The 72,089-nt window shown below is 35.3% G+C and overlaps 2 protein-coding genes and 2 long non-coding RNA genes across 4 annotated transcripts in view; 1 reads left to right on the top strand and 3 right to left on the bottom strand.

Annotated features, from left to right (window-relative positions):
• LOC127849000 (inversin-like) overlaps positions 1–2,288 on the bottom strand; it is a 166,473-nt gene extending 164,185 nt beyond the window's left edge. Inside the window, exons 1-2 of the mRNA XM_052381726.1 lie at positions 2,078–2,288; positions 643–711 (exon numbers count right to left, since the gene is read on the bottom strand). Coding sequence (XP_052237686.1) covers positions 643–711; positions 2,078–2,080 — 72 coding nt within the window. The 5' untranslated portion in view covers positions 2,081–2,288. The remainder of the gene's footprint in view (positions 1–642; positions 712–2,077) is intronic.
• Positions 2,289–27,471: 25,183 nt separating this feature from the next.
• LOC127847327 (uncharacterized) lies at positions 27,472–35,583 on the bottom strand. Its single transcript, XR_008033927.1, has 4 exons — positions 34,260–35,583; positions 32,918–33,014; positions 27,974–29,149; positions 27,472–27,857 (listed from the first exon to the last, which is right to left on the bottom strand). It is a non-coding gene; the product is annotated as an uncharacterized LOC127847327 (long non-coding RNA).
• Positions 35,584–37,337: 1,754 nt separating this feature from the next.
• LOC127847326 (uncharacterized) lies at positions 37,338–43,634 on the bottom strand. Its single transcript, XR_008033926.1, has 6 exons — positions 43,473–43,634; positions 40,666–40,804; positions 39,815–39,958; positions 38,261–38,349; positions 37,947–38,015; positions 37,338–37,546 (listed from the first exon to the last, which is right to left on the bottom strand). It is a non-coding gene; the product is annotated as an uncharacterized LOC127847326 (long non-coding RNA).
• Positions 43,635–49,066: 5,432 nt separating this feature from the next.
• LOC127848999 (uncharacterized) lies at positions 49,067–54,460 on the top strand. The gene is made up of 3 exons (XM_052381725.1): positions 49,067–49,599; positions 50,000–51,003; positions 54,108–54,460. The coding sequence occupies exons 1-3, from the start codon at positions 49,265–49,267 to the stop codon at positions 54,458–54,460; spliced, it is 1,692 nt and encodes a 563-aa protein (XP_052237685.1). The 5' UTR covers positions 49,067–49,264.
• Positions 54,461–72,089: the final 17,629 nt, after the last annotated feature.

The raw sequence follows: 72,089 nt of genomic DNA, 5'->3' as shown, positions 1-72,089 counted from the left end.
CGGATAGTTCTGTCCCTGATTAGCATGTGCGGTATGCACGTAATAATCTGGGAGGACACTTTGCGCATGTGCAGTTACCCACATTTTCCCAGATTGACACTAAACTGAGCACGGTGCTGCTAAGAAAGCAGGGAAAAAATCTCCTTTTTTTATCAGTGCACAAACTTCTATTCCTAATGAATGCTTTATTGAATAGATTACTGCTTAACCACGCAATATAAATGTATTTAAAATACATTTCATATAAATCTTTGACAGGAATGATTGCTTGAATAAAAAAAAACTTAGTCTACAGCAAGAGTTACAGAAAAGGGCTGCATTTCCCCGCTATAAAAATCTAGATCATTATTTTGCTCAGTGTTCTATAATATGTATTTTTCACGACGGATATGTTTACTTTTTAATTATTATTCTTATTCATTAAAGTCAAGAGCCTAATGGGATTATAAGTTGCATAATTGAAAAACTTCCAGTGAGTTAAGCTGAAATATTAATTAATCAAAGTATGAAATAAGTAAAAATATTAAGTAAACAGTACTTCCAGTAAATTTCCAGTGAGTTAAGCTGAATAATTGAATAATCCAAGTAATAAATAATTTTAAATATCAAGTCAACAACATGAAATGTTTATTAGTTTATTACCGGTGTATCATCAGACACTGTTGATTCCATAGCTGGTGAACTAACACCTGGGAAGTCCCTGGTACTGCTCTAAAAGAAGAAAGAACATTGACATTCAAAACCGTGACAGTGCCATTTCAGGTTACATTCATTTATCATAAATCCAGACTCTTCAAAATGACTGATGCCAAGCACTAATTTGAGAATATTGTCATTTTACAGTCCATGTGATTGTCTGATTTTCAGTCTGGCTGTCTAACATAACTTCACAATGTTGACAAATAAATTTGGCAAAGCATCATACTAGAATGCCAGAATTTTTCAGGTCCAAATTGGGACATTCCATTAAAAAAGTCGGGACATTTGACCAATAGCAGGACACCTAAAACAATCAATCATGCCACCTTAACTGTAGTCAGAAATCAATATATGTCTTACACAATCTCATACTTTCTGCCCAATAATGACGAATTATGTGTAAACAAAATTTGTAAACAAAAACGCTCTCTATTTTCCGGAAGTAAACACACATGTGCACTGTGCGAATGACGTGAAATCTGGGGCATGCCCCTATTTAACATCCATTCTGGACAGAGGCAAATGTAAATCGTGTAATGCGATGTGCGCGCATTGAGCACTGTTTTTATTCAACCAATCATCAATTAAGTCTAAATTTAGATTGATGCAAAATGTACATACTATTTTCTGAAAATCAGTAGAAAACTGAAGTAAATTTATGTGAAACACCAATGTGTATCCGTCAGCAAGCAATTTGTTTTTCATACAGAATTGGTGTTTTGACTTGTATTTTAGCCTCAAGTGGTATAATATACAGAATACTGTGTAATAGTACCTTTAGACTTGATATGCGCAATTAAATACAAAAGCAGCCTGCTTTTAATTCACTATGATGCATCTATCGCTAGCAATAAGCGACCCCTATCATAAAAACACCATGGTGTGAATGCCCGATAAGATCAATAATTTGCTGATAAAGTGTCAAAAACAACACTTGTGCAATAGACTAGTAGATATGGTTTGTTTACAATGGGCAATAAAGGGATTAATTTTAACCCAGATGGAGCTTGTATAGCAAATTGTAATTTGTCTTGTGAACTTATAGAAAGTACGTAGTTTTTTTACAAATGTCTGGACAAACTCAGTCACATCGGGACGCTCGGACAAACACCCAAAAAGCAGGACTGTCCTGTCAAGATACGGACTTCTGGCATGTATGAATTTATATTATCACTGCTTTGAATGCATCAAGTCTCATTAAAGTACCAAAATGCAGGATTTGCTGACTTGTTGTTACACAATATCATAAACAGTGAATCAATTCGAAAGACAAGTACAATTTTAACTAAAAGATGGGCCTCTCTCTGCGGAGTGTCAGGTTCTTAAAAATCAAAATCAATTTGGTGTATATTTAACTTTAACAAAAAAACGCACTCACCATTTTCTTTATACAGAATACGAGTTGAATCTAGATGGATACGTCAAAGAAACCACTTCTGGCTTTCTTTAGACGGAGTAAATAATAGTGAATTATAAGCCACAAATATAAGCACTATTGTTTTGAATGAAACAATGGCGTAAACATTGTTTTCTATCAATTCTTATCTGGGAATTGTTTTGGCAACTTTTCAATCCGCCATATTGAAGACGTAACCAAGGCCTCTGTAAGAGGTACGCTTTGATTGGTCGATTGAAATACCCGAGATTGCTTTTGAGGAATGCTATTGGACAATGAACGGAATTCGCAGGAAATAAACAATAATAGCGGAAAGAAAAAGAAATAGAGAAAATATTCATTTTATCCCACGCAAAGGCAGAGGGATATACATTTGGCATGGTCCGTCCGTCAGTCCGTCTGTCCATATATCACAAACTTTCCAGGGCTCTATCTCAGAAATTATATTTGGTATCAACATGAATCTTCATGTGTGTATTAATATCAATGATGAGAAATGCCATGCACAAGAAACATAACCCAACACCCTCTTTATAAGAGTTATTGCCCTTCGTTGTTTTTATGATATAACTTTTATGGCTATATCTCAGTTATGACGCACATTTTCAACATTAACAGTGGTCGCGTCTGTCTCGCGTCTAACACTCTTGGTAAGGACACCGTAGCGAGGCACACATCGCACATTTCTTTACTCGGACTTTGAGCGCCGAAAACGCAAAATATCAACGTGCGACTATCTTGCGTTGGTCGCACAACCGCAACAGACACCAAAAGGCCACCGCAGGGGAATTGCGGTACACACGTTGACTACACGTCGATGACGTCGTCTTATGATGTGTATAACAAGAAATGTTAAAATGCCAATACATTACATTTTACAACCGTTACCAATTAATTGACGTGAATGAACATTGCTAAAGGCCTGCATATAAGGAACTTAGGCAGACGATTACAGCCAATTACGCCCATCAAGACTAAAGCTATCGAGCGGAAACATTTACATGTGTATATATTTTTTAGTAACAGTGACATTAATTAAACTGGCCCCAAATATAATTGCAAGTAAGCGGTCAGTTGAAAAAAAAAATCACAAACACAAATATATCACAACAACTCCATCTAAACTCATTTTATTAAGTGGAAACACTTTTTTAAATGTCATCTACCTTGCTCCCACTGGCCCTGAATGTAATCCCAACAAATGTATGCACTTGAAGTGCATAAACACACAATTAAAACAATATCCCCATTCAAACATACAATATGACGGATCGACTTCAAAGGCTAATCAGGAATGACACTATTAAGTGCGAGAGTTGTCTCCCTGCGAAAGTTGGACACGGACAAATTCGCCTCTTTATACATAATTCATTTTTATTGTAAAGAATTTTACATATTGAAATACATCTTATATATAGGTAACTGCTTATATCACAGAAAACATGTTGCAAAACATTGATCCCAAATATGGCATTTAATTTTTGTATATTTTAAGATGATATTAATAATAAAAAACACATACTCGTGACCTGTCAAACGAATCGTTACAATTAAGAATATGTTCGGCATTATTGTTGTGCGCGAGTTGTCTCCCTGCAAAAGTAGGACTCGGAAAAATTCGCTTCTACATGTGTATATACAAAATTCATTTTTATTGTAAAGAATTTCACATATTGAGATTTTATGGAGAAATATCTGCTTTTATTACAGACAAAATGTTTCAATACATTGATCATAAATATAGCATGACATTTTTGTATTTTTCAAGATGTAATTAAAATACAAGAAACACGCTTGTGACCTGCCAAACGAATCGTGCGTTTATCCTAACTACATAAATTAGAAATTTCTTCGTTATAAAACTTGCCTCGGTCAGCAGCTGGAGCGTGCTCGTCGCGACCGAGGCCATGAGCCGCCTGCAGAAGATTGATATCTCGCGGCTTGATCTTCTGCGGATGGCTCAGCAAATCCAGCTAAGTCCGTCACCCTCGAGCAGAACGTCTTCTTCACTGCTGAGACTGCTGTCTTCTCCAGGATGCAGCGGATCTGACCAATCCGCTGTTTATCGTCGAGAGTTCGCCTGCCCGTACCGGTCCAGAGGTCCCGTCTGTTGAGGGACGGGTACGGCGGGACAGCAAGACCACCAGTGGAAGGAAATACGGGACGGACTCGGGGTTCCTTCTGCGGGGAGGGAATCCATGAACATCGAGGGGGTGGCTTTGAAGAGGGACCCCGGGGCGGCGGTACCTAGTGCGCGCAACGCGCTGGGGAAACCGTCTCGGGGATGAAGACGACAGTCGGTGACGGCGAGAGGGGCCATAAAGGCAGAGCGGTGCTTGCACTCCCTTGGCGGAGGCGTACAGACAAGAATTTGTCTTTGAATTGTTCAAATTGAATTCCTTAATAAGGCTCGACCTACTTACATGTACCCCGGGTACTCATAAGTATACTTACATGTACCCCGGGTACGGTCAATATACTTAAACGTGCGCGCATCTTTACAGGGCAATATTCAAAATAGCGCCCGCTGACTATGCGCGCGCATCTTTACAGGGCACTATTCAAAATAACGGACCTGTGAACTTTATATACGCAAAGAAGAAACGAATGTATGTGAGGTATAATATTTACAAATATTTTTTATATACTATAGCAAATGTTGAATAATTTTAAAATTAACGAAAATTAGAAACAGATACAGATAACACGCTGATATATTTACTTATGTGCGATTGTGTTAACATTTAATCAGCTTCTCTGCATATTTCATACAAATACCATCGGATGTCATCTGTCAAAACATTGATAATTCCTAATTCGGCCGATATCCATTTTTAACATTAAATTCTGGTAAATATTGACGAAACGGTGCTCAAATTCATAAACACAACCTTTCTCCAGAGGCGTATCCAGAATTTTTTCCGAGGGGGGGCTCACATGGGGAGGGTGCGGGAGGGATATCCCCTTCCGTCGTTGATTTTTTTTTAAATGGTACCTACCTTCAAATGATGCAATTTCATGCTATCTAATCAGCATTTTGCATAATAAAAGTGCGTGTAAAACAAGGACTTGAGTTCAGTCATCAAGTGTGACAGACACACAGACAGACAGACACACAGGGGTAAATCAAATGTCTATCAAACCAGTATTTTGTTTTAATAACATTACTACGCTTGAAAATAATTATAGACACGACTAAAATAAGAAAAAAACAACAGTTTAATTGCATTAAAAATCTTACTTCAACTGAAATAGTCCAAATTTATGCCTTTTCCGTGCATTTTTTCGGTACTCTTCATTAAAATTGCGCATAAATTGCAGACAACTGCGCTAGGGTAAACACATAATTTCAAGTATTTGATTTATTTTAAAGAAAATTCGTTTACTTTTTCACGATTCCCAGAAATTGTTGCATGGAACAATCTGTGCGCGCTCATCGCGAAAATATGAGACATGCCGATATCCACATGTTCAGTGGGTATACCCTGTACCGATTTGATGATAATTTTATTAAATCTTTGAATAGTAATATATATGCCGAAATTGTATTGGAACAAATTGCGAACGTTGTGGGTTTTTTCAGTTCTTGAGCACTTTTTCATGTCAATGTTGCTCAAAAGAAGATCGACCGTTAAAACAGAAACTTGTTAAATGGTAAATACAAGTTATAAAAAAAGTAAAATTAATCTTTCGGTTTCTCTAAATTTGTTCAGTAAATCGAATTTTCGGAAAGACAGACAGACAGACAGACACACAGGGGTAAATCAAATGTCTATCAAACCAGTATTTTGTTTTAATAACATTACTACGCTTAAAAATAAATATAGACACGACTAAAATAAGAAAAAAAAGTTTAATTGCATTAAAAATCTTACTTCAACTGAAATAGTCCAAATGTATGCCTTTATCGTGCATTTTTTTTCGGTGTTCTTCATTAAACTTGCGCATAAATTGCAGACCACTGCGCTAGTGTAATAACATAATCTCAAGTATTTTATATATTTTAAAGAAAATTCGTTTACTTTTCAACGATTCCCAGAAATTGCTGCATGGAACAATCTGTGCGCGCACATCGCGAAAATATGAGACATTCCGATATCCACATGTTCAGTGGGTATACCCTGTCCCGATTTGATGATAATGTTATCAAATCTTTTAATAGTAATATATATATATGCCAAAATTGTATTGGAACAAACTGCGAACGATGTAGTTTTTTTTCGTTCTTGAGCACTTTTTCATGTCAATGTTGCCCAAAAGAAGATCGACCGTTAAAACATAAACTTGTTAAATGGTAAATAAAAGTTATAAAAAAAGTAAAATTAATCTTTCGGTTTCTCTAAATTTGTTCAGTGAATCGAATTTTTGAAGTTTTGTTGACCTCATGTCTATTGCAATCGAGTACTCTCGCTTTTCGAAAGTTACCTCTCGACACAAGGTAAACAACGCGCGAAGTGTATGTCATTTACGGATGTGTATGGAACTATCGGCTTTGTGTGGTTAAACACGCTCTAAATAAACAATTTTGACATGGATTTAACAGGAATGAAATTACATTGTTTCTAAAGTATCAAACGAATTTCGGCAAATGTCTCTGTTTAAAGATTTGATGAAATATCGATTACCAGTTTCAATGTGAATTTCAACTTAAGTACCGGGGTATCTCGCCATTGACTATTCCTTTGAATAAAATAAAAATCAAACACGCTGTAACGTTATCGTTACACTCTTTTAGTTCGTTCATTATTGGACAATTTCATTCAATAGCATTCATTTGTATTGCACTGTATACTGATTGCACAAAAAGAAATTATCGTGTACAATTCAAATTCTTTTGCAACGAACAAATAACAACTTAATTTATATTTAGATTTCATAACATGTACAAGTTGTTTCTGTATTTAAAAATGTGTTTGTATTTAAATTGATTGGGCAATAAAACAAAGAGGCCGTCTGCGGTTTTCGGTAGAACGCTTGTACTGACCAACATAATATTTAATAGTGCAAGGCTTATCTTACATTTAGGGATCACAAACACGGGTCGAAGCCACTGTGTGCTTGTTTGGGCCATAAAACACAATCCCGATGGCTATTTCAGTAGCACACGTGGTCAGAAACTAACAGGTTAGAGTAATAAATCGCTTAGATTATGATCTGAGAACGGCATGGAGTCTGATATGAAACAAAATGCCGTAAAATCAAAATGGTCGCAGCCTAATGTTTCAATATAAAATTTGACACGTAGACATATAATTTTGATGCAATTATTAAAATAAAATCAATTATGGGTTCGTCGTGGCTACAAACTGAGGAAAGCATAAACATCACGAAATTATCACTAATTCAGGTGCGGGAGCCTACAGCTTTTCCTTTTATCATCGGCGTCTAAAAAAACGAACTGTCATGTGCATGGGTGTGAAATACATGTTGAAAGTTGGAAAAGAAGACATATTCCATTTATATCTGCTAACAATCCCGACTGTATATTTGACGCTAGAATTTGTAAACGGCGGGCTAACATAACACATCCCGAAGTGTGTTTCAGAATACAAATAGTTATTCTTATAGGGGCTCGATTGGTAATTGTCAGCTCGGGTACTACTTACATGTACCCCGGGTACTCTTAAGTTTACTTATTTGTACCCCGGGTACGGTAAATATACTAAAATGTACTCGGGAATTTTAACTCTCAATCAGTCGTTGTCGGCTATTTTTTTTTAATTAATTATGGTCACATTTATGTCAATATTCTGTTAAATGGCCTCTACATTTTCGAAACTCATACTAAAAAGCACGTTTTTATAAGGGAAGTTTGTTTAAGAAAAACAATACCTTTTACTGATATCGGTTGCGCGTTTTAAGAGATCGGATTTTTGGCGGGAATACAAATCGGGTACAGTCTTATATCGACCGGGTACGTTTAAGTATATTTACCGTACCCGGGGTACATGTAAGTATACTTATGAGTCCCCGGGATACATGTAAGTAGGTCGAGCCTTATTGGGGGAATTCAACAAAACATTTATATTTTTGATATACTTGTCATGAATTAAATACTAATTTGTTAAAAAGCTTTAAGTGTCGATTTTTTTTTATATAATATAGTGCATGAAAAGCACGATTTCCAGGAGCATTACACCCGGTTGCTATCATCAGTAAATGACCACGATTTTATCGTGGAGGAGTACACATAAGGATTAGTGTGTTAGGTATAACGAGCCATAAAACTGCATTAAACCAATTAAATGATCGATTGATAGTGACATGGGGGTTATTCAGAGGCATATAAACGCTAATGATTATCACACGCGCATTTTTTGGAGGGCAAAAATTAGGAACATAACATTTGCACTATGCATCAGTGGAAAAGATTACGAACTAGACAAAACATGCGCTACGAACAGTTAGAGCATCGATGTAATTACATCGATGGGTGCAAATGATTAGAATTATTGTTGTAAGTTAAATTATGTGTTACAATACTACGATTTCTTTCACTTTAATTTATTTACAAAGAAATAATACAATAATTTAGATAGACGATGAAAAATCTAATAACGAACATTTAGGGCTTTTTCCAGCCATTTTGGGAAAAGGAGTCTGGTCTAATTGGGAATTTTTTAAATCAATAAAATGGCGTGTACTGTACATATACGGTCTAATTTTATGCAGTTCATCTTCATAATGATAAGAATCGTCAGAAAAGTCCATAATTTTACATAAAAGTATTGATGTTACAGCAATTCAGTTGATCTTCTGGGCATAATTAACGCTGTTAAAAAATAGCGGATGTACATGTATGACGTCACAGCCAGGGAGATAAGTCAGTTCAACTTTAATAAAAAGGTGCGTTATTTGAAGACTTAGCTGTTGATTTATGGCATAAGGCGGGACGTTTAATTGTTGAAAATAGTTTTATTCCGCATCTAAAACAATTATCTTTAATATTATAAAGTTTCAAAAAGTGTTAAAATTGACCTTTAAATCCGGGCCGCCCAAGCGAGAAGCGCGTACGTGTACCAACCTCTACGCTAACCGTAACAAGCATGCTGCACAAGGATTCATGGAAGATTACATTTTAGACAGAGTTACAAAAATAATGTATAAATATAGCAACAACTAATGACGACAATATGAGAACGGCAATCGAACTATCCCATCTAATCAACTAGTTTACAGTTGTCTCCCTATTTACTCAGTGGCCCATAAATACTAGTTTTTACAAAAATAATTACCCGAGAACTGTTTGAGGTTATTATATTATCAGTCTGGCAAAATAGCGGTTTAATTGATCTCTTTGATTAATAATAGTCTACGCGTGACTGTCATTTCCGGCCCATTGTACCTGTCATATTAGCCTCGCCCGGAAAACAATGCAGACGACATTGTCAATATATATCAATCAGCGAATTAATTCAATGTGGAACCGAGTAGGTAAGTTTCAGTATTAGTGCATGATATTGATTTCCAGAATTTCTATTTACCAATCTATTGTTCTTGTCGCGACACACCGCTCAAATTAATAGCATTACATACAGTTTGAGTACATGGTCAATGGATCTGTGCTTTTGTCGGAGACTTGCATTAGTTATTTTATTATATATACTTCATTGCACAGAAATGCAACGGTAATTCAAAGATCTAGAAACAAAAAAACAGATACGATAATGGAAATCGTCTGTTTGCTAAAGGGGCAGCAACCGTTCAAACTATCGCTCTTAATATTCATTTTTGATGAATTTTAAAGGTAAAAACAAAGTCAGATTTATTTCAGCTGAAAAAGTATAATTCTCTTGAACACTCAAGCTGAGCGATGAAATATCTATTTCTTTCCTTATTTAAACCACCACCAATAAACAATACGATTCATAAACAACAATTATCCGTTAGTCGCTGACGTTATCATATTATTAGTGTGACAAAAGAGCAATTTAATTGATCTTTTTCATCATTTTTTTTTTGCTCCTGATGGTTATAATCCAATTCATTGCATGTGTCACAGTAGCCTCTCCCAAGCAACAATACAGGAAACAGTTTACTATTTCGATAACAAATAAATTAAATGTGAACGATTGTGGTGAACTTTTAATATCAAAACATTATATTATTGATTTCCTATATATTTTCTTTTTACTGTGTACTTAGCTCTTATTCTTTGCAAAGTGTAGCTCTCCGATGAATAGCACTGTAAACAAGCCGATTGCATTTTATATTGTCAATGCTTCTGTGTTTCTGTCGGAGACTTGTATCAGTTGTTTTATTCTATAAACTTTAATGCAAATCAATGATATTGTGATTGGGTGCAATAAGATCATGGCGATCTTGTATTTGCGTTACTAATGTCGCCAGCTCAAAGATGTGCTTGTCTTACATTTTTACGACAATGTCACTCAAATAATCATATTAACATATCGAGCAGAATTTGTTGTATCATTACGTTGCTCAATTTGATTAGAAGTGTACACTGATCCAGTGTACATCACAGCTGAAATCACCGTCATCAATATATAGGAATCTAGCATACACTGTGAACATTTCTACCAACGCATACCAAACGGTGCGCTTATATTCAAAGAATTTTACCCGACTATGGGACACTTAAAGCGTATTTCATGACAATAACTCGATTAAAATGGAAACAAATCAAACACCTCCATTCACTTCTAAAAGATCCATTCTTGTTAACGCTCATAAAAAAGCAATCAGTTTTCACGCTCAGATGAACGCACTATAAAGAGAACGCTCTTAAAACATTAAGTGGGTCGAGAGGAAACTGGTGCGACATAACGGCATGGCTGATCAAGACATATTTGATGGTCGATTTGGACTCTGATTATCAGAATATGAAATAGAATGCTTATTTTCGCTAATAACGATCGGTGCAATATTACTAATGGGACTTCAGGACAAAGACGATAGAAGCGGTCCGTTGTGAGATATAAGTCGCGTTCTGATAAAACTGGGCAAAAATGCATGTGCGTAAAGTGTCATCCCAGATTAGCGTGTGCAGTCCACACAGGCTAATCAGGGACACCACTTTCCGCCTTTACTTGATTTTCGGTAAGAATGGGCTTTCTTGAAACTAAAAATACCATAAAAGCGGAAAGTGTCGCACCTGATTAGCCTGTGCGAACTGCACAGGCTAATATGGGACGACACTTTACGCACATGCATTAAGCCTAGTTTTCACAGAACGCGGCTCATAATATCGTTTGTAATTAGTATTATGCAAAATTCATGTAATATCTCGAAAACAAAGGTAATTGAACACGAGTTCACGTTCGCAGAATCGGTAACTTCAAAAGTTAAAAAAATCAACATGTCAATAAAAATACTTGGCTAAACTTTGTTTAGATATGATGTTGACATGTAAATTATGTCTGCATTTTCGATAGTTTTGCAACTACTTTACCAGAAGTTAGATCACAGCAGAGAAAATGTACAACGCCTATATGGCTGACATACGAGCACTTTAACATTATGTTTGTGACATCGCTATTTATCTATGCTCTGTGAAAAGGCTTAATGCATGTGCGTAAAAAGTACCAGAACAACCTTTGATTGACTAGTTTTTTGTTTAGCAGAGACCTCCTGTAGTCGAAAAGTTCAACAAAAGCGGAGAGTGTCGTCCCAGATATGCCTGTGCGGACTGCACATGCTAACCTGGGACCGCAATTTACGCACATGTAGTAAACCCCGTTTTTCCAAGCGCATCCCGTTTTTTCACAGCGCATCTCGTTTTTCCCCCAGCGCACCCCGTTTTTCCCCAGCGCACCCTGTTTTTCCACAGCGCATCCCGTTTTTCCCCAGCGCATCCCGTTTTTCCCCCAGCGCACCATGTTTTTTCCCCAGCGCATCCCGTTTTCCACAGCGCGACTCATTTCTTTTTGATTTGACTCGTTCCTTTTCCCATTTGTTGAAGAGATAACTATGTGCACATGCAGAACTTTTTTATACTAGACCGATGTACATATATACGTTCAGAGGAGCAATTGTATTACGTCATGCAAACAGGATGTCAATCTTCATTGAAGCGCATTTCCATATTTTAAACTACTAAAATAGACAATCGCATTAAGAAGAATTGACATCATTAGACATATTACAAAGTTAAATTTTAATTATTATTTTTTTGTATACGCATTGAATTGCGCTTCTAGTTTCAATTTGGAAACTTGTTAATAAAAATGAAAACTATCATTAATAATTCAAAATGTGAGTGTTCTCAGTTAATGAAATGAGTTCAAATATCAATTGTATATTGTTATACACGGTGATATTTAATGCTGATATAAGACAATACATGTATGCGTTCAAGGCAGATTTGCTAAATATATAATGGTAGAATAAGAATGTAGAGAATTATTTGACATGGGGGACAGGCGACAAAAAGCAACACGTAGCTTACTGAAAACTAACGATTCCGTAAATGGATTGAGAATGGTTTGGGCAAATTAAGTTATACATGAAGACATTGAAGTATCAAAAAGCGATATACGGCTCCGTTGATTACAATGCTGCGTAAATTGCACTTAAAGATAGCGAAAACAGCAAGCTATGAATCAAAGGATTGTTCTGTTTTCCTTATGTATTATTAAATTTAAATATTAACAAAAAGCAGTAGGTTATAACCAAAATAATAGTGTATTAAAATGATGATGTTCCGTGAAACAAATGTTTCATGGAAACCAGTTATGAGAGACACAATCTGTGTGAACTGATAAAAAAAACAATTTTAATGTGCTTGATAAAATTTTAATAATTAAAAAGTAACATTAACAACAAATATAATTATATAACTTGATTAACACCACCAGAAATTATATAAAAAAATGTATCGTTCAATGCATGGAAACAAACATGGAATAAGAGAATTAGTTCAAAAGCAAGTGATGTCCAATTAAGAGGCATATGCGGACTAGGGCTCCTTTATAAGAACACGCGAGTTAACGGAAGTTTTACAAGCGTATTTTATGTAATCTTGTGGAAATCAATTCGTCGGAATACAGGCGGTCTCATCGAACATTATTGCGTTTCTGCATTATATAATTCATGTCCATTCAGGCATATGTGAAACGATGTAAAGGGTGGGAAAACGTATAGTGACAATCAGGGTAACAATAATAATAATAATAATAATAATAATAATAATAATAAATTCTTTTTTTAAAGAAGATAGACTTGTTAAGAAATACATCAGCTGAAATTACATAATATGCAATTTATTTAATACATTTATTATTTTCGATAAGGTCTTCTAACAATATACTATTTACAACAAATACATCATATTTCATCATGAGCAATAGGAACAAAACATAAATAATCATATATGCATGCACACTTATAATGAAAGATATTATACAATAAAACAAATGACAGACATACAACTACAATAACCATTTATGCAAGAACAGTATTCAAACAATAAATTAAGGGGATTTACTAAAACAACATGAAGCATGTTCAGTTTATTTCATAAAGTGTGGTAGAAAGATAAGCTTTTAATTTGTTCTGAAATGTAATTAAATTGTTTGTTTGACGTATAGATTTGGGTAACGAAGTCCAAATGTTTGTGCTAGAAAATTAAAACGATTGTTTGAAATAGTTTGTTTTTGGTATTCGCACAAGCTTTAAATCCCCCTTTTCGCAAGATCGCAAGTTATAGGGATTATTTTGTGAAGGTGTCAAATGGTAACGTATGTATGTTGGGGTTTGATTGTGAAATGCTTTAAATACAATAACTGACGCAAAATAGTGATTACGCTTTTCGAAAGTCAACCATTTTATATCTTTAAATAGTGTTTTTGAATTGGTGTTGTACTTTTTATTTAAAATATGTGCACCACAACGCTTTTGTATTTTGACTTTTCTATTAATTTCCGTTTTGGTCGCTGAACTCCAGGTAACGCATGCGTAGTCGGATATAGGTGAGATATAACCATTATAGAAGAGCTTTCGCATTTCAGGGGTTAAATATTGTTTTATTTTTTGCAAAAGAAACATTCGTGATGACATTTTTGAACAAACGCTGTTAATGTGTAGTTTCCAAGATAGAGTATTGTCAATATAAAGTCCAAGAAGTTTTTGACAATTTACTGTTTTGATCATCGTATCTGAAATTTTAAGTTTTAGATTTGTTAAGTTTTGCGTTTTCCGTTTTGACCCTAATACCATACAAGTAGTTTTTAGTGGATTAATAATCATGTTATCAGTTTGGCACCAATCATTTACAATCGAAAGATTTGTTTGTAGCTTATTTTGAACTGTTTGAATATTTGTTCCCGAAGTGTGCAATGTTGTATCATCAGCATACATTGCAAAATTACATGTAAGATCTAGCGAAAGATCATTAACGTAAATAAGAAATAGAAGAGGTCCTAAAATAGATCCTTGGGGAACACCAGCAATAATGCTTTTACAAGTAGAGGTAGTGTTTTCGGCTTTGATATACTGAAATCGATTGCGGAGATATGAAGAAAATAGGTCGCATGACCTATCATTAAAATTATAAAGTTTTAATTTGCATAAAAGAACCCTATGATCCACAAGATCAAATGCTTTTTTTAAATACAAGAAAATTCTACCTACCAGATTTCCATTACCAATTTTTTAAGCCATGAATCAACTATAATAATCAATGCTGTTTGACAAGAATGATATTTTCGAAAATCCGACTGAGTGTTGTTTAATAGACCTGTAGATTTTAGATATGTATGCAATTGTTTAGCTATATGCTTTTCAAATATTTTAGATCTAGTAGGTTAAAGTGATATTGGTCTATAAGTATTGGGATCTTTTACCGATCCCCCCTTGTATAAAGGTATAACGTGTGCAATTTAAAGCATGTCGGGAAAGGTTCCATGTGATATACAGTTATTTTTAAGAGCAGTGATTGGTTGTAAAATAAATTCTTTGCAAAGTTTAATAATGCTGGGCCCTGTACCATCAGCCCCAGCAGATTTGTTTGAATGAAGTTGATTAATAAAAGTACTAACTTCTGATGTAGTAATAAACTGAACAGAAAAATGCTTATAATCTAGCTTAGCATCTAGATATGTTATCAGTGAGTTGAAATCGTGTTCAACCTTTTTAATAAGTTTCGAGATGTCAACAAAGTGGTCATTAAGTGCATTAGCTACATTCGTTTTACCAGATATTATTTGATCATTCTTCCTTAATATATTTGGCAAAATAGAGGATTCTTTGTGTTCATTTGATGCTAATTTAAAAGTTTTCAAGAGCGATTTCGCACTTGTATTGTTTTGTACCGCATTCGAAAAATATTATATATTAGCCATTTTGATTGCACTGTTACATTTATTACGCCGCAACTTTGTGGCCATTTAGATTCACGTTTATATTTATCCCTTAACGACCTAGCTTGTTTTACGTTTTCGTTGTACCAATCAGGTTGTTGTAATCTATTCACTTTTTAATACTTGATAGGGGCATTCTTATTAAGGACGGAGGTTAATATGCTATAAAATACTTCAAATGCCTCATTAGTATCCTCTATTGTTTTATCCATATCAAAATAAGCATTTGCTAAGTCGTTTTGAAAATTTATTTCATTAAATTTGTTAAAACATCTGTACTTAATAATTTTATGATCATCTGTTTTAATAATTTTACCTTTTGACGCTTAATGTTAAAACTACTGGGTAATGGTCCTTTATGCCTATTTATGGTATGATAACCTCAGAAATGTTGTAATATTTTAAATATTAATGGTCTAATATCGCTGATGAATGTTCAGTAACTCTTGTTGGAAAAGACACATGTTGTTTTAGATTAAAATCAGTGACAAGTTTTTCCCATTTCTTATTGTAAAATATGTTTTGGCTTAAACAGTGAAAATCAAAATCTCCGGTTTAATACAAATTACAATCTTCCATGTCTGCCTTATTTATCTGTAATTCAAATGAGTCGATCCAAGATTGAGGGCTATTTGGTGGGCGATCAACAAAGTTAATTAAATATGGTATGTACTATACTATATCGTCACTTTCTAACTCATGTCTACGTACAAAAGATAAGCTTTCTTTTATATAAACTATTATACCGCCTCCAGCAGAAATAGCCCTATCACGTCTTACAATGCTGTAACCGGAAAAAGATATTGTATTAATCTCCGTTTTATCATTTAAAAATGTTTCACAAAAGCCTACTATATCTAAACAACTATTTTCGTGTAAGCAAACACGAATTTCATCTAATTTAGGCAATACATGTTGGATATTCAAATGCATAATATGCAAACCTTCATATGTAAATGGAATATAATAATCATTATTTATGTTACATTTTAAAGTAAATTGTATGTGAGATTCCATAAGAACGTTACTATCCAGGGATGATATATCAGTGTCTAAATTATTTATTGTGCTACATTTAATATTATTCAATCTTAAGCAATGTGGTTTATGTTGATTGTTATCATCATTAGCAATAATTATCCTACACTTACATTTGTGCGAGTCACATTGGTTACATACCGACGAAAGAATGTCAAACTTATTTGTGATATGTAACGATGTAGTACGTCTGTAATCAGCAACCTATTGTCTTTTGGGTAGTCTGCAGTCACGTGTTACATGATTATGACGTCCACCGTTTGTGCAGTGTCGACTGTTTTGTTTCATGATTGCTGTATCGACGAACGTACCGGAAGTCACGATTTTCATTCTGACGATCCTGATACTCCGGGTGTCCAGGTGTGCGTTCCTTAGATCATGATGCCTGTTGAAGTTATGGTGCCCGTTACGGAAATCATGATGCCCTTTCCGAAAGTCATGCTAAGCGTTCCGGAAGTCACGTTGCCCGTTCCTTATGCCATGAACTTGATGAAGCCCGTACTGGGAGTTCGGTTTAGCGCTTCGGTATTCACGATGCCTGTTTTGAAGTCACCATAAGAAGTACGCCTCCGCTGATTTTGATGATGTTGACGACGTTGATGCCGTTGCTGCTGCATTCTTTTCTTAGTAATATGCACTACTTCATTGATTGCTGCTACAAGTGAACTTGATCCATCAATACTTGGGTGAATTCCATCAGGTCTTAATAGACGATTCGCCAATTGTCCGTTTCCGTACACAAAACAATTAAAACAACCGATCAGTTTTACCGGAAGTTCGCTTGATACATCTTCTAGCATGGAGTTGAAATCGCGTACATCAACATCACGTCGAGGACTTATTTTACAAATAATATGAACGTCAAACTTCTGTTTGTACTTTCTCAAACAAGTTATATTAAGATCCAATGGTATTAATGACGGTAGCGATGTTAAACAAACACCAATTAATTAAACTGGGGTTACCGCCTTTTGAAACTTAGCAATGGGGGTTTAAAACCGTTTAAGGACACCTTACCTAATAAATCTATTCGTACAACATTTATTCGTAAATTAAATTTTACCTTGTAAAATCATACATCAAATTTAACTGCGATTATACAAGCAAAGCAAACGAGAATACGCCTCAATGTTATGTCAGTTTTATTACTAAATGTTCGCACGCTTACCAAAGTATAAGAACTGCAACTATTTGAGGCATGATGAAATAAAATAAAAACAATTATCAACTAAATCTCGCCTTTTAATAAGTAATGAGCTTTACAGGTATATCATCTTGACGAGCTTTTTATGTGGATATGACATTACTCAGCGCTTGGTTACGAGGTCAAGATCACCAAAGGACCGAGTACATTTTTGTGTGGTGCTGACCAAAGGCCACCTTACGAAATGTTTACCTATGTCATGATCAAAGATCAAAGAAGACATCGTTTTGCTTTTAATACGCCCCAGAGTCACAAGAGACCATTTGACCTTTACCGTAATAAGTCTAAGGGCATTTTTGTCTCAAAAGTTAAATTAAATTTATTCAATTAATTAATTTCATTAATTTTAAACAATTAACATCCTTTTTTGATAATGATGTATTAGTTGATGTTTTTCAAATACTTAAGTATAATTGAAATAAACACGTATACGATATAGTGCTGCAACAATACGCCAAAAACCGTATTGCAATATATTGTCAGTTCAAAAACCCGTATTGCAATATATCGCAATATATTGCTAACTTGTACCAAAATTATAACTTGCCAATTACCCAATAATCCCATAAATTCCAATTTTAAAGCAAATTCTGGTAAATATTTACTATAAATGTGCTCAAGAATAATAAGAAACACAAACATTTGCAAATTTTCTTAAGTATCAAATACATTTTTGCAATTGTTACTATTTAAAGATGTGATGAAATAACGTCCAACCGGGGCGTTTTTCCCACTGAACACGCGTAATTCAGCTGACGTGATGTTCCCGTTTTTATACAACACAAAATACACCCATACTTTCCATGCGACGTTCTACATGTCTGTATAATTTTCGCGCGCTTTTTATTGAGACAAAGGATAAAGCACTTTTTATTTGACGCTATAATTTTTTATTGTCGCGTTAGCATTCAAATTTGGAAGCGTGTTTCCGAAATTCGGATTACAAATAATGCTCAAATCAGAATCGAACGAAACATTTACAGCTGTGCGCAATTAATTCAACGATAATCTGTTCAAAAGCATCGAATGAATGCTCCCATGTAACAACGCTACTCCGTATAATACACTTTTTAGAATGCTTTTTTTACGTAAAAAATAATTTACACTGCTTTGTTTTGTTTACCTTTTTATCATTATTTCGGACGGCTTTTCTGGACAAAATGTGAATGAATTTTTGTAAAATTTTCGTACCGGTATGATGAAAATCATATCGCAATACAATATGCGGATTGCGTATTGCGATATATACCGATATACCGGTATATTGTTGCAGCCCTAATTTACGATATGTTTTTTTTTCTATACAAAAATGGTTAAAATGATGAACAAGTATTTTCTACACTGTTTGATTTTTGTTTGTTAAGTTGATTTTTCATCATTTTTAGTCATATCATGGCGTTGTACGGTTTGATGAATAAGATTGACATAGAACTATTGTACATGATTTATATACGAAATAATAAAGTGCATTTTTTAAGAACATGTGCATTCTAATAATCCGACAATCAGATTTTCTGTGCTCGTTTGTATCACATATACTCACCACTTTGTAAGATTAAACATTGATTGTGAAGGAAACCCTTATATCCACGTGCCAGTTAATGACGTATTCTGTTGAAACGGTTGTATGGATGTCGTTATTAATTTGATGTTTAATGGCCATTTCACGGATGTTTTATTGAATCTTTCGATTTTTCCATGTTTAATTTTATGACAGCGTGCCCGGTGCTGTATGTGTGTCTGGATAGTTGTTTACGTGGTAAACTAGTTAATGCTGTGGTAGCACACAGTTTGTACTTTCTCAAACTAGTTATGTTAAGATCCTATGGTATTTATGACGGTAGTTGTGTTAAATTGTAAGATTTTGATGGGCCTATAAGAATTACAAAATATATTTCAAAAGCAACCTTCTATGTTTAAGAGTTGTTTGTATTAACAGGCATGTGTATCATATCTTTAGAGTTGCAAATTTCTTGTTTGTTTTTTTTTATTCTAAATTCATATTGCAAAAAAATATATGTATATGCCTGTATGTCATTGACCACTGTTGGCTACTCTGTACGATAAATGTATGTGTAATCATGGGTTTCAAGCCTAATGCATTCTAAAATAAAAACAAAAAACATATCATTTGGTTTAGAAAATTGTATTACGATTGATTCGATAATTATTATTTAATTTTCACACTGCAAGATAAGAAAGTCAAATCCTACCTCAAACTGTATATAGCGAATTATGAACAATCCGATGACAACATCATCAACTTAAACACGGTATTTGAATTCGCGAACTACAAAGAAACGGTTTAATAAAAAATAGAGTTCTTACTTCCCTGAGATAACATTGGACTTTTATTTGATCCATTTAAATTAAAAACAAAACTGACACTTCAATATTTCGTTAACAATATCATACAGCTTTGACTGTTGAGCTTTCATCGTCAATGGGAAGAGAGGACTTTGGGTGCATACATCAATCTTAGGGATCCGATTTATCACGACGATTGCTTTTAAACTGTTGAGGTCACGCTATACTAAAAGATTGCATTAACAAAAACAATGTAAAAGCAATATGTTTTACACAAAAAAAACCGTCAAACATTTGCCGCTTAAAGACCCTCATAACCATAGCTTTATTTAAAGAGCATTTTCTCTCCCTCCCTCCCTTCCTCCCTCATGTAAAAACTGCCCTGAAAATGATCACGGCATTTAAATTGATTTAAGCGAAAATATTACATCTTTAAAATAAATGAAATTGTTATAATAATGTGTTATGCTTCAACAAAAGTGTTTAATATGAAGTTCAACTCATTCCTGCTTGCTTATGACAAATAATTTCGTATGAGTGTGCTACAATATTGAGGACGCACTATAGAATGAATTCCAACAATGTTGAGTACATATTGGGAACTAAGGACCTTATTCTGTATGAATAAGAAGCTGAATAGTATTTGTTGTTGCTTAAAACTTTGTGTTTGAACTTCTTGCTTTTTCATCTGCAACCTGTGAGATCTTAGATATGGCAATCAGACGGCGCTCCTGTTTCGTACCAATAGTTTCCAATTGCAATATTGATGAAGATTTATATCCCACGCGCCCACGCGACAATAAATTGTGTTTTCATTAGAGCGTTTTCATTGATGCTTGTTGTAATTAATTGGACGATGTACGACCGATTCCTTGTAGATGTTTTATTGAAACGGTTAGATAGATCTGTAACGTTGATATTTACCGACAACATGTATACACTCGAATTGCACCGGAATGTCTATGTTTATGTTAGTCTGTAAAAACACCGATAAATAAATTATAAGTTCGCCATTCTAGTTCACAGGTACTTGAAACAAAACTAAAGTACCTGTGTTCTAGTTGTTATTCCCCGTTCTTGGAATGCGCATTCGAGAGTTGAGTGCGGACGTGTGCTATCTGTTGCATGATTTTTATGTCTGATACGATGATTTTATGCCCAACATCGACATTCGTTAGTCTAAAGATGTATCGCCCTTGAACGGTGTAGTAGAATAGAACATCAACACGAATTAAAGGGGCCTTTTCACGTTTTGGAAATTTGACAAAATAAAAAAGGTTCAGATTTGCAAATTTTCGTTGAAGTTTATACTATATATAAGCAATCCTCGTGTTGTCACAAAATATAACGACAACCACAGAACTCTCCTAATTATTCAATTGTTTCGCGTTGCAACGCTTTATAATTTTAAGGTTTATAAATCGTCAAAAGATGCATAATTATAATGGAAATTTTAGAGCATGTTCAGTATTACTGTTTCCTCTCAAATATCCTAACTACAACGAAACTTTGCGAATCTGAAACATGTTTTTGTCAATTTACCAAAACGTAAAAAGGTCACTTTAATGTCAGAGCAGTGCGATTCTGGTTTGGAACGATATTGAACACAATCCTTACGTGCATGTACACCATGTGCACATAAATCTCTAAATCGGTATTTTTATTGCTTCTATATCAATATTTGCATCACCATTGTTTGTAAAGTCACTAAATAAACCAGGCATCAAACAGTTTTGATGACAAGTTCAATTACAAAAAACAGTAATGATTAATTGAAACAGTAGAACTTTACATCCTGGCATTTTAGAGCCGACGATACCTCTTCCTCCTGGAAGTGCAAATTGTTGAATATATAACTTTATGTACGATGCCTCACAAGATCTTGGTATATCTAATGTGCGCAAAATAACGCCAATATTCCACGGCATAATATAGTCCTACTGTTATTAAGGAATACAATTACCTTGTTAGAACACATTTTGTTTAGTTGAATAAGAATGCATATTTTAAATTACGTCTAAGAGTAAAGTTTATAATATTAAAATAATGCAAAATACACACATTAAGACGTAAACTGCTAGGTCGTAAAACATTCGTTATCAATGTATACGATATGTTGGACGATTGATAAAAACATGTGTATGAATATATTCTTTGACAAAATGTATTATCATGACGGATATATTCCTCCTTCATGTAATCTACGTGTACAGGCTAATCAGGGACGACACTTTCCGCTTTACATGCTTATCAGGGACGACACTTTCCGCTTTTATGGATTTTTTTAAAATGGATGTCTCTTCTAACGAAAATGTAGTGTCAAGTGTAGGTCGTTCCTAAAAAGCATGTGCAGACTGCACAGGCTAATCTTGGACGACACTTTAGACAATTGTCACTGATAGTTATGCACACGAGATACTTATTCTGCTTCTTGTGCAGCACACAGCCTTCCGACACAAAGCAAAGGGTTTGTTTCACATGTGTACAAATGTTACGCCGCATTTATGGGATAATAAAAACACGTCAATGTCTCGCACTCCCACGCGACTCTGTCAACGAGAGGGCACACTCCTGGCGTAAGATTTCGCCGCTTGTATATGATGGGTTTAAGAATAAAACTGTTTCGCCCTACTGTGCGTCGCTATCACTGTCGCAAGTTTGCATTCCTAGTGTTTCCGAGCTCTACAACACTTCCTTTCTTGTCCTCTACGATCAGTTTGAGAATCCGACCACGCGAGAACGGATAGTCCGACACCTTTTTTTGGGCACGCGACCACGCGTCGTCCGTGGCAGCCTGGTTCGGAAAACCAGTCGTTGACCATTTCCGCTTTGTCCAGGTAGCCACCGGGCCCCGCTTAGAACTCCGCTACCCACCTGTACTCGTTGCTGACGATGGAGTCGCCACTTCCGTTCGTTTTACTGAGTTTTTGGACATGTTAATGTTTGTATTGTTATTATTTTTAGACATATTGTTCATGATTGCTCATCGGCTGTAAAGGTATACGCGTTTTGTTGACGTATAACACAACTTCCGCATTCATCTACCAGTTTTTTCACCAGAGTTAATTTAAACAAAATTAAATCCAACGTTCGTTGCTCTGTTGTTGTTTTTTTACTAAATATAGTCTATATATTTTTCAACATCCAGTAAAGGCGTGTTTAAATTTCTAACGCACTACGATTTTGTTAAATCCGCTTCTTTTACCTGTAAGACAACCATTCATTATCTCAATATGTCTCCGAATTTATCATGGTTTCCTTTTATTTTTTGTCAACGTAAAGACGATTATTGTCGTGTAGACTTGACTAGTACAGCCAGGTCTATTAAACCTTTTCTCAATCTTCCTGGTTTCTATTTCAAATGCCAACTTCTATGGTCTTTTACACCTTTTCCCAATCTTCCTGGTTTCTATTTGAAATGCCCACGTCTATAGTCTATTAAACCTTTTTCCCAATCTTCCTGGTTTCAATTGCCCACCTCTATCATTCAGCATATAACTCAAGAAACGTCGTCAACATATTTCCACCCGTAGCTTGTTTCGAGTCGAGACAAAATGTGCGGCATTTTAAATATTTTCAAACCAGTTGCGAATCTTGCGCTTCGTTCGTTGTGTGTCTGAAAACAGGAAAGATATAACAACGGAATTATGAAAAAGACAGTCGTCAACCTAGCGTCAACTGAAAATGCTATTATATCCGAAACAAAATGTTAGGCCCAACATTTTTCTAAAATGCCGAAACAAAAAATGAGTGAATCAGCAGATAACGTCCGAACTTATACAATGTGTATGCATCAGGTTTTATGTTGCAGAAAAAAAAGGTGAATAATTTAAAAGGTGCAATATTCGACTTGGTTTGAAATTTTACTGTATTATTGATTGTGTGGTCATCGCACACTTAAACTTCCGAAATATCCCCAGACTATTGACGAGTCTGTAATTGCATCCTTTACGAATATCATGTAATACATCGCACAGTCTCGGCCCTTTCCGTAAAACATCGGATAAGTGCGAGGGGTACCGATTGATCATGTAATTTGAATATCGATTTAAAATAGCAATAAATCGACCCATACTAGCTCTTGAGTTATTCAAGCCTGCTTGAAGGTGGAAAGAGTACAATAGGAACGTGCGATAATTGAATCGCAGTGTAATAGTGACCTTGACCTTTGACCCAGTGACCCCAATTTCAATAGGGGTCATCTAATGTCCAAATCCAATGCACATGTGAAGTATCAAGCCTATCGGTTAATTTGTTGACGAGTTATAAGTCGGAAACGAACTGGTCTACCGACAGGTCTATCGACAGACATCCAGCAAAACAATATACCCCTTCTTCTTCCAAAAAGGGGCATACAAACAACAACTAACTTGAGGTATTTATGAGCTTCGTTCTGGGAAAATTAGGCTTTTAACAAATGTTTCAAATGTCGTTCCTGATCAGATTTTGTAACTAAGAAATTGTTTCAACTTTTATGAAATCTAGCTTTTATTGAGATATAATTTTAATTGATCCTATAGTATGAATCAGGGAAAATGTTCAATACATGTTCGTCAAGTGTCTTCCTAGATTAGCTTATGCAGTCTGCACAGATTAAACAGCAACAACACTTTCTGCCTAGACTAGATTTTCGCTAAAAAGGGACTTATTTCAAACAAAAAAGACAATAAGTGGAAAGTGTAATCACTGATAAGCTTATACAAACTGTACAGACTAATCTGGGATGACACGATAGGTACATGCATAAAGACTTGATATTCGAGGCAACAACCTGGTTACCTGGTGAACAGGGAGAAATACAACTAAAACAAGTCAACCCGTAAACGCCTGCAACACCGCGACAAATAACATCATCTCATAGCAAGTCATCGGGACTGTAGATTACCAGATTTATTCGTGAATGGAAACCCTAACTAACCCTTATGAAATCTGTACTTTTTTTTATAATACTTACGAAATCAAAATCTCATGTTTGCCCGTACATGCTTATGAAAAAGGCTTTTATATGCATTTTAAATAAGAAAACATAATTATTTCTTCATATTGTAAGGTTCATGGGACAGAATACATGCACTAGAAAATGCAGACAATGTTTTATTAACAAAAATAATTAATTGGTATTTTTATGTTTTCAATCAGCAGAAAAAATGGGCACATGTATACCGCTGTTAACTATCATAATTCATAAAAATTGCAATTGCATCCCTTAGAATTTTTCGAAAATTGAAAGTTCAACAAGATAGCTATTAAGCCCTTACCAAAGTTTACTGAAAACTGTATGACTGTTAAAAATAAACAAAGTGATCTATTTATTGACCCACTAGATCCAGATCCAAACCTGGCATCAATCACGATCAACCACTGAAAAGGTTTTATCAATATTGAGTCATATATATGGTTTCTAGACTGGTTAACAAGGTTTTTTCTAGACTGGTTAACAAGTGTTTTTCTAGACTGGTTAACAAGTTGTTATTGTAGACTGGTAAACAAGGTTGTTTTCTAGATTTTTAAACAAGGTTTTTTCTAGCCTGGTTAACAAGGTTTTGTTTCTGAAACATTCAACCTAGTTTTTGGACACACATGACTCAAATTGATACTTGGCTTAGATATTGTCAAGATGAACATTCAGATATGTGGCCTCTTTATTGGTTAACGGGTTAAATTTTGACAACGTACAGATACAGTACACCCAATTGACATTGGCTGTGCATCGCTCAATATCAGTTTCTATCAGAGAATATCAGATAATATTAAATGACCCTCTTGTCAATAACTGCATACACTTCATATCAGTTTTTGCACCCTGTCCTTACAAAAATAAACTTCTGACCAATGGATTAGGTGTCATTTAAAGTTTCAGTTTACTGATAATATGTTTAGAGTGTATCAGATTGGTCCAACTTTCCTCAGGACAGGTGTCATAAATGGTCAAATTTTTTCCGGACCTTTGTCCTAAAACTCGAAAATACGTTCAGACAGTTTTTTAACGTTTAATACTTATTGAATTACATTTTACTTCAAATAACACTGAAGTAAAGGGATGTTTCGGCAGTTGTTAAAGCAGTTTTGGTGATGTTTTTCAGAATAAAAGATATTTTTGAAAACAACAAAAGATGTGTTTGTCAGAAACACAGTGCGCCGCTTTGATTTTTTTACCTTTGATCTTGAAGGATGACCTTGACCTTTCACCACTCAAAATGTGCAGCTCCATGAGATACACATGCATGCCAAATATCAAGTTGCTACGTTCAATATTGCAAAAGTTATGAAGAAGGTCAGGGACCTATATGTGTTTGTATAGGTCCCTAAGATGGTTAAAGTTTTGGTTAAAGTTTTCGGACACTCTCTCACACACACATACAATGACAGACAGGCCAAAAACAATATACCCCCGATTTTTCGATCCGGGGACATAACAAATCTGCAAAAAATACATATAAATATTATTGGGAAAATGTAAGAATAAAAATAAAGGTTCACTGGCCTTGCTTTGATTTTATTTCCATTGCACAGCATGCACTATTATATTTAAAGTGATGAATTGAATATTATAAATCACCAATAAAATTCACTAGCTACTTGTCAGTAGTTGTTAAGCTTCATAACACAATTTAATAATGAACGAAAACAAAACATACTCATTCAATACATTTCATTTAATAAAATTGTGTTTTCATACATTCTATATGACCAATATCATAGATAAAACTCTAACTATTTCAGCCACTTACTCAGATTAAAACAGTTTTATATAATATTCTTTGCAAAACTTTTTTTTAATATACTTCTCTTTATGTTCTCATAATAAAACTTAAGCTGTACCCAAAAATCATATTTTACAAAATACCACAAGTTTGCCAAGTAAAATGCAAACTTTTGGTTACAAATCAGTTTGAAAATATAATAGTGTTTTGACGGTTACATAACATGTTGCAACAAAGAAACAAAAACTAAGCTTTCAAAATTGAATAACAACACGTTTTAAAGCTAAACTCCAGCCATTCTTACAATTCAGAAATAGTGTTTCCTTAATAATGTGTTTATTATAAATAAAGTACGACATCCGAATGTTTGTTTTGTGTTGTTTTGTATTTCCTTATCATAATTACATCCAAAAAACATAATACATATCTTCTGAAATAAATCCCCTTTCTTCAAAATGAATCTGTTCAAATACAGCATAGATAAAAAAAGTTCCTGAGTGTACCTCACAATATCAGCAAATTATTATAGTCTATAACTGGCAATATTGTTGAAATATCCTGATGTGTTAAGGTGTGTTTCACCAGTTTTATATATCGAGGTACTCGATATACAAAACTGGTGCAACATCCCATTAGTTTACCCGGCAGGCAGTGAACGGGGATGTTCGGTTCAAAATCAGACCAAGGAGTTCAGTTATTCAAGGTTATAGCAATTTTCTATCTACAGCTGTTTTCCGCGCCTCTAATGCCTCTTCAAATGGGAAGTCCTTTCTAGGCTTAGCATTAATCTTTATGATCATTAACATGTCCTGGTCGTCAGGATTAAGCCCTGTTAGAATTTGATTTTGTACCGAAAGACCCCGTTCACAGCCTGTCGTGTTTACTGGACAAAGGATTGCAAGACTTGCCATCTTCAACAAGTTAGGATGTTGTTCACTGTGAAACTTTTTTATTAGATGCCAAAGTGTAAAAAGAGAATCTACAGAATACATTTCTGCTTTCACCAGTGTCTTAACTTCATTCCACTCCTTTTTCGTGGCCTCTGGGTTTTCAAGTTTTCCTCAAGAAAGTGATGGACAAGAGTATCAATCTTTTCGTCTCCCCATGTCTTCAGGCCAGCATCACACAGCAGTGTAATTAACCTCATTAAGAGAGCCCCAAATGATGACAACATATCTTTATATGGAAACCTGAAATGATATGACAGACAATAGTTAGTGGTTTGACATTTTATCCGCCTTACCAGGTACCAAATACATGCTACTACATTATCATTGAGCACACTGGATGGTAAACAATAAAGTACCTTTTCTCTATATAGTTGATAGTGCAGTAATGAATTTCTCTTTAGCACTAGCTATATCAGTCTTGGGGCACATGGCGATGGTGTGCTCCTTAAAACCAGCATCTGTGATGACCTGTGACTGAGCCAACTTCATCTCATGGCAGCCTGGAGTGCTAATCAACTGCTGAAGGTCTGACAATGTCTGGTCAATTTTCATCTGGCAAAATATGTTTTGGTAACGAAAGCTCACAAGTATGATTTAATTTATGTGGGGCTTACAATGACCTGTCCATTAATAATAAACTAAAAGGCACACACACAAAAATGAGTGGACACAAGTTAAGACACTGATTAAGGCAGAAATATATCATCATAGCGCTTTCTGATAATCCTGCATTTTCACACAGCAATCAGAGATGACCCAGATCAGACAAATCTGAACAGGGTCTGCCTTGTTTGCATATTGAATTTAGTAAACAATTTAGTCTTGTAACTTAAATTCATAAATAGTCCAACTCCCTATGTTACAAAAAAAGATTTTCTTCATGAATAATAAATTCAGATGGTGTTAAAAGTTAACATAAATATAGAACATGTTAAGGCTTAAATACTTATTTTTATATTGTTAACTACTTAAACCACGTGGTGCTCATTAATGATTGAAGTTGCTGGTACAATACTTTTAAATGTTAAATATTAATATGTATGTAAAAAAATAATATGAAATTATCTATATTAGAGACTTAAAAATCTAATTTATTACAAATACGTTATTTCAAGACATCCCATACACCATCAGTTACTATTGTGTAACCATTATATCTGAACCGACTATTCGATTATTCTGGGTGTATGGAAATTACTTTGGGTGTATGGAAAATACACAATGGGCCGCTCTAAGCTAATTTGGTCAGGTAATTTTTGTAGGAGCTGAAATATTGAGTATGTCTATCAGCTCCCGAACAATATCAAATCTTCGTTATAAGAGTATGCACATTATCCTCCCCAAACTGAGGGTTAAGTCAGACCAAATTGAGAACGATGGTGTAACTATTCTTATCTTAAATTTGAGAAAAAATGAGTTAAAACATTGACTCAATTATGTTCTTCTTTTGTATGTTTGTTCCTGTATTCTATCAGTAGCTTCACAGCATCAAGGTGACCTTCACTGCATGCCCAGTGAAAAGCAGTCATTCCCTGCAAGAATATGTTCCGTAGTTTATAAAAAATTCCAAATAAAGGGAAAGTGTCTGTGATGAGCATTCATTGCGTGCAAAGAATATGGTCAAACGTGTCTGCTAGTTGTTTACAAAAATATTCATATCTTATATATGAGCCTCATTCTGGGAAAACGGGGCTTAATGCATGTGAGAAAGTCTTGGATTAGCATGTGCAGTCCACACAGGCTAATATGGGATGACACTTCACGCACACAATTCAAAGTTTTCCCAGAACTAGATGAGCTTTACTGCAGGCCAAGAGAAGGGCAGTCATTAAATACAAAGAATATGGTCAGAAATTTGGTGCCGTAGTATGACAGACTATATATGACTATATATACTTGCTCTGGGAAATGGGACTTAATGCAAGTGCTTAAAGGGGCCGTCCAACAGATAAAGCGTCGTATCGACGCGATTAGATATTTTGCGAAACTACGAGGATTGCTTAGAAAGCTAAACAATACATCCGCTTTAAATGTGAGCATGGATGGTCGAGTCGTCTAGGCGGGAGGCTTTTTACTCCAGGAATACAGGGTTTAAAGCATTTAATGACAAGCTTCAATACATGCCAAAATCTGTTGGATTTAAGGTGTCCTCCAAGATTAGCCTGTGCAGTCCACATAGACTGAATTTTTCTTTTAAAATAGACTTCCTTAAAACCAAAGTTCCATAAAAACAGAAAGAGTTGTCCCTGATAAGTCTGTGCAGACTGCACAGGCTAAGCTGGGATGGCACTTCATGCATATGCATAAAGCCAAGTATTCACATAATATACTTGCATTCCATTAAACTGGCGTAACCCCTAATACATTGCATTAACATTTTGGCTTAAACACCTAATTCATTGCATTACCTTTTCTGGCTTAACCCTTATGCATCGCATTAACATTTCTGGCTTAATCTGCAAATGAGTTACATTATTATTTCTTGCTTAACCCCCTAATAAAATGCATTAACATTTCTGGCTTAAACCCATAATGAATTGCATTAACATTTCTGGCTTAAACCCATAATGAATTGCATTAACAGTTCTGGCTTGAACCCTTAATGAATTGCATTAACAGTTCTGGCTAAAACCCTTAATGAATTGAATTAACAGTTCTGGCTTAAACCCTTAATGCCATTGCATTAACATTTCTGGCTTAAACCCTTAATGCATTCCATTAACATTTCAAGAAGGTGCATTCGGCTTAAATCATGTTTGTTTTATCTTTAGCTGTAAATTGTATGAATTGTTTTGTATTGTATGCACAATTGGTAACTTGCCATAAAAACAAGTACAAGTAAGAGTAAAAATTTGGAGAACAATTTAAAATATGCATAAATATGCCCAAAAATAGTTTGTGGTTGTTGAAATACAGAAAATTAGACTTATATCCTCAAAGCAATTTTGATGAAAAAATCAGGAGCAAATGTAGATGTTGTCATCCTATCTTCCTTATTCTGATCATCAGTTTCCAAACCGAACCATGTGAGATCATGCTAGAAAATTTATATTTTCCGTGTGTGATAAATTCACAAAATGAATATAAAACTTTAGCTACAAGCATGTGACACTAAAAACTAAAAGCATCACACTCTTAAGCCAGTATTACCCAGAGCATGACTGTTCGCCTGTGACATTTAAAACCATGGTGCACAGTAAGCCTGTGACATTCAAAACCATGGTGCACAGTAAGCCTGTGACATTCAAAACCATGGTTCATAGTAAGCCTGTGACATTCAAAACCATGGTTCACAGTAAGCCTGTGATGTTTAAAGTCATGGTTTACATAAACCTGTGACATTCAAATCCATGATTGGCAATAAGCCTGTGACATTTAAAGCCATGTTTCACAGTAAACCTGTGACATTCAAAACCATGGTTCACAGTAAGCCTGTGACATTTAAAGCCATGGTTCACAGTAATCCTGCGACATTCAAAACCATGGTTCACAGTAAGCCTGTGACATTCACAACCATGGTTCACAGTTAGCCTATGGCTTCACAACCATGGATCACAGTAAGCCTGTGAAATTTAAAGCCATGGTTCACAATAAGACTGTGACATTAAAAACCATGGTTCATAGTAAGCCTGTGACATTTAAAGTCATGGTTCACAGTAAGCCTGTTGCATTCAAAACCATGGTTAACAGTAAGCCTGTGACGTTTTTAGCCATGGTTCACATAAACCTGTGACATTCAAAACCATGATTGACAGTACGCCTGTGACATTAAAAACCATGTTTCACAGTAAACCTGTGACATTCAAAACCATGGATCACAGTAAGCCTGTGGCGTTTTAAGCCATGGTTCACATAAACCTGTGACATTCAAAACCATGATTGACAGTACGCCTGTGACATTCAAAACCATGTTTCACAGTAAACCTGTGACATTCAAAACTATGGTTCACAGTAAGCCTGTGACATTTAAAGCCATGGTTTACAGTAAGCCTGTGACATTCAAAACCATGGTTCAGAGTAAGCTTGTGACATTGCAAACCATGGTTGACAGTAAGCATGTGACCTTCAAAACCATGCATTACAGTACGCCTGTGACATTTAAAGCCATGGTTCATAGTAAGACTGTGCAATTCAAAACCATGGTTCACAGTAAGCCTAAGACCTTCGTAATCATTGTTCACAGTAAGCCTGTGACATTCACAACCATGGTTCACAGTAAGCCTGTGACTTTCAAAACCATGGTTCACAGTAAGCCTGTGACCTTCAAAACCATGGAACACAGTAGCATGTGACATTTAAAGCCATGGTTCATAGTAGGACGGTGACATTAAAAACCATTGTTCACATTAAGCCTATGACATTCAAAACCATGGTTCACAGTAAGCCTTTGACATTGAAAACCACGGTTCACAGCATGCCTGTGTCATTCAAAATCATGTTTCACAGTAAACCTGTGACATTCAAAACCACAGTTCACAGCAAGCCTGTAACATTCTAAACCACGGTTCACAGTAAGCCTCTTACATTCAAAACCACAGGTCACAGTAAGCCTGTTGACATTCAAAACCAGTTCACAGTAAGCCTGTGAAATTTAAAACCCTGATTCACAGTAAGCCTGTGGCATTCAAAACCATGATTCACAGTAAGCCTGTGACATTCGAAACCATGGTTCACAGTGAGCCTGTGACATTCAAAACCATGGTTCACAGTAAGCCTGTGACATTCAAAACCATGGTTCACAGTAAGGCTGTAACATTAAAAACCATGATTCAAAGCACACAAATTTAAGCCTGTTGCATAGAAAGCTAGTTCCTGACGGTCTTTGTGGTGTAGTGGATATGGTGTCAGCCTAGCTTTTGGGAGGTCAAGGGTTTGGTCCCTATAGCGGGAGCGTTCTATAGATCTCCATCAAAGAAACCAAGTGCTAGTTTTACCCAGGAAACGGACTCGAGAGCGTTTTAATAAGCCTCAGGCCTGTGATGCAATCAAGCAATAGTGTCCCCTACCTGCTCCACCATTGTCCGAAATTCCACCATTGTCAGATTTTTTATATATTTGTTTCCATAGCAACCATAATTTTTGACGTAGGAACAAAATGAAATGACATGCATAATGCCCATATTGCCCTCTATCCAAGTTTCATGAAAAAATATTACGAACTTTAAAAGTTATCGCAGGATCCAGAAAAGTGTGACTGACTGACTGACAGACAGAGCGCAAACCAAAAGTCCCCTCCAGTGAAACCGGTAGGGGACAATAAACAGAATTTAACATAACGACCACTTTTCTCACTAGCTTACCTCACAGTCATTGGCGTTAGGGTCTGCCTCGTGCTCAAGGAGTACAGACATACTTTTGACGTAACCCCCGTAGGCCGCACACTGTATTGGAGTTCGACTGTAGAGAACACATCAGTACATTGTAGGTTCTAGGCTGAGTTGTTTAAAAGGTTATCGATTCATAAATAAAATTAATGGTTAATTTTAAAGTAAAACACACATAGATTTGATAACCCTTGGCAAATTTATAGCTGATAAAAAAATGCACCAAGTACTGTAAAATCATAATATTCGTGGGTTGACAGGAAAATGACCAATGCAAATTCCTCTTCTTTTTTCACAAAATAAGAAATCCACCATACTTTGTACATGCCACACACTATGCTTAAAATCAGAAAGTAGTTAAGCAGCCTAGCATTCCGACATGTCCTTGATATTTCGGTCGACGCAGTACTTTCAACAAACATTACACATACCAAATAATCTAGCTTATATCATAAGGCATTTTAAGGGGCCTGCTCTGAATAAAGGCTGTAATTTTGATCCACAATTAAACAAATTCATGTATTACAGGAAACCATGAATAAAGCGCACTAAATTTTTTAACACCAAAATGAAGTTAAAAAACAAGAGCACAGCATAACGGGTGCCACGCTCAGCTGCAAAAGCTTGTCAGATTTTTTACTAGAGGTCTTAGTGACCTTGACCTTTGACCTAGTGACCCAAAATGGGTGTGGCGTGTAGAACTCATCAAGGTGCATCTACATATGAAGTTTCAAAGTTGTAGGTGGAAGCACTTTGATTTTAGAGGCAATGTTAAGGTTTTTGTATAAGTTTTATATTAGAAGTCACAGTGACCTTGACCTTTGACCTAGTGACCCAAAAATGGGTGTGGCATGTAGAACTCATCAAGGTGCAACTACATATGAAGTTTCAAAGTTGAAGGTGGAAGCAATTTGATTTTAGAGCCTATTTTAAAGTTTGATATAAGAGGTCACAGTGACCTTGACCTTTAACCTAGTGACCCAAAAATGTGTGACGTGTAGAACTCATCAAGGTGCATCTACATATGAAGTTTCAAAGTTGTAGGTGGAAGCACTTTGATTTAAAAGCCAATGTTAAGGTTTTAGCACGACGCATACGGCGGGCGGCGGACGAGCTGGCTATGACAATAGCTCGGGTATTTTCCGAAAACAGCCTCGCTAAAAATTAAGTAAAGCAAACCGTAAAATCAACCACAATTTTACTATTGCAAAATTGTATTGAAGTATAAGCTCACCAACTTTTTAAATTAAAATTCTGGGTTATAAAATCAAACATTGAATAAACCATATGAAGAAGCCAATCTCAGAAAGTACTTTACCCTGAGGAGTCCTTGATATTTGGGTCGACACCGTATTTCATTAGGGTCTGGCAGATGTAGGCGTGGCCTCCCAATGCAGCCATGGGGAATAGAAAATGGGCATGTGGGGAATAGAAAATAAACATCTGGGGAATAGAAAACAAACCCATGGGGAATAGAAAATAAACATCTGGGGAATTCAAAACAAACAGGTGGAAAATAAAAAATAAATACCTAGGGAATATACAATAAACTGTGGACCAACATAAGTTTAAACATATTTATTTAAGCTCAATTGCATCGAACATTGAGAGCCTTAGGCTTATTTTAATGTACCCAAGATTCCTGGGTAGAATCAGTACTTGGTATCTTTGTTGGAGAGCTAAAGAATACCTCCACACTTGGAGTCAAACCGTGACATTCCTTTCACTAGCCAGACACCATACTCACTATGCCACTGCGACCTAAACCGGCATTGACCTAGTATTGTCCTATCGGGGCGACCTAAATCATTATTGACCTATTCTTGTCCTTTTCAAGGCAACCTAAATCATAATTGACCTATTCTTGTCCTATCGGGGCGACCTAAACCAGAATTGACGTATTCTTGTCCTATCAGGGAAACCTAAACCATAATTGACCTATTCTTGTCCTATCGGAGTGACCTAAATCATAATTGACATATTCTTTTCCAATCAGGGTAACCTAAAGCATAATTGACCTATTCTTGTCCTATCGGGGTGACCTAAACCATAATTGACCTATTCTTGTTCTATCGGGTTGACCTTAACCATAATTGACCTATTCTCGTCCTATCAGGGCGACCTTAACCACAAATGACCTATTCTTGTCCTATCGGGGCGACCTAAACCATAATTGACCTATTCTTGTCCTATCGGGGTTACCTAACGCATAATTGACCTATTCTTGTCTTTTTGGGGCGACCTTAACCAGAATTGACATATTCTTGTCCTATCAAGGCGACCTCAACCATAATTGACCTTTTCTTGTCCTATCGGAGTGACCTAAACCATAATTTACCTATTCTTGTCCTATCAGGGCAACCTAAACCATTATTGACCTATTATTGTCCTATCGGGGTGACCTAAACCATAATTGACCTATTCCTGTCCTATCAAGGCGACCTTAACCGCCATTGACCTATTCTTGTCCTATCGGGGCGACCTAAACCAAAATTGACCTATTCTTGTCCTATCTATATTTTTAATATGTGTGACACAAATTTGATACTGTCTGCGTCAATACTAGTACAAATAATTGTTTTCACTATTTACATGGACTTTTTACCAATTGATAATAGTTATTGCCATTTGCTATATTTAAACCTTGTCTTAAAACAATCTTGAAAATTGTAAGTGGAATTAACCCAATTATGTCTAGCGTCTAGAAAAAAGGCCTTGGCAAACAGCATAGACCCACATGCGATGCCGCATCATAGACGCCCTATGATGCGGCATCCCATCAGGGTCTGCGCTGTTTGCTTAGAGGAATTTCTGTAAGAAATATTCTAAATATAGAAATAAATGTACTAAACATCCCTAATTTTGGAAATAAATTGATCCAATTAAGAAGGATGGGTGAGTCCACTAGGCATAAATGGGTTAATTATATTATAAGAATATTTAACCAAACCAGCGACTCCCTATGACAAAGCAGCACAAGAGGAATATTTCAGGCATGACAAGGACAGTTTTATAATTTTAAGATCTTATTTAAGTAATAAGTTGATATGTATATGCTTAATTTTTCATGACAAGTTCATTGATTAAAGCTATATTGGGAGTCCATACTTGGCATTGTGCAGTTTAAAATACCCATGCTATCTAGTTCACTTAAACCGACCATTATCCTCGTTGCTTTATTGATTAAACACAGCATTCTGTAGCAAGGACAACTCATTTTATAAAATTTTAAACACTTTGTGATACTTATACATATTCTTTAAAAAAAACACTTAAACAAAATTAAAACTCTTTATTTGATTAAAAAATGTTGCCTAATAAGCAAGATATTGATATTTCAAAAATCGGAACTAGAACTTCTTGTCTGTCAGTTTTTGACAATAAACACACTATCGTACTTCAACACATGAATTGAAGGATATTTGTGCATATAGTACCCACTGCTAACAATTGCATTTAACATGTTATTTTACAAGCTAAAACTGTATCAGTTTCTAAATATTTTCTTTGTAATTGTTCATTAACTTGTAGGTGTAGATCGCCTGATCACCCGAGTATTTCACATTATACCATGACGGGTATTCAGGAACCTGAAATGAACAGTGTATTGTTTTTGTTTCACAATGACATACATGTTAATGATGTTTTAATGGACACAACTTGTTGGCTTGAATGTTGAATACATTTAGAAGATTATATAAAAAGAATATAGTATAATTATTTACATGTATTGTATCATATTATTTGTTCAGTTCTGTTAATAATACAATGCCTATGAAATAATAACATGATATTTAATATACAAATATGAGTATCTCATATATTACTTATATATTTTACTGAACATATTGAATATATATTGATAAAAAACTTAAAATTAGAGCTTAAATTACTGAATTCTTATGTATCTTTCTTTTCCTTTTTGTAGATAAATGAATACACACAGCTTAACTTCATTGGTGTGTTCAGTGAAAGAAGCGTTTTTTTCAATCCAAATTATAAACACGTTTGTAGTGTTAACAGAACATGTTTAGATGTTTTGAGAAATGTTACTCTGCTTAAAATGGACTATACTATAGTACTAGAATGTTAAAAATGCATTTAGCATTATACTAGTGAATATTAGTGAATACCTTATGGGATAATGAGAATACAATTTATCTATGAAAAGTTGTACGGAAATTAATTGGAAATTTCATATAAATTCAAACAATGTTCTCTAAACAAAAATTACTAATGCCAATTCTATAATATATGATTGTGCTAGTGAAGTATGATATGTATATATCATACAATCTTTGTCAAATATACGTTTAATATACTCTTCATTTGGATCAATATTCTAATTTTTTTACTCAGTCATAAGTAAGAAACATTTTAGAATTCATTAACGGTATGTACCTGACAATATAATTATTTACTTGCCTCATTCTAGTGAGCAAGTGTTTATTTTAAAGACTGCATGCTGTACAATTAATTAGTAAAGTGTTTAAAGCATGGTAACACTGAAGTGACCTTTATGTCAGACCGCATATTAAATATCTACTGGTACTGCAGGAATTTCGCTTTTCTGTCGCTTCCTAAAATCCGGGCTTGATGGATACCCTTATGAAAAAAACAAAACAACATTTTACGACACAGTACCATACAAGATTTAGCAATCCCAAATTAATTTCTTAAAAAAAATCAATTAAATTATTCAGAATTAAAACTGAACTGAATATCTTGCTCTGGCAATCATTCATAAAAAATATCTGATTCGATAATTCACATGAATTCTAATTCATATTGATATTTGCTGATTAGTGTTTATAACATTCAAATGCTTAAAAAATCTTTAAGTAGGATTTAAACTCTTAACACAATATATATAATGTCAAGGAATTATAACATAACGACGGAGTATGAAATAACATGGTTGAAACACTTGTTAATTTAATTCATTTTAAAATTGGCGAACTGGTACATGTTTAGTAGGCTAAAAATATAAGCTTTAAATTTTAACCTCTTCTTCCTAGTCCAAGTCCCCTTCTGTAATAGAAGAGTCAATGTGCAGCTCCGAGTCGGAATCAGACTGAAAAAGGTCCTCACTCATGACAATCTAAACACTTAATGACACATGCCAATAAACCTTAAGGGCATATCACTTCCTCAAATGGTTAAAAGTGGGTGGGGTAATTTAAACGAAAAATTTCATATATAAGCATTCTATATTAATTTTGGAACAATATGTACCAATACAATAACATATAGTTCAGTGATACATGCATCATTTGTAAATAAATCTTTCCAAAATAGTCAATAATGACATTTTTTCACCTCATAAACCACTTTCTTCTTGGGAGTTTTAAGTCCTTATTTTCTTCTTGTATTCATATATCCACTGACAGCAGCTGGAACCTATACCACTGTAGAAGATAATGTTAGAGTATTATTAAATATAACTCACTAGAAACACTTAAAAAAGTCTCCTTTATAAAGTCATTTTTTAAGAACAAAAGGTAAACAAATGGAGTCATAGTTCTCTTGAAAAAGTATGGTGGGCCAGAAATGACAAATTATCAAAAAGAAAAGAAATATACAGAAATGTGGAAAGCATTCCAATAAATTCCCTTTATAATGATTTATTTATATTAATAATAGTTTTATGTTTCCCACATAATACTGGGGGACATTTTTTTTGCCATGTTTTTTATTTCAAACAAACTTTAAAATTGGCCATAACTGTTGCAATATTGAATATAGCAACTTGCTATTTGGCATGCATGTGTATTTAATGGACCTGCACATTTTGATTGGTAAAACTTCAAGGTCAAGGTCATCATTCAATGTCAAAAGTTAAATATATTGGGGGACATAGTGTTTCACAAACACATCTTGATTTTTGTTTTTTACACTGTTTTCAACATGTGTCAATAAATGTTTAACTACAGCAATATAAACCTATTACATTATCTCTTAGTTGCAGGTTTTACTAAATTTTGTATTAATTTATACATGCTCTGAATGTATTAATTTTGTTATTCTACCATTTTTGCCTTCACACTACATATACACTAATTGTAATACATGTGCAATTAAAAAACATTGTACTTTATTTATATAGGGTTAACAGCACATTACTAGTATTTAAGTCATAATGAAATGCAAATTGATGATGAAAGAATACCCCACAAGATTAAGCATTGTAAGATACAATTAAGGTTGCTTCAGTGATGCCACAAATCCAACTTTGTCATACAAGGATTAAACAAGATATGTGTTAGTCAGAAATACAATGTCCCCTAATGCGTCGTGTTGAACCCATATATTTGACCTTTTAGCTTGAAGGATGACCTTGACTCAGACATATCACCAATCAAAATGTGCAGATCCATGATATACATATGCATTCCAAATATCAAGTTGCTATCTTCAATATTGCAAAAGTTATGGCCAATGTTAAAGTTTTCAGACGGACGGACATACTGACGGACATTTCAACTTCTATATGACACCCTACCGGTGGCGTACAAATTGATTATACAAAGATTTAAATCCATGCAGATAAAGACCATGTCACGTCAAGTGCCTTAAACACTTAAAATAAATATTGACATAAAGGAAAAATTGCTTTTTTAAATTATTTATACTTTTATTCCATTGATTACATGTAAGTATTGGATTGAAGCAACACTGGAGGCATTCAAATTCATCCAATTTTACTTCGTTCAGTGTTTCTTCAAACCATTGAGATGGCACTATTCATATATGCTTTTATTGTTTTATGTCATTTCATTTAATTTTGAGAAAAAGCACATTTCTGAAAGTTACATGCCAATTAACATTTTAATTATTAATATATCAATTTACCTAATGACAAATAAAAAATACCTTTTTCGCAATGTTTTCTAGTCTATATATCAACGAACTTCAACGAGCCTTCATCCACATCCCGTTGAAGCCCATTCACCATATATGGGCTGTCTTCTCCTTTATACAGGACTTCATGTACCGCTTGTGGATCACCGTCTTTTCCTCAAAAAATGCATTAAGTAGTTCAATCATTTTCCAAATACAAAAGGCATCTGAAGAATCTTGAGGATAGGTATTTGGAAAACAATTACACAAAATCAGCATTTGCTAATTCTTATTTTCTTATGGCTTTATATTTTACATAAAATTAATTCCTACTTGATACACTTTTGCAGCTTGATAACCTTCAATAAGTAACATAAAATTGCAAAACAGCCAATTATGAGAAAAGAAGAAATTGGGCATCATGAGTATTTAAAAACAATAAATCATCATTAAGAATTCCTACTTTGATCACAAACTTTAATAATATCATCTTTTTCAATATAAAAATTGATGGGAACAAAGATTTATTTTCATAAATACGCAGTTTATCATAAAGATTTTTTTATTTTGCATTCATTAGTTAAACATTTTGTAATATCCTTGTTTATAACAGGACAATTGGGAAATAAATGTGAAATTATTACAGTGGTATATAAAACATCATAATTACAAGCCTTAGTATACATATATGTGCTATATTAGCTTTTTAATACATCATTAGCCCTTTGAAAAGGTATTGAAAGAAGGAGATATTGGTCATTATGAAATATTTCTTTTTTAGTTACCATGCTTTCAAAAGTTGTAGATTTCAAGCCACATTAATTTGTATGCGGGCCAAAGAGTTAAATTAATTGATTAAACAATTATATATTTCTAATAATTACCTGATACTACATCTATCACTGTTCCAATATACCATTTGCTCTTATTGGTTTCCTTATCAACAATCCATTTGTGTCGAATCTGTCTACCAACAAACTTTGCTTTTCTGCATCGACAAGTCCTTTTATTGGTGCAAACTTCCTATAATAAATATTATTTATAAACAAGAGGGCCTAAAAGGCCCAAAGTCGCTCACGAGAGATTGAAAGAAACTGACCTAGCCTGTGCAGCCCAAAATGTCATTATAACAAATGTTCTAACCAATTTTCATGAATAGTGAACACTACGGCGGGCGCATTTTAAAACAGACCGGATACATTTTCGTACACATCCAAAGTATTATTATTCGACATTAAAACAAAAAAAATTGACCAAGTTTCATGAAGATTGGACAATACATGTGACATAAAAAGTGAAAACAAGTTTTTTCAATAGCCATATAAGGAAAAATGCCCCAACCCCAGGTGGCCATGTTTTTCAATCAACTGGAACAATTTTTGAACTCATCCGAGATACTGTTTGGACAATTCTTGTGAAAAACTTTCATGAAGACCGGACAATAAATGTGGCCTATATTGATAGCAATGTTTTACTTAAGCCATATATAGCCATATAAGGAAAAATGTCCCGCCCGCCATGTGTTTAAAACAACCGTAACTATTTCCAAACTCATGCAAGATATCATTGACACCAATCATCTGATAAATTTCATAAAGATTGAACATAAATGTGGCCTCTAGAGTGTTAGTTTCAACCTATTTATTTTAGCTCCAATGCATCGAAAGCCTAAGGCTGATATAAACGTTCTTGAGTCCATTTTCTGGGACTAGAACCAGTACTTGGTGTCTTTGAAGGACATGCGAAGAACGCCCCCATGCCGTTAATCAAATCTGTGACCCCCTGGTCACTTAGCGGACACCATATCCACTACACCACTGCGACCTAGAGTGTTAAAAAGGCAAATGTTGACAACGCACGCCCCACAACAGACAAAAAGCGATCACAAAAACTCACCATGAGCATATTGTGCTCAGATGAGATAAAAAAAATGTATACATGAATAATCAGACTACATGCATGTTCAATTAACATGAAATTCTATTTTCTATCAACATAACAATTAATTGCCATATAAACAAAGTTTGACGGAAGGACAGACAGACAGACAGACAGACGGACCGATCACTATATGCCCTCTTTCGAGGGCATAAACAAATACATAGAGGATATAATTTTATTAAGGTTTTTAATATCAACTATTGTTCCTGCCTACTAACCAGTAGATATTGCTAATTTCAGGAATGGTTTACTATTGACTTAGAAGTCATATCACACAGGAGACATTTAAATGAGCCTTGTTCTGAGAAAACTGTGCATAATGCATTTGCTAAAAGTGTTTTTCCCAGATTAGCCTGTGCAGTACACACAGGCTTATCAGGGACAACACTTTCCATCTCATTTGGATTTTTGCTAGGAAGAGAATGCATTTAAACAAATAATGTCATACAATTGGAAAGTGTTGTCCCTGATTAGCCTGTGCTAACTGCACAGGCTAACCTGGTACGACACTTTACGCACATGCATTATGCCCAGTTTTTTCAGAAGGCGACTCAAATGGAAATTGAGAAATTGATATTGCTCTAATAAGCCCAGAGTTGTTTTGTCATAGATCTATCCTTATACCATATTGCTCAACCTAAACGATTAAGAAAATGGGCTGTTAGTTGTAGTGCATTCAACTCACTGTGACCTTGACCTTTGACCTGAAAATCAAAAGGGGTCATTTGCCAGTCATGATCAATGTACCTATGAAGTTTCATGATCCTAGGCCTCAGCGTTCTCGAGTTATCATACGGAAACCATTTGGTGGACGGACAGACAGACCTACGCACAGAAGGACCGACATGTGTTAAACAATATATCCCCTCTTCTTCGAAGGGGGCATAAATATAATGAGTAATGACTTATACAGACATCTTCATACAGCGATAACCATGATTACTTTCATCATTTCTGTACAGGAAAACAAGAGCTTTGTTTGCGAAACACAATGTCCCCTAGGCCCTACTGCGCTTTGAACCCATATATTTTACCTTCGACCTTGACATTGACCTTTCAACACTCAAAATGTGCAGAAGCTCCATGACATACACATGCATGCCAGATATAAAGTTACTATATTAATTATTTCAAAATTCATAAACAAGGACATGTTAAGCTTTTGTACTGACACACATACAATGACAGACAGACAGGCCAAAAACATTATACTCCTAATCAATCGATCCGGGGGCATAAAAAAGCTATTTTGCTGTAAGTTATTATCTTAGCAAGATGAGTTAATAAGAACAAACAATAACAGTAATTTAGATGATTATTTGACTTAGTTACAAGGAAAATCTACAATCCACATTTAAATATGCCTACACTTATACTAATTTTTCACTTTAAAGTTTGCATATGAGGAATTTAATTCATTTTTATAAAAATGCATATATCAATTTACTTTTGATGTTTTACAAGTAATTTGCCATTTAAAACATAGTGACAAAAATATAAATTTGTCATTATGAACTATTTATCGTTTAGTCATTAGGTTTTCAAATGTTGTCGGTTGCAAGATACAAATGATAATATCTAATGTAACTTCTTTTAAAGCGTGGATGGTAATTAAGTTTGTTCAATGTACATTATTAAATATTTCACTATGTTACTAAAATTACTTTGAAAGCATCAGCAAAATTACAAAAACTTTATTAAAAACTTGTTTTGTCAATAATGGTAAATCGTAAATATATATATTCTATACCTTTGGTGTTGAATTGTTATTGACATCAGTCAATGTTTCATCGCATAGATGGGATGGATCCGCTGTTTGATCATCTACATGTACTACCAATTTTGAAGGTTTTACTAATGGCTTGGAAACCCGTGTACATTTTGTCTTCGTCACTTCAACTCGTTGATTAGGAATGAACTGAAATGAAGTAAATATACATTTATTAAGTTATCTCTTGAAGTACTGTATTACATAATGTTTACCCTTTTCATGTTCCCGAATTCTGCATAAAACTAAACCATAAAGATGAAATCATATATGAAATATTTCATATATTTTAATTAAAATCATTACATAAAAATGTGAAAGTGTGTACTATTATAAAATTCACCATATGTTGCATTGTTTTCAAATTTATTTTTCTTTAAATATGTCAGAATGTATTTGTATTAGGAAAAAAAATAATTATAAAATTGATGTCAGTGCATAACCCAGAAAGGGTTATTTAAATTTATATATATATATATATATATATATATATATATATATATATATATATATATATATATATATACAATTTAAGGTAAAATTGTGATGGACATACATTTGTTACAAATCATCAGACTAGGACAAGCTGATAGTATCATGGTTGTCTAATTCCAGTATATGTTCCCATTCTTGGGAGGGCTAATTCAGGAAGCATAAACTTCATATAGAAGGCTAGCAATTTGGGTAACATTTCCGTCTCCCATAATTTACAGTTCCTTTGTATTTGTTCAATGAACATGTCATATGGTTTTGATCGTCTTACCACAAAATCACAACATTGTTTTTCAAAGATATTTAATTGTCCTTCAATTTGGTAATAAAAGCTATGGGTTTCTTTTAAGCTGAATTTTCTCTTTTACACATTCCAAACAAAAATTTGGCACTTTTTCCACAGCTTCTTTTATTATATGAATTTGTTTGCAGCAGATTCTTAATTTCCAAAAGACCATTAGATTCTTTTGATAAGACAATTCCATCAGTTGAAGCTGCTAGAAAGAGATGTTCTTTACAAATTCTCAATCCAGTTCTCTGCACTTCAACATTTCCTTTAACATATTTATATTATATGATAGTATTGTCCTCTTGTGCCAATTCTCTTATTGTATGGATGTTACCAGAGAATTTGGAATACAGCATATTATTAACTAAAGCTGTAGATACATTTTTGCTGTGGCGAGAAATAACCTTTCCAAAGTTGGAACTAGTTAGCCTAATACTTCTTTCTTTTTTTCACAATTCTGATTGGGATTGATTAATGGTGGTTTTTTTTTCAATATCGATTATTTCAGTATCTGTTTTTAATATTTGACATTCATAAAATTGGTCACACGCAGTTTTGAGTTGGTCTGCTGTTACATCTGGTGAATCATCTTAATTGCCCCCATAGTTAAATTTAGCTTTTTTTGTTTTTCTTCAAATTTTTAAATTAACGTTTACGTCTTAATGATTTACTTTCTGGTTTAGCCTGATATTTGGCACTTGCATACTTTTTCTTTGTTTGTCTGTGAACAGCTTCAAAAAAATATTGTCCACCTTGTTCTTTTGTTACATGTTTAAATGTTCTTACAGATCATTCCTCACCCAGGTTTTTTCGCAAAGCACCACCAAAACATCGTGCGTGCCAAGATCCTCTTCCACATCGATTTACAACATTTCCTCCATCAAATTTTGCTCTTATTGACATCCAGCTTTCGCATAAATTAGTGGTAAAATTTCCTATCAAACGATCACTTTTGTTTGCCATTCGGTTTAAAAATACTTGCACATCCCTTACAACTTCTGTTAGTTCCGCCTTTTGACACTGTTTCTTTAATGCATTTCGGCTGTTTTTCATTTCAAGATGTGAAGGCAATTTCCAAAATACATATTGTTCGTATATAATTTCATTAAAATAATCATTATCTCCATTTTCATTATTTAATTTATCAACACTGTTAATGTTTTTTTTAAATCTTCTTGGTGCAGAAATTACTACATTTATCATGAAAGCCTAAAATGTGATATATAGAGTTTATAATGTCTTTTTTAAATTGTTTAGGGTCATTTTCCGAAGATCTCATTTTTATAGCGCATCTCACAGCGGTTTTAAGCCTTATCCGATTCAGTTTTGTTAGTTTTCCTCTTCCTTTTAGGTGAGGTTTTTCAGCCACAAGCTTTTCCAGGTTTGCTCTTAAGCATTTGCAAGTGTGGTTTGCACATTCCAGTTTTTTTATACTTTTACCCCATACAGGAATTTGTTCTTGAAGTTGGGGATACACATTACTGTCTCCATCCCCTATCATGTAAATGTATCTCAGTTCAGGTGTAGATTCTGCTTCAAGGAAGCCCTGAACTATAATATCTGTTTCCATTGCCTGGGAACTTTCATGCCAGTTTTTAAAACATTGTTGTGGTTTAACTTCAGTATTCGTGTTTTTTGCCCTAGAGCACAATATGCAATACTTATTTCTGACACCAATGTGCAATAGTTTCTTCGTTTCTGCCCCGAAAATAACAGCTACACCACCTGATGCGTTGTATGTGTGTTTGTGTGTCCTTTTGGACCAGCCACCATCACAAATGGCAGTAATATAGGGGATTCCTTCGTGAAAATGCCCCTTTTCAATAGCTTTACGCCTCTCTTCTGCACCAGCCTTTAACATTTCATCTTTATTGGACTTTGACCACCAGTCACCAATAGTGTGTTCCAAGCTAGAAAACATATTTGATGTGAAAGAGGGTATATTTAAAGTGCTTAGTTGTTCTTGCAGGTAAGTTTCACCTCCTCCACTTGCCATAGTACCCCAAACAGCTCTAACATTAACGTCGAAAAGTCCATTACCCTGTCTTTTACTTGTTTCCAGTTTGAACTCTTTATTACATCCAGCACATATGGCCATCAAAATGCTAAAAAGTCCACTCTTGTTTTTTTCATATTTAAGAGTCTTGGGGCTTTCATTTTTTGTTGCAATAATAATTGCTTTGGGACACAAACATACATGCGATGTAATGGTAGATATATATTCTTGCAAACAATCTAAATTAATCACACGATTACCTGTCAATTCTTTCTTGTATTTATTCATTCTAAATTTCAATTTATTCTTACCACTCTTTAGAAGCCTGCTGCTCCCCGAAGAATTGCATCTTATGCGACGCACTACCAACTTTGTTCCACAATTTTCACTATTTGATATGGACTTACATGTTTATCAACACCAGTTTTGTATTTTTCTTTTATGTGGCGAAATAAAGCTGACTGTTTTCTCTTACTCTTTTGACTGTTGCGGCCAACAGCTTGTCCAAACAACCTTTTATTTCTTCCATACTTGCCCTTCTTCATTACAGCCATAATTAAAGCAATTGTAACACAGAAGAGTTCACAGAATATGAAGTTTAAAGCACTAAACAAACTGTTAGTCGAATACACTACACACTGTGACACGTATGATCCACCATGCTTTTCTCAATTTTCATTCACGTAATTTTACGTTATGATACACGGTGAAACTTACCTTATGTATATCGAAACATCGAAACACAAACTGATTAAACGGTTGGTAGAAAAATTAGTTAATAAACGTATTTCAATTATTAACTTACCTTGATCAACATCAGGTTAACTCAGCAACACCAATTTGTCGATAAAACTTGCTCTTGACTGTTGTTACCATCGTCGGAAGTGGACCCAATGACATACATTTAAAAAACCCGGATGTTCGTGCAAGAAAAATAATCGTTCAACAAAAAATTGGAAAGCAGTTATATTTTGTGTTTTTTGGATATCAATTTCAGTCTATTACGAAAATAATGCAAATAGACATCAGAAAAACCTGTATGCATGATGTATTGTTCACATTTATGGTGTTTTCGTATAAAAAACAACAACAACAACTTACAGAGTTATCGTTCGTGATGTGTGCGGCGTACTAATACAGTTATACGGTTGTAAAAATGGAAAACCATCGTCATGTCAATTTTTCATCGTGTTTATTTAGGCGTCATAGCTGAGAAATATGTTGTGATCGTCCATTTCAAGGTATGCATTTTTCATAACAGTTAATATGTTTTAAATCTGAGTAGTTTTGTTGTGCAAAAATGTTTTTAGTGTCATTTTCGAGCCATGCTGGTTTGTTTACATTCTGTTATGAATTAACAAAATGGCGATACCGAACGTCATTAGTGTGAGACGTGTTAATTAGGGGCTGTTCTTCTCAACGGGGATACATTACATTACAATCCTCTAAGACTTTGTTCTTCAGATATTCATTTTTACATGTGAACAAAAAGTTTGTGTCCAATTGGTCTCCTATTTGTGTTTGGACGCCCAGCGATTTGGCTATTGTTTCACAGGTCGTAGAACGAATTAATGGACATATTCAATTTTAGTATGCAGTTTAATATTGTATACTCCAGTGGTGACTGATATATAAATAATTTTAAATCACAGGTAAAAAGGTAGCAGAAAAATTGGTATCCATTTTTTAAAGCATTTTCAATCATTCCAGAAAGTGATATGTCCTTAATGATTGAAAAATAGTTGAGTATTTTTTATTGTTAACCCAGTTGTTCTTCCTCAAACATTGTTTTACAAGTCATATATGAAAAAACTACGATGTATGCAGCCTTTTAAAAACATAATACATGAACACACATTCCATTGCAATAAGAAAAACCGCAGGAAAATATTTTATCCGAATTGTGAGCTGCATCCGAAATCATCAAAATATAATGGGCGAGAAATTGACAATGACGACCATGAAATATTGTTTAAAACATATTTACTGACAAGATTCTACTATAAAAATCAGAAATATATCATTTACTTACGATGACATGTGGGAAATACTGAAAACGCAGCCAGAAATTCGTGCAGAAGTATAAACACATGTGACTGATTTGAAGAGTGTTCGGCAGGGGAAACAACTCCAAACAAAATAGTTGCTTGAGGCTTGCGACAGGGAATCTTCGAATGGCTAGCGCACAAATGCGCATAGGTTTATAACAAACAACTTTCGTAAACTTTACTCAAAATGGATTAAAAACGCTAAAATGATATTTTCAAACATTTATAACGATCTTCTCTTACCTTTCTTCTACCTCAAAGTTGGCTTAAACAAGTACCAGCCGTGAAAATGTATACTTTTATTTAATACCAAAAAAACCCGCCTTGTTAGCCCGTGGTGTACCTCTATGATGACATTCAACTTGCAAAGTAACAAACTTTTCATTGGTCGATGAAAATAAATACGATCAAAAGTAATCATATGATAGCCGGTATTCCCCAAAAATAGCCGTCCATATTTAGAAAAGGCGATGTAAACACAACGTTAAATCGCGACAAAAAAATCAATGTAAGGCCAAAATCGACAAGTTATCGGTACAGTTCAGATGATCAGTATATATTTTAGCAATTGCATTAATGTTTTTACTCATAAACGTATCATTTATTGTGTATTTGATCATCATTTCATGCAATGTTTACACTGCGACAGATAAAATCTACGCATGCGCTAGATGAGTTGTCCTGGCTACATTGAGTTGAGGTATTATCTTGTGTGTGCTTAGATAAAGTAACCACAAACGGAAGGTGTTATCTTACCACACAGTTCACATGACAGTTAACGTAGTTTGTTAATCGAAGTTTTAACCTTCAAATCACCTTGAGTTGCATCTTAGTTTGAAAGTGGTAGGTTTGGTGCTACTTGTTTAGGACTGCAGATCGTGGTAAGATGGGCTTGATATGTTAAGCTATTTAATTGAGATCACAGTACTAGATAAATTCTTTCAGTAAAATGGCAACCTTTTCACAATCAACCATTGACAAGGGATCTTACACAGTCACAGACTTCTTGTGCTCGACCTGTGAAGACAAGAAATTGGATAATATAGCTGATTTCTACTGTGAATCTTGTGTTAAATTTTTCTGTGGAAATTGTATAAACCTGCACAGCCAGTTGTTTACTAAACATGACACTTTTGGAAGGGAACACATGAAGAAATGGCCAGTGACAAAGAAAGTGGAAGATTTTCTTCTGAAATGCGATGTCCATAAAGATGAAAACCTGAAAATGTTTTGCGATGAACACAGTGAGCTGTGCTGCACAAATTGTGCATTCCTTAAACACAGGTATAGTTTAACTTGAAGAATAGAAAAAAAACACCCGAAACAAACGTAGGATTTTCAAACTTCTTTGCAAGCTGAAACTATAATTTTTAGAAAGAAAAAATAACTGTACTAGATCACTGAAAAACAAAATATTTCAATAAGAAATTAATTATTTCATGTACGATAATTATAATAGTAAGAAGACTGCAATTTAATTTTATATCCAGTAAACTGTCTGATGAAATGAATACTTGTGTTTTAGATTTATATAAATGAATATTTTTATTATACCATTTCTATGCATGTAATATATGCATCTCATTCTGACTTGACCAAAGAATTTTCCCATGATAAAAGCTTTTAAAGAATAGGTATTTTAGTATTTTATATAATTTAAAGTGTTTTTCCCTTTTTCTTTCAGACACTGCCCAAAGGTAACCCTTATATCAGACATAGTAAAACTCCAGTCCACAGACCTTAAAAAACTGTCAGTTTCTATCCAAACAATTCTGGAAGAAATGAGGAAACTTCAAGGCAACCAAGAGGCTAGCCTTCAGTATATGCAAAATTCGTTTGATGAGCAGTTACAAAAGATACATGAAACTCGGCGAAAAATAAATGCAGCTTTAGACACGATTGAACAGAAGACATTGAATGAAATGAAAGAAACACTGACAAAACTGCAAGCCTCTTGCAAAGATGATGTTGACAAATGTATCAGTCTCCAGGATGAATTGAAACAACTTCGAGATGCCATTCAGGACATAAGTGATAAAAGCAAACTGGATCTATCCTTTATAGCCACCAGAAAATGCAAGGATAAAATACAGCAATGTGAAACCTTTCTAAAAAAGAATTCTCTTGGGAATACATTTTATATAACATTCCAGCCTAACAGTGACATTGTACAGTACTTGTCTAAACTGTCTGGTCTTGAAAAGATTGAACACAGTATCCAGACATTGTTGATACAAGATAATCCAAACAAGATAATCACTGTGCATGGGAAGTCTGTACATAATGTAAGAATATCAAGTGATTCAAAGGTATGCATTATCACAGCCATCTGTGTTCTACCAGAAGGACAGGTCCTGGTAGCAGACCGTAGTAATAAAACAATCAAGATGCTTGACCAGCAGTACCGGGTGGTGAGTCACTGTAGTGTGACAAACTTGCCATTTCATATGTGTCAGATCACACCCAGTAAAGTGGCTGTGACTATGGAATGTAGTGAGGTCCAGTTCATCACAGTCAACAACAGGAAGCTGGTAAAAGGAAGGAAGCTTCAGTTACAACATGGATGTGCAGGTATTGCCTGCCACCAGGATGACCTGTATATTACTACCTTTCATGCACTGTACAAGTACACGCTGAGTGGACAACAAGTCAGCAAGATGTATGAGGATACATTTGGACCTTGGACAGGTAAGACTCAGAGTGGATTTATCTGGATATGATTAGGCAAACGTCAAACAAATAGATTATAATGTGCCATCAATGTATTAATTCAGCTGCAGTTAAGAATACATAGAGGATATTTGTTCATGTCAGTGTAATATCGTTTGTTATTTCACAAGTGATCATACAAAATATATTTTCACGAGTAATGCCCCGTTTTCAACAAAATAATTAACAGCTGTTATCCTTTCGCTGAAAAGTTACCCTTTCTCGGAGTTTCTCCCGTGGCGTGCCTCAATACATTTCAAAACACAAAATGACATCATGAGTGTGACAAAATGACGTCATTATACCACCGACATTCTCCAGTTTAACTCTTTTACAATGTAAATAAAAGGTGAAAAGCATAAAGTAAGAAGACAATTTGTTGGATTCGGTAAAATGTCGATTTTAATTCACTCGTGGTCATAGAAAATATACTTAAATTTAGTTATGATTATCTAAAAATAGAAAGAGGATTTTCGAAAAAAATTGTTCTTTTCACCGGTGAAAATAACCATTTGTTTATTTTCACTGCTGTATTTTCACTGCAGAAAAGCCATATTTTATCATTAGGTATAAAAGAAAAGTTATTTTTTTTATTTGGACATTCCCTGTATGTCATGTTTATTAATGAATGTGAATTAAATTAATGTTAATTATATTAAATTTCATGGATAAGTTAAATCAGGGCTATTCGTTGGATCTTAAAAACTGTGTTGTTTTTTAAGTCTGATAATTATAAAAGACTTTGAGAATAAAAACTTGGTTAAACATTTTATTTTGTGACTGAACGGAAACTACAACGAGAGGGCCAAGATGGCCCTAGTTCGCTCACCTGGGCGGAGTCGGTTCATTCAAACTTTACCAAATGTCAAACTTGATCTAGATATTGTCCAGACAAACATCCTGGTCAAGTTTCATCATTATTTCATCTGCGAGTCATGATCAATATACCTATTAAGTTTCATGATCCCTAGGCGTAAGCATTCTTGAGTTATCATCCAGAAACCATTTTAATATTTCAGGTCAACGTGACCTTGACCTTTGACCTTGTGACCTGATAATCAATAGGGGTCATCTACGAGTCATGATCAATGTACCTATGAAGTTTCATGATTTTAGGCATAAGCGTTCTTGAGTTAACATCCGGAAACCATTTTACTGCTTCGGGTCACCATGACCTTGACCTTTGATCTAGTGACCTGAAAATCAATAGGGGTCATCTGCGAGTCATGATCAATGTATCTATGAAGTTTCATGATCCTAGGCATAAGTGTTCTTGAGTTATTATCGGGAAACCATTTTACTATTTCGGGTCATTGTGACCTTGACCTTTGACCTAGTGACCTAAATTTCATTAGGAATCATCTGCGAGTCATGATCAATGTACCTATGAAGTTTCATGATGCTTGGCATAAGCTCTCTTGAGTTACCATCTGGTGGACAGACGGACCGACATGAGCAAAACAACATACCCCCTCTTCTTCGAAAGGGGGGGGGGGGCATAATGAGAAAACTGTCCCCCTCCCAGCAGCCATGTTATTCTACTGACTGGAACCGTTTTTTAACTCAAATCTCGTATCAAGGAAACAAATGTTCTGAGCAAATTTCACATGTTTTCACTATATACATATAGAGAAAAAATGCCCCGCCCACTGGCGGCCAGGTTTTTCACCAATCCCAACAATTTTCAAACTCGTCCGAGATATCAATAAAACCAATGTTTTGACCAACTTTCATGATGATTGGGCAAAAATTATGACTTCTAGAGTGGTTAAAGGGTTTCTCTATAGCCAAAAAGGGAAAACTGCCACTTTGTACATATAGAGAAAAATGCCTCGCCCACTGGCGGCCATGTTTTTCACCGATCTCGACCATTTTCAAACTCGTCCGAGACATCAATTGAACCAATGTTTTGACCAACTTTTATGATGATTGGGCAAAAATTGTGACTTCTTGAGTGTTTTCAAGGTTTCTCTATAGCCAAATAAGGAAAACTGCCCCGCCCACTTGCGGCTATGTTTTTCAACGGATCGGAACCACTTCTAAACGCAACCAAGATATCATAAAGACAAACATTTTGACAAAGACACATGAAGATTGGGCATGAAATGTGACTACTACAGTGTTTACAAGGTTTTTCTTTTTTTTGACCTAGTGACCTAGTTTTTGACCAGGCCCAACCCAGTTTCGAACTCGGCCGAGATTTCATTGAGAGAAAGCTTCTGATTAAGTTCCATGAAGATGGGACAAGAAATGTGGCCTCTAGAGTGTTTACGAACAAATGTTAATGGACGGACAAACGTAAGACGGACAAAGACCGGTCACAAAAGCTCACCTGAGCAATCAGGTGAGCTAAAAAATTATTTCTATTGAATCATATTAATTTTATAGTAGATTCTGCATTTCTTTTTCTTTTCACTATTTGTAACCTGTTTTTTTTCTAATTAATTATTAAATTCCAAAACAACATTAATCATACAATAAAACTTTGTGAGATGTATGATAAAATTAATCAATAAAATTTATTTTAATTTGTGAATGAACGGCAACTACACAAACGTCGGTTGAATCATATTGGGTTCACAGTAGACACCACATTACTTTTTTTCTATTTGTAACCTGAGATTTTCATTGTTGTTTTTGTAATTTAAATTTTCAATAAAAGGTGTTAACTTATAATTTTATCAACTATTGATGAAACAATTTTATCAATTTCAATAACAACCATATCTATAGTTATTATTTTGTATGATAGTCATGTAAAATATTTCAATGTGTGTCAATGAATGTTTAATCATGTGTACATGTTTGGTAAATTTATTATAACTTCATGTAGATACACCAACTAACACACATTATTAAGTATTGTTTCCTTCCATGCTTTGGTGAAATACTTCAAATCTTAAAGCACAAGTCAAATATAAACAAGTCAACATAAAGAGAAAACAAAACACTGGAACACAACTTTAATAATAATTATTATTATATAGTATCTGTTTTTTACCATTATTAATACAGTTTAAATAAGATTTCTAATTATCTACTAAATGTATATTTCAATATCGTGATGTAACTCTGTTTTGCAGTAACGGCGTGTGCTGTGAGTCCCACAGGGGACAAGTTGTACATCACAAACAAATCCCATAACAAGCTCCTCACCCTGGCCAGGGATGGTTCAGTCCTGACCACCTTCACTGACCCTGCACTAATTGACCCAACTAATGTACACGTGACACCTGCAGGCCAGGTGCTGGTATATGGATCCCTGTCACACACTATCATACAGGTGGACGATGAGGGCAAAATGAAGCTGGCTCTTCTTGCTACAAAGGAGGATGGAGTGGTTTCCCCATGGTCAGTCTGCTACAACAGACACACTGCGTCCATCCTTGTGGGACTTGATGCCAACAACAGTATCCTGGTGTTCAATGTGCAATAGCATAACTCTACATGTATCCCGGTTAATGATTCAGATTATTTATTGCCATGGACTTATGTTGTGCATTAAAATATGTTTGTGTTATAATACTACAACAATGCTAGTATTATTACAGATGCATTTATTTTGTAAACAAATAATGTCATTAGTTGAAAGAATATAAAGACTTTCTGGGATAATAAGAACTATTATAGAATATATTATATTGTTGCATCTATTACAATTGTTTTATATTTCTCTTTTACTTAACAAGGTGTCTAGAACTGCTAGACAAATTTTAGTTCAGAATATTATGTCTGTAATTTACATTACATGAATAATATTTTGAATTTATATTTAGGCAGTCATTTCTTTTTACATAAATTAAAAAATTATTTAAGATAACTGAAAACAAATTAATCCTTGAATTTGAAGCATTATGAATGGTTTTGTTTCCTGCGCTGAAAAAACATTTATTTTGTAATATTTAATTACATTTCAGCATTGCTGTCTAACAAAGGTTTCGATCTGAATTAATATCCAATGAAATTTTGATATTTTATGCAAGTAGACCTAATTGAATAAATGTTCAATCAGCATGACCAATATTAAAAAAATGATGCAATACAGGATTTTGCTATAAAGAACCCGATTTTACAGTGTGAAACTATTTGATAAAGTTTAGATATGTTAAGCAGCTACAGCGGTTTGACACTGTCAAAATAAATTCTTTATATTTGGTTAAGTGTAAGCCTATTTATTTTAACTCGGTCGCATTGAAAGCCTAATGCTTATTTTAAACGCTCTTGAGTCCGTTTCATGGCCGTAGAAGCAGTACTTGGTATGTATTGAAAAGATCTTAAGAACGCTCCTACGATGGGGATCGAACCAGTGAACTCCCGGTCGCAGGGCAGACACCATATCCACTACGCCAAGGCGACCCTTTATATTTGTCAGAGCGTTTATATGTGCAGGCTGTGTTATCATATACAAAAATAAGTATTATATTGCATTCTGTGCACTGGTATATATTTTAGCAGGTTGTTGTTCCTTATTGTTCCTAATTTACATTCCAACATATTGAACTACCTATTTGACAAACGCCAGCATTCCGGCTGCAATTGTGGCATCTCTGTAAATGCAATAAATTACATCTTGCATGTTATCAAGGTCAGTGCGCAGTCTGCGGGTGTAAAAGTTCTGTTGACATAATCCCATTTGCTTGACAAGAAACTTCTTTAAAAAAGATTTATGACTATACAATGATTAGCATGCGCTGAACGCAGGAAATTTAGGTTAGACATTCAATTAATCAAAAAGTGTGTCACCAGAGCTAGTTTTCCCAGACAAATACCATTCCATTTAGATAAATTGTTTGTGCCTGAAATTCATCTATATATATTTGTTGTTTGTTTTCATCTCATTTGTTTAAGTTCATTCACTTTAATTTATTCTGAAAATAGTTAGATTTCTGAGGGTTTTTCTTTTACAAAATTGATTGCTAAAATGAGTCTACTGAAAACAACAATAATGTCTAGAATGAAGATTGTATTTTATATCTATTTCTTACTCAGTTAAAGCAATTAGTAATGACACTATTATCGTTTGTGCATTTTCTTGTACACTTACGCTTTATGCAGATATCAATGAGTAAACTAATACTAAATGTCTTGAATAATTGTGTACATAAATTATGATAATGTCAACTTTTTCTATACGTGCTTATATGAAAACACCATATTTTGCCAACCAGTGGGCAGAGTCTAAACTGTGCGCGTGATGTCACTCATCTACTCATACATTCCATTCTGGCCTCTCAAAGAGTAAACGATCATGTTAGAATATTCCTTGAGAAAATCTTTCATGAAAAATAATAGTTTCTACAGGATTTTTCAACTAGACCTTTTACAGATCCGTGATAATGCAGTCAAATTAAATTTAAAAACATGGTTATAATAACATGTTAATGTTCTAGTAAATATACATGTATACGGCTTTTTTCTTGACAAACAAGAAATTTACAACTTGCGTATCACAACGTCATTAAATGATATGAGTTCTTGTGCTCGTTCCCAGTTTTGGTAATTCTGCTGTGCTCTATAAAAATTATCAGCGTTTGCAAAGAACGCTGTAAAATAACAAAAACTTATCACTTAATACAAGAAAATGACTGCAATCTATACATTTATAATTTATATTGCTTTGTCAACTTGCTATTATAATGTTAACTTCATATAATTTTATATAGTCAGTACAGTTCTTCAAATTTTGCCTATTTAAAAAATAAAATGGGAAACGGTGTTTTATTTTTTATAAATCTACATGCTATGGAAAATATACTCATAGTATTTAAACAATATTTCTAGAATGTTCTTCTTCAGACATTGAATACCTAAGGACAATGTTCTAATCAGTTCCAATATATTTTTTGTAAAGGTGCGTCTGATCTCCCCCTTTTTGTAAAATATTGGAATAAACCATGCAGTGTACTTGATTTTGTTAGCAATGACAAAAAGAATACCAATATAAATAGCGCTTTAGGGATAGTTTTTTTCAAAACAATTCATAGCCATTATCAAATGGCCATTTTTGTTTTTTGTGAACCTTTTCATTTAAGTTATAATGTTCCATTCATCATTTTTGTCCATTGAGAACTGCAGTGTGTATTCCCTATTCTCTAAAGGTATTTCTCTACTCTGTCATGGATTTGCCCCCATAATTGCCTTTATATTTAACAATTAAAAACAACTACATTTGTAAATATCTAATGAAATCAACACTCATAATGACTTAACTTTTGGTTCAATAATGTAGTCAGACATATAGACTTTTACATTGCTACGCATACATGTTTCATTGATCATTATTCCAAGATTGCTTAAAATGGAGAAAAGAAATCAAATCTCTGAACAATGAGAAATCATATCGAATTCGAGACGAAAATATTATAAATAATAGGGGTTAATAAAATGCTTGTGTCTGTCAACAATGGGGAATTCTTCTTAGATACAAACAATATTTATAATAAATTTAAACAGTGAATGAATGTCTGATAAAGTTAGTGTTTGTTAATTGGAGTTCAGCCTTCTCTCAAAGAAAAAAAAACATTTAAAATGATCAGTGCTGCAACCATACGCCCAAAACCGTTTTGCAATATATTGTCAGTTCAAAAACCCGAATATATTGCTATATATTGCTTACTTGTACCAGAATTATAACTCACCAGATAATCACCAAAAACAACTTAATTACATGAACATAACCTTTGTATTGTATGTTTACTGTGTTGTTAAACAACACCTTTTCCCTTTAAATTGTCTATAAAGTCAAACTCAGTGTTCGTTTCGTCTTCCATTTTGAGAACTATTATAAAAGCCGACAAAAAAAAACCCGAAAGAGAATTGTGGATATTTAAAGGCCGGTCATGTGACTTATCAGAATGCTGTTACGTAAAAAAAATGATCATTATTCCTTCTATTTATACTAACATCAATTTACATTTTTTTATTATGTAAATAATTGTGTTTTATTGTCCAATTTCCATAAGCTTTATTTTAAATTTTACAGAATGACATGTAAAAGCAGATCGTATTGCAATACAATGTGCGGATTGCGTATTGCGATATATACTGATATATTGTAGCAGCTCTAAAAATGATTATCATTGTAAATGGGTAAAGACAAACATGGTTTCATTTATATGTAAGTTTATCTGATTATAACCAGATTCATATTCATATGCTGCTGTATAATGAGTGTCACTCTGTACATTTTACTGTAGTAGCATGTTAGTGAAATGATTTTAAAATGTATATATATTTAAATAAAATTAGTACATTGAACAATAATACTTGAAGTGTGAATGTTGTTCATAGTTGTTGATATTTTCCCCCAAACAGCGAACAAGGCGCTCACATACAACCCCAAATCCGTGATATTCTGCTATTTTTTCCCCAATAAAAAGGTTAGGCTTTACACCCTCCAAGTACAAAAACAACAAGCCCATTAATTGAATTGATATCCCCCGCCAATATGCTTCTTGACACAAAAGTGTTATATTTGACACGCAAAATAGCATTTTTTTAAGATACAAAGGGCCATAACTCTGTTATTTTTAAATGGTGTACAGTGCCATTTGGCGTGCATCATCCTAGTATCCATATATATACTCATACCAAGTTTCAATGAAATCCGTCAAAGCACTTCCAAGATATGGCTCCGAACGGACGGAAAGACGGACGGACGGACATCGCAAAACAATATTCCTCCGCCAATGGCGGGGGATAACAACAACCTGGACCATGAAAGCACTAAACAGCCATTTATAAGACCAACAAATAGTTGTTTAAAGTAAAAAAAGGGATAAAGCAAGATTTTTTTTCAATTTCTAGCATACTGATTAATGCGTTTGCAACTCAAATAAGAATTATATTGTTCAATACTATGGTCAGATTTGACATGTCTGTCAATAATCCTTATGAGTGATTTTACAAATTGCCAAGGCCATCATGTGAAATATCAATGTTACATTTAAGTGTCGTCCCTATGCAGTCAGCATAAGATAATCTTGGACGAAACTTAACGCATTAAGTCCAGATTTCACAGAGCAATTATTATTTTGTTCTGGTCTTATTTAATTATTATTTTGTTCTGGTCTTATTGAAAGATGAGTTGGCTCCACACGTGAAATTTCAATGACACATGTCAAATGTCAAGATCATCATGAGAAATGTCAAGACCACACTTAAAATGTCAAGGACATGCATGAAATGTCATGGTCATCATGTGAAATGTCAAGGCCATACCTGTGCCGCCGTTCTTGTAGACATGCTGTAGGTCCATGTTGTGTTTGAGAAACGTCATAAAATATCAAGGACAAAATAATGTGAATCATCCAGACCACATGTCATATATAAAGACTACATGTGAAATGTCAAGGCCATACCTGTGCCGCCGTTCTTGTAGACATGCTGTAGGTCCATGTTGTGTTTGAGAAACGTCATAAAATGTCAAGGACAAAATAATGTGAATCATCTAGACCACACTTTCACCGTCTCCTGAACAAGAAATCAGGAGCTTAATACATGTGCGTTAAGTGATGTCCAAGATAAGCCCGTACAGTTCAAACAGGCTAATCAGAGACAACACTTTCAGCTTACACTAGACTTGTTGACTTAATAAAGCAGTCTGCACAAGCTAATCAGGGATGACACTTTCAGCCTAGACTAGTCTTGTTGACTTAATAAAGCAGTCTGCACAGGCTAATCAGAGACAACACTTTCAGCCTAGACTTGACATGTTGACTTAATAAAGCAGTCTGCACAAGCTAATCAGGGATGACACTTTCAGCCTAGACTAGACTTGTTGACTTAATAAAGCAGTCTGCACAAGCTAATCAGGGATGACACTTTCTGCTTAGACTAGACTTGTTGACTTAATAAAGCAGTCTGCACAAGCTAATCAGGGATGACACTTTCAGCCAAGACTAGTCTTGTTGACTTAATAAAGCAGTCTGCACAAGCTAATCAGGGATGACACTTTCAGCCTAGACTAGACTTGTTGACTTAATAAAGCAGTCTGCATAGGCTAATCAGGGATGACACTTTCTGCTTAGACTAGACTTGTTGATTTAATAAAGCAGTCTGCACAGCTTAATCAGAGACAACACTTTCTGCCTAGACTAGACATGTTGTTTTAATAAAGCAGTCTGCACAAGCTAACCAGGGATGACACTTTCTGCCTAGACTAGACTTGTTGACTTAATAAAGCAGTCTGCAAAGGCTCATCAGAGACAACACATTCAGCCTAGACTAGACTTGTTGATTTAATAAAGCAGTCTGCACAGGCTAATCAGGGATGACACTTTCAGACTAGAAAAAACTTGTTGACTTAATAAAGCAGTCTGCACAAGCTAATCAGGGATGACACTTTCTGCCTTGACTAGACTTGTTGACTTAATAAAGCAGTCTGCACAAGCTAATCAGGGATGACACTTTCAGCCTAGACTAGACTTGTTGATTTAATAAAGCAGTCTGCACAGGCTAATCAGGGATGGCACTTTCAGCCTAGACTAGACTTTTGACGTAATAAAGCAGTCTGCACAGGCTAATCAGAGACAACACTTTCAGCCTAGACTAGACTTGTTGACTTAATAAAGCAGTCTGCACAAGCTAATCAGGGATGACACTTTCAGCCTAGACTAGACTTGTTGACTTAATAAAGCAGTCTGCACAGGCTAATCAGGGATGACACTTTCAGCCTAGACTAGACTTGTTGACTTAATAAAGCAGTCTGCACAGGCAAATCAGAGACAACACTTTCAGCCTAGACTAGACTTGTTGACTTAATAAAGCAGTCTGCACAAGCTAATCAGAGATGACACTTTCAGCCTAGACTAGACTTGTTGACTTAATAAAGCAGTATGCACAGGCTAATCAGAGACAACACTTTCTGCCTAGACTAGACTTGTTGACTTAATGAAGCAGTCTGCACAGGCTAATCAGGGACAACACTTTCAGCCTAGACTAGTCTTGTTGACTTAATAAAGCAGTCTGCACAGGCTAATCAGGGATGACACTTTCAGCCTAGACTAGACTTGTTGACTTAATAAAGCAGTCTGCACAGGCTAATCAGAGACAACACTTTCAGCCTAGACTAGACTTGTTGACTTAATAAAGCAGTCTCCACAAGCTAATCAGGGATGACACTTACAGCCTAGACTAGACTTGTTGACTTAATAAAGCAGTCTGCACAAGCTAATCAGGGATGACACTTTCAGCCTAGACTAGACTTGTTGACTTAATAAAGCAGTCTGCACAGGCTAATCAGGGATGACACTTTCAGCCTAGACTAGACTTGTTGACTTAATAAAGCAGTCTGCACAGGCTAATCAGAGACAACACTTTCAGCGTAGATTAGACTTGTTGACTTAATAAAGCAGTCTGCACAAGCTAATCAGAGATGACACTTTCAGCCTAGACTAGACTTGTTGACTTAATAAAGCAGTATGCACAGGCTAATCAGAGACAATACTTTCTGCCTAGACTAGACTTGTTGACTAAATAAAGCAGTCTGCACAAGCTAATCAGAGACAACACTTTCAGCCTAGACTAGACTTGTTGACTTAATAAAGCAGTCTGCACAAGTTAATCAGAGATGACACTTTCAGCCTAGACTAGACTTGTTGACTTAATAAAGCAGTATGCACAGGCTTATCAGAGACAACACTTTCTGCCTAGACTAGACTTGTTGACTTAATAAAGCAGTCTGCACAGGCTAATCAGGGACAACACTTTCAGCCTAGACTAGTCTTGTTGACTTAATAAAGCAGTCTGCACATGCTAATCAGGGATGACACTTACAGCCTAGACTAGACTTGTTGACTTAATAAAGTAGTCTGCACAGGCTAATCAGAGACAACACTTTCAGCCTAGACTAGACTTGTTGACTTAATAAAGCAGTCTCCACAAGCTAATCAGGGATGACACTTTCAGCCTAGACTAGACTTGTTGACTTAATAAAGCAGTCTGCACAAGCTAATAAGGGATGACACTTTCAGCCTAGACTAGACTTGTTGACTTAATAAAGCAGTCTGCACAGGCTAATCAGGGATGACACTTTCAGCCTAGACTAGACTTGTTGACTTAATAAAGCAGTCTGCACAGGCTAATCAGAGACAACACTTTCAGCCTAGACTAGACTTGTTGACTTAATAAAGCAGTCTGCACAAGCTAATCAGAGATGACACTTTCAGCCTAGACTAGACTTGTTGACTTAATAAAGCAGTATGCACAGGCTAATCAGAGACAACACTTTCTGCCTAGACTAGACTTGTTGACTTAATAAATCAGTCTGCACAGGCTAATCAGGGACAACACTTTCAGCCTAGACTAATCTTGTTGACTTAATAAAGCAGTCTGCACAAGCTAATCAGGGATGACACTTTCAGCCTAGACTAGACTTGTTGACTTAATAAAGCAGTCTGCACAAGCTAATCAGAGACAACACTTTCTGCCTAGACTAGACTTGTTGACTAAATAAAGCAGTCTGCACAAGCTAATCAGAGGCAACACTTTCTGCCTAGACTAGACTTGTTGACTTGATAAAGCAGTCTGCACAGGCTAATCAGGGATAACACTTTCAGCCTAGACTAGACTTGTTGACTAAATAAAGCAGTCTGCACAGGCTAATCAGAGACAACACTTTCAGCCTAGACTAGACTTGTTGACTTAATAAAGCAGTCTGCACAGGCTAATCAGGGATGACACTTTCAGCCTAGACTAGACTTGTTGACTTAATAAAGTAGTCTGCACAAGCTAATCAGGGATGACAGTTTCAGCCTAGACTAGACTTGTTGACTTAATAAAGCAGTCTGCACAAGCTAATCAGAGAAAACACTTTCAGCCTAGACTATACTTGTTGACTAAATAAAGCAGTCGGCACAAGCTAATCAGGGATGACACTTTCAGCCTAGACTAGACTTGTTGACTTAATAAAGCAGTCTGCACAGGCTAATCAGGGATGACACTTTCAGCCTAGACTAGACCTATTGACTTAATAAAGCAGTCTGCACAAGCTAATCAGGGATGACACTTTCAGCCTAGACTAGACTTGTTGACTTAATAAAGCAGTCTGCACAGGCTAATCAGAGACAACACTTTCAGCGTAGACTAGACTCGTTGATTTAATAAAGCAGTCTGCACAGGCTAATCAGGGATGACACTTTCAGCCTAGACTAGTCTTGTTGACTTAATAAAGCAGTCTGCACAAGCTAATCATGGATGACACTTTCTGCCTAGACTAGACTTGTTGACTAAATAAAGCAGTCTGCACAAGCTAATCAGGGATGACACTTTCAGCCTAGACTAGACTTGTTGACTTAATAAAGCAGTCTGCACAAGCTAATCAGAGACAACACTTTCAGCGTAGACTAGACTTGTTGAATTAATAAAGCAGTATGCACAAGCTAATCAGGGATAACACTTTCAGCCTAGACTAGACTTGTTGACTTAAAAAGCAGTCTGCACAGGCTTATCAGGGATGACACTTTCAGCCTAGACTAAACCTATTGACTTAATAAAGCAGTCTGCACAAGCTAATCAGGGATGACACTTTTAGCCTAGACTATACTTGTTGACTTAATAAAGCAGTCTGCACAGGCTAATCAGAGACAACACTTTCAGCCTAGACTAGACTTGTTGATTTAATAAAGCAGTCTGCACAGGCTAATCAGGGATGACACTTTCAGCCTAGACTAGTCTTGTTGACTTAATAAAGCAGTCTGCACAAGCTAATCAGAGACAAGACTTTCAGCCTAGACTAGACTTGTTGACTTAATAAAGCAGTCTGCACAGGCTAATCATGGAAGACACTTTCAGCCTGGACTAGACTTGTTGACTTAATAAATTAGTCTGCACAAGCTAATCGGGGATGACACTTTCAGCCTAGACTAGACTTGTTGGCTTAATAAAGCAGTCTGCACACGCTAATCATTGACAACACTTTCAGCCTAGACTAGACTTGTTGACTTAATAAAGCAGTCTGCACAAGCTAATCAGTGACAACACTTTCAGCCTAGACTAGACTTGTTGACTTAATAAAGTAGTCTGCACAAGCTAATCAGAGACAACACTTTCTGCCTAGACTAGACTTGTTGACTTAATAAAGCAGTCTGCACAAGCTAATCAGTGACAACACTTTCAGCCTAGACTAGACTTGTTGACTTAATAAAGTAGTCTGCACAAGCTAATCAGAGACAACACTTTCAGCCTAGACTAGACTTGACTTAATAAAGCAGTCTGCACAGGATAATCAGGGATGACACTTTCAGCCTAGACTAGACTTGTTGACTTAATAAAGCAGTCTGCACAGGCTAATCAGGGATGACAATTTCAGCCTAGACTAGACTTGTTGGCTTAATAAAGCAGTCTGCAAAGGCTAATCAGGGATAACACTTTCTGCCTAGACTAGACTTGTTGACTTAATAAAGCAGTCTGCATAGGCTAATCAGAGACAACACGTTCAGCCTAGACTAGATTTGTTGACTTAATAAAGCAGTCTGCACAAGCTAATCAGGGACAACACTTTCAGCCTAGACTAGACTTGTTGACTTAATAAAGCAGTCTGCACAAGCTTTTCAGGGATGACACTTTCAGCCTAGACTAGACTTGTTGATTTAATAAAGCAGTATGCACGAGCTTATCAGGGACAACACTTCAGCCTAGACTAGACTTGTTGACTTAATAAAGCAGTCTGCACAAGCTAATCAGGGATGACACTTTCTGTCTAGACTAGACTTGTTGACTTAATAAAGCAGTCTGCACAAGCTAATCAGGGACAACACTTTCAGCCTCGACTAGACTTGTTGACTTAAAAAAGCAGTCTGCAAAAGCTAATCAGGGATGACACTTTCAGCCTAGACTAGACTTGTTGACTTAATAAAGCAGTCTGCGCAAGCTAATCAGGGATGACACTTTCAGCCTAGACTAGACTTGTTGACTTAATAAAGCAGTCTGCACAAGCTAATCAGGGATGACACTTTCAGCCTAGACTAGACTTGTTGACTTAATAAAACAGTCTGCACGAGCTAATCAGAGAAAACACTTTCTGCCTAGACTAGACTTGTTGACTTAATAAAGCAATCTGCACAGGCTAATCAGAGACACCACTTTCAGCCTAGACGAGACTTGTTGACTTAATAAAGCAATCTGCACAAGCTAATCAGGGATGACACTTTCAGCCTAGACTAGACTTGTTGACTTAATAAAGCAGTCTGCACAAGCTAATCAGAGACAACACTTTCAGCCTAGACTAGACTTGTTGACATAATAAAACAGTCTGCACAGGCTAATCAGGGATGACACTTTCAGCCTAGACTAGACTTGTTGACTTAATAAAGCAGTCTGCACAAGCTAATCAGGGATGACACTTTCAGCCTAGACTAGACTTGTTGACTTAATAAAGCAGTCTGCACAGGCTAATCAGGGATGACACTTTCAGCCTAGACTAGACTTGTTGACTTAATAAAGCAGTCTGCACACGCTAATCAGAGACAACACTTTCAGCCTAGACTAGACTTGTTGACTTAATAAAGCAGTCTGCACTAGCTAATCAGGGATGACACTTTCAGCCTAGACTAGACTTGTTGACTTAATAAAGCAGACTGCACAAGCTAATCAGGGATGACACTTTCAGCCTAGACTAGACTTGTTGACTTAATAAAGCAGTCTGCACAAGCTAATCAGAGACAACACTTTCTGCCTAGACTAGACTTGTTGACTTAATAAAGCAGTCTGCACAAGCTAATAAGAGACAACACTTTCTGCCTAGACTAGACTTGTTGACTTAATAAAGCAGTCTGCACAAGCTAATCAGGGATGACACTTTCAGCCTAGACTAGACTTGTTGACTTAATAAAGCAGTCTGCACAAGCTAATCAGAGACAACACTTTCAGCCTAGACTAGACTTGTTGACTTAATAAAGCAGACTGCACAAGCTAATCAGGGATGACACTTTCAGCCTAGACTAGACTTGTTGACTTAATAAAGCAGTCTGCACAAGCTAATCAGAGATGACACTTTCAGCCTAGACTAGACTTGTTGACTTAATAAAGCAGACTGCACAAGCTAATCAGGGATGACACTTTCAGCCTAGACTAGACTTGTTGACTTAATAAAGCAGTCTGCACAAGCTAATCAGAGACAACACTTTCAGCCTAGACTAGACTTGTTGACTTAATAAAGCAGTCTGCACAAGCTAATCAGAGACAACACTTTCAACCTAGACTAGACTTGACTTAATAAAACAGTCTGCACTGGATAATCAGGGATGACACTTTCAGCCTAGACTAGACTTGTTGACTTAATAAAGCAGTCTGCACAGGCTAATCAGGGATGACACTTTCAGCCTAGACTAGACTTGTTGACTTAATAAAGCAGTCTGCACAGGCTAATCAGGGATGACACTTTTTGCCTAGACTAGACTTGTTGACTTAATAAAGCAGTCTGCATAGGCTAATCAGAGACAACACGTTCAGCCTAGACTAGACTTGTTGACTTAATAAAGCAGTCTGCACAAGCTAATCAGAGACAACACTTTCTGCCTAGACTAGACTTGTTGATTTAATAAAGCAGTCTGCGCAAGCTAATCAGAGACAACACTTTCTGCCTAGACTAGACTTGTTGACTTAATAAAGCAGTCTGCACAGGCTAATCAGGGATGACACTTTCAGCCTAGACTAGAGTTGTTGACTTAATAAAGCAGTCTGCACAAGCTAATCAGGGATGACACTTTCAGCCTAGACAAGACTTGTTGACTTAATAAAGCAGTTTGCACAAGCCAATCAGGGATGACACTTTCAGCATAGACTAGACTTGTTGACTTAATAAAGCAGTCTGCACAGGCTAATCAGGGAGAACACTTTCAGCCTAGACTAGACTTGTTGACTTAACAAAGCAGTCTGCACAGGCTTATCATGGAAAACACTTTCTGCCAAGACTAGACTTGTTGACTTAATAAAGCAGTCTGCACAAGCTAATCAGGGATGACACTTTCAGCCTAGACTAGACTTGTTGACTTAATAAAGCAGTCTGCACAGGCTAATCAGGGATGACACTTTCAGCCTAGACTAGAGTTGTTGACTTAATAAAGCAGTCTGCACAAGCTAATCATGGAAGACACTTTCAGCCTGGACTAGACTTGTTGACTTAATAAAGCAGTCTGCACAAGCTAATCAGTGATGACACTTTCAGCCTAGACTAGACTTGTTGACTTAATAAAGCAGTCTGCACAGGCTGATCAGGGAGAACACTTTCAGCCTAGACTAGACTTGTTGACTTAACAAAGCAGTCTGCACAGGCTAATCAGGGATAACACTTTCTGCCAAGACTAGACTTGTTGACTTAATAAAGCAGTCTGCACAAGCTAATCAGGGATGACACTTTCAGCCTAGACTTGACTTGTTGACTTAATAAAGTAGTCTGCACAGGCTAATCAGAGACAACACTTTCAGCCTAGACTAGACTTGTTGACTTAATAAAGTAGTCTGCACAGGCTAATCAGGGATGACACTTTCAGCCTAGACTTGACTTGTTGACTTAATAAAGTAGTCTGCACAGGCTAATCAGAGACAACACTTTCAGCCTAGACTAGACTTGTTGACTTAATAAAGCAGTCTGCACAGGCTTATCAGGGATGAAACTTTCAGTCTAGACAAGACTTGTTGACTTAATAAAGCAGTCTGCACAGGCTAATCAGGGATGACACTTTCAGCCTAGACTAGACTTGTTGACTTAATAAAGCAGTTTGCACAGGCTAATCAGGGATGACACTTTCTGCCTAGACTAGTTTTTCCCAAAGAACAGACTTCCTTTAAATGGCTTATGCTCGTTAACTTAACTACAGTTGTTAGCTACATTAAACTTAACCGTATACCACACATTTTGACGTGTAAGTAATCCCTAAGAACATCAATTTAAATTGAAGACATTGCCTTATAGATTTGAGTTTTAAAGGCTCCATTTCCAACCCTAAGATACTGATGAGCACCAAACAGCATTTAACCAGAACAGACTGCAAGTTACTTGCAGGCTTTTCTGGTTCTTTGCTGGTTGCATATGGCCATTTTCTGAATGGGAAAGGGTTTACTAAAGCTGTAAGCTATGTTCAAAGACAAATTATTTGATATATGTGAATCATTGGAGATAAACAAAGTGACTTACACATCTCCACATAAAAAATGATGACATATTTGAAGTTTCAATTTTACTGCTTGAGAAATGTGGCTGAAGTTGAGCCTCATTATGCAGTCTGCACAAGCTAATCAGGGACAACCTTTTCCGCCTAAACTGAATTTTAGTTTAGTAGAAGGGACTTCCATAAACAAGAGGGCCTGAAAGGCCCAAAGTCGCTCACCTGAGATAACAAGATATTATTGGGACAAATCTTCTGAGCAAGTTTCATGAAGATCGGAAAATAAATGTGGCCTCTAGAGTGTTAACAAGGTTTTACTATAGCCATATAAGGAAAAATGCCCCGCCCCCTGACAGCCATGTTTTTCAACCAACCGGCATCATTTTTTAACTCGTTCAAGATATTATCGGGATGAATCTTTTGATCAAGTTTCATGAAGATCGGAAAGAAAATGTGGCCTTTAGAGTGTTAACAAGATTTTACTATAGCCATATAAGGAAAAATACCCTGCCCCTTGGAAGCCTTTTTAAGTAAACATAATTATTTTCGAACTCATCCAAGATATCATTGAGACCAATCTTCTGACCAAATTTCATGAAGATTGGACGCTAAATGTGGCCTCTAGAGTGTTAACAAGGTTTTACTATAGCCATATTTAGCCATATAAGGAAAAATGCCCCGCCCCTTGTGGCCATGTTTTTAAAGCAACCAAAACCATTTCCGAACTCATCCAAGATAACATTGGCACAAATCTTCTGACCAACTTTCATGATGATCGGAAAATAAATGTGACCTCTAGAGTGTTTACAAGGTTTTACTATAGCCTTATAAGGAAAATAGCCCCGCACCTGTGGTGGCCATGTTTTTCAACCAACCGGCATCATTTTTGAACTTGTCGAAGATATTATTAGGATGAATCTTCTGACCAAGTTTCATAAAGATCGGACTATAAATAACGTTCCTCGTGCACCTCGCGCGTTTTTTTTCACCTGACACATTATTTTCCACGTCTTCAAGCACCTCGGCTTTATGCTTAAGAATGTTCTGAATTTGAGTTTTACCGGCTCAAAAGTCATCTGCGATTTTACGTGAACTTTTACTCTTTGACAATTACAAAACTCAAATTTTCTAGTTCAATTTTAACACTTTTTGTTTTGACATTTTAATTTCTGCATGTACGCTTAAGGAAATCTGACTTGATTATGATACATAATGAGTTGAACAAATTAAGACAAGTCAGTTGAAAACAAACAAACAGACCTGATTGGAAAATTTATTAAGTAAATAACAATGTGATTGGCTAACAAATATCTACTAATTAGCATAATTACAAATTGGTTATGTACGGATTTCGACAGATGTTGCCGATTAATAGTTTATTTTTCGCACTTCTCAGGAAATGTTTGTCGCGTACAGTGCATTGTTTCTGCACCTGTTATCTATACTCGAGAAAAATCGGCGTTGTCTCTTAACATTCCACATAGTAAACTATTTAAGCTGTATACTGTGCGTAATACGTTCCTCTATTATTCAACTAAATAAATTGATACGCAGTCTACAACAATACCGGTCAGAACCGGTCAACGAGACAAAGCATGATCATAACGGTTGGTGTGAAAACAAAGCAGAGGTGTAACAGTGCATCTTATCGGCTTAGATAAACAATTAACACGGATTTGTCCCTGAAAGATCAATAGATTAACCACTTTTACCTCCTAATGGTTGCTTAATTCAAGATTAGGACATCAAAATACACAAAAATCAGCGGTCGCTGGTCGCATAACACAAAAGTCGCTTAATAGTATATCATTATAAAGCAAAAAAGCTCCGTGGGATTTCAAAACGGTCGCATAAGACAAAGGTCGCTTAATACAAGTGGTCGCATCCACACGCATGACTGTAGCCATATAAGGAAAAATGCCCCGCCCCCTGGCGGCCATGTTTTTCAACCAACCGGCATCATTTTCGAACTCATCCAAGATATTATTGGGATGAATCTTCTCACCAAGTTTCATTAAAATTGGACAATAAATGTGGCCTCTAGAGATTTTACTATAGCCATATATAGCCATATAAGGAAAAATGCCCCGCCCCTTGGCAGCCATGTTTTTAAAGCAAACGTAACCATTTTCGAACTCATCCAAGATAGCATTAAGACCAATCTTCTGACCAAATTTCATGAAGATTGGACAATAAATGTGGCCCCTAGAGAGTTAACAAGGCAAATGTTGACGGCTCACGACACACAACACACGACGGACTAAAAGCGATCACAAAAGCTCACCATTTTGAACTCATCCAAGATATCAGTGGGACAAATCTTCTGACCAAGTTTCATGAATATAAGAAAATAAATGTGGCCTCTAGAGTGTTAACAAGGTTTTCCTAAAGCCATATAAGGAAAAATGCCCGGCCCCCTGGCAGCCGTGTTTTTCAACCAACTGCAAACCGCGTTTACCCTACCGATTGCTTCTCAGTAGTATGGAGGGCATCTCTCAGTAGTTTTGGGCTGTTGTCAGTAGTTTTAACCTTTTCAATCATTTTGAGCATTAAAACACCATGACTGGTTCACATATCAGTTTAATGGTAAAAAAAGCATCAGATGAATTTACTTGCTAATAATTTAATCTGTTACGTGATATTTTTTGCTTTTATTTGTTACAGCCTGTGCCATTTGGATTGGTAAAATTAGCGTGAAAAGGCATGAAATTGGATAAAATAGCACAATAAACCATGAAATTGGGAAACATTAAGCATTATAAATATGATTATCAGTAACAGAATTAAAATTGTTTTTAAGTGCATGTTTGACAGCATTTTTATATTATAAAGTGCTGCTTTAACGTCTTCTTACAATGAAGACAATATTTAGTTAATATCCATCCACATGCATATTAAACTTGCAATAATCTATAGATTTTTAAATACACCATTTGATCATAAGCTCTTTAAGAGGAGCTATTAATTTAATTCAGTATTTTTTTAATTGAATATCATAAGGGGAAAACATAAACAAATATTGACAAACACCCTTTAGTGTTCTTGTTGTGTTAATGATGTATTAAATGGAGTTAAAATAATCTATTTTATTTGTTTACCTTTCAATATCTTCCACTTGAGAACCTCAGTTCAATGCTATTTCATTACACTGTACAGCGTAACAAACATAATAAAGCAGAATATGCATATGAATCTGAGTATACACAAATCCACTAACATATAAATCAAATCATGTTTGTCTCTTTCCATTTTCGAATGATACTCATTGTGAGTAGACTGAACACCAATTTTCCAACACTTGTTTCCGTGACGCACATTCACTGTGCAGCTTTCTGATAAATATTTGTTGTGTTTTATCTCAAACGTAGTATTTTGCGTTAATTAACACACGCATTACATTATTCCCTAATGACCATATGATATCCGTTGTTAATTTGAATGGTATTTATTATTTTCACCATTAATCGCAATTTCTCGTCTGCTTGGTGCCATCTTGGACGTGTGTAAAAACAGGCGTGCTCAATCCCGGTACATCGACTATCGTCGGTATTCTCCGCAATAGAGAGAGAGATGTGTATACTGAATAGCAACGTAAAATCGTATATATTCGGCTAAATTTGTGAACCAATACGTAAGTCAGTTGTCGTTCGGTGACAACTCGACAAGCTCGATCAGCAATCGTTCCCCGGGAGGCTTGAATTTTAACGTTCCTTACTACACAAGCGCCAAAATGATAATGATTGATAAATTACCCGCAAAAAATAAGCAAAAGTACGATTAAAAACTGAAATCTGACCATTTTGATCGACTGATCCGTAGTTTTTAAGTACAAATCCGTAGTGCGTAGTTTAGCCAAATAATCCGTAGTAACTACGGCGAATCCATAGAAGTAAACAGGTCTGCAACTGGCATCATTTTTTAACTCGTCCAAGATATTATTGGAATTAATCTTCTCACCAA

The sequence above is a fragment of the Dreissena polymorpha genome, chromosome 10, assembly GCF_020536995.1.
Source record: "Dreissena polymorpha isolate Duluth1 chromosome 10, UMN_Dpol_1.0, whole genome shotgun sequence".
NCBI classification, from domain to species: Eukaryota; Metazoa; Mollusca; class Bivalvia; order Myida; family Dreissenidae; genus Dreissena; species Dreissena polymorpha.
Note: the sequence above shows the minus strand (reverse complement) of the source record. Positions and strands in the feature narration are given on the sequence as shown.

Bases quoted from the DNA above. Each gene is read 5' to 3' on its own strand.
- LOC127848999 (XM_052381725.1), top strand. From the start codon at position 49,265: ATGGCAACCTTTTCACAATCAACCATTGACAAGGGATCTTACACAGTC. The intron at 49,600-49,999 runs GTATAGTTTAAC...TTTTTCTTTCAG, and splicing joins TGTGCATTCCTTAAACACAG to ACACTGCCCAAAGGTAACCC. The intron at 51,004-54,107 runs GTAAGACTCAGA...TCTGTTTTGCAG, and splicing joins TACATTTGGACCTTGGACAG to TAACGGCGTGTGCTGTGAGT.